The sequence below is a fragment of the Brachyhypopomus gauderio genome, chromosome 3 (assembly GCF_052324685.1).
Source record: "Brachyhypopomus gauderio isolate BG-103 chromosome 3, BGAUD_0.2, whole genome shotgun sequence".
Lineage (NCBI taxonomy): Eukaryota > Metazoa > Chordata > Actinopteri > Gymnotiformes > Hypopomidae > Brachyhypopomus > Brachyhypopomus gauderio.
Window position 1 is genome coordinate 41,503,822 of NC_135213.1, and position 72,089 is coordinate 41,575,910.

Below are 72,089 nucleotides of genomic sequence, written 5' to 3' on the forward strand. Positions count from 1 at the left end.
CAAAATTTGTGCATTGTGTTCCAGGTTTGAAAAGTGCTGGAATTTAGGCTAAAGTACTTGAAAATGCTTGAAATTGTAACTGTATTTCGATTCACAACAAATAGCTGACTGAACAGGGGGGTATTCCAGAAAGCGGGTAAGTAAACTCAGAGTTAACGAAAGCTCAGGTTTTCCGTTCCAGAAACCGAGCTTAGAGAGAACCTGAGTCAGCTGGGAAATATTGAAATGGACCTTGAAAGTGCCGTAGAAGTGCTTTAATGTTAGGTTTAAGCCAGGTTTATACTTGACGCGGCGCGAGGGTCCGCGCGGTGAAAATGATGTATTTGCGGTGGCGGAGGGCCTCACGCGCTGTTGATTCGCAAGGTCGTGCACCTCTCGAAATTTGTAACTTCGCGCTCGTAATTAGCCCCACGTGATTACGGAACGAGTCACAGGTGAGACAGATTTTCACGCGACATAGCCCTAACCACGAAGATCCACAGACGCAGACAAAGCACGTGGACAACGTATACACACGCCCAAAAGGGAGGGGCCGGGGTCCTCGACGTGACATAGATAGTATTTTTGGACATTATTACTGAGTGAATTCTGACCTCAAGAAGTGAAACCAGCACCCTCAGCCAACTACAAAAATTACCAGTCTGAACCAGTAAACAAGTCACAGAGAGGAGAGTGGTGTGTGAAACTCAGATTTGCATGAACAGGGCTGAGTGGTTCTCTGTCTCCCAGAATAGAGCAGCAAGTGTTCAACTTCCTACAGCCAAACTTAGCATAAAACTGTACTGAATCTACAACTTAAAAAACTTAAGTTAACAATAATGTTCACAATTGAACTTTATTTAGGTCAACAATGGAACATCAACAGGACACAGCAAAGTAAAGCTAAGCTTTTAGTAGAATTTAAACTCTATTTTAGATATGTGTAAGCAGATCTATGATAAACTGCTAGATCTCAGTGGCTCTTTCGGGATGTGAGTGGATAACTGTCGTCAAGGGAGACTGTACAGCCAAACTCCTCCCCTTTTCCCAGAGTGCTTTGCTGAGGGTCAGGAAAGTGCTGTGGTCATTTTTCTTCTTCTACACTTGTCAGAATCCCCTCCTTCACCTCTGAGCCATCTACTGTCCAGCCCACCAGCGCCCCCTGTGGAGAGTTGCCACACACATGCACACACAAGACATACGATATAATACACACACACACACACACACACACACACACACACACACACACACAGCCTAGTAGGAAGCCCCTTTGCATGGGCAGCACATGCTTCAGTGCTCTGGGAGTGTTTATAGTCCTGTGAGTTTAACACTTCATGACTGAGAGCTGCCTGCACCAGCAACTTCACCCACAGCAACCATGACTCTGATCCCCATCTTCATCTGCACACTGGTCCTCTGGACTCAAGGTAACACACTGCTTTATCTGAGTGTAGATGAACAACATTTATTTAAAAGGTACCGTTGACAGGCCTTCTCTCTCTAGTTACACTTTTTAAAATTCTTTCAACCTTTTTTTTTCTAGGATTCAGAGGTCAGGTGATTATCACTCAGGATTCAGTGAAATCTGTTCACCCTGATGGCACAGTCAGCATCTCCTGTAGAACCAGCACTCCAGTATATCGCTGGAGTGATGGAGATGAAGGATTATACTGGTACCTGCAGAAACCTGGAGAAGCTCCTAAACTCCTGATCACATATGTGAAAAAGTTACAGTCAGGAACTCCAGCGCGTTTCAGTGGTAGTGGATCTGGATCTAACTTCACTCTGACCATCAGTGGAGTCCACACTGAAGATGCAGGAGATTATTACTGTCAGAGTTACCATAGTGGCAATGTGTTGACACAGTGTTGGAGAACCGTACAAAAACCTCCCTCAGTCAGACTGCACAGAGACTGCACTGCTGCAGCTGGGACCTACTGCAGGTGCTGAGGGGGAGGATGTGATACAGTACAATGACACACTCTGCAGGAGAGGAAACACAACACACTGACTTTACTGAACAAACTGACCAACTACTGAACACACACTACGGAGTATATACCTATGAACACACACTGTGGTGTATGTACCTATGAACACACACTGTGGAGTATATACCTATGAACACACACTATGGAGTTTATACCTATGAACACACACTATGGAGTATATACCTATGAACACACATCTATGAACCACAATAAAAACAAGACGCTGTAAAAGCACAGAACTGCAGGTCCAGGAGCAACCCACCAATCAGGCTTCAGAGTAGCATTTAAATACAACGTTCATGTTGAGGTGGGTTTGTGTACAATAAAAAAGTACTGCAGCATTATGACACTCAGCTACAGATGGACTGGAGACAGTAGGAACACAAGAGTGAACTCACACTCACACTTAGTGCTAACACTGCTCTCACATGTTTCACAGATGGGGTGCACCTGTTTCACTCTTTCAAATGATTTTGCTCATTACATTTCAACTGGACTGGAAAAGCTCTTAGAAAGATGAAATGCTGTTGATGTCAGGATTTGTGTGTCATCTGCTTTGTGTTTTATAACCTGTTCTGGGAGTTGAAATGTGCTAAACTTTTTTTATTGATGTTAAAATCAGGGCAGTTATACGTGTTACATGTGGTTGAGAGAAAATGTCTTTGTTTTATTACACCAATTCATTGTTTTTTCAGTGATTTACTCATTTTGATATAAACATTTAAATTGTTGTATTCCATTTATGCAACTTATGTTACAATATAGAACCATTTCAAGTGGACAGAATAAATGTAAAGAGAGAAATGTGAGATTTCAGGGATTTTATTGAAATGCCAAAGTAGAAGAACAATTGATGAAGCTCAAATATGTGTTTAAAGTCCCAGTGACGCAGAAGAGAGTGTGTGTGGAGTGAAGCAGAGGATTGTGTGAGTTCACTCCTCAGGACACTCCTCTCTGCTCAGTGTCTGTGTGACAGGAGACTGGGAGTCCTTGGTGGCCTCACAGGTCACTGTCTTCTGTAGCCACTCGTCCTTCTGGAGGGTCAGGGTGCTGCTCCAGCTGTAGAAGCCGTCCTTCTGCAGAAGAACGGGGCTCTGGCTCACCCCCGAGCTCCAGCTGTTACCACCCACCTTCCAGTTCAGCTTCCAGTCTGAGGGGAAGCCCCTGTTGGCCAGACACACCAGTGTGACCTCCTGCTGCAGCTGCGCACTGGAGGGGGGCAGGACCGTCAGGGTGGGCGTGGCGTCACCTAGGAGACACAACACAATCTACTGCTCAGATACAGGGACCGTTAGCAGTAAAATCAGTTGTGTGTTTCACTTCCTCATTTTGGTTCTTTGGTCAGAGTGGAACTGAAGTCAGAAATGTTTCATCCAAACAACCTATTTGGTCTGGACAATCAAACCATGGATATTTAATGCATGAAACGTTCAAATCAATATAATTTAGAGCTGCACATCATTTATAGCTTAAATTAAAATGTAAATATTTATAACAATCGTTGATCCTTCAGTATGTGAGTATTACGGCTCAAGTGCATCGATGACCTCCAGTTAAGGAGACCCTTATGAGAATAAACACACTAGTCAGAATAAAGGCTTGTAGAGGGATATTGATGAAACATTTATGCTTTTACTAAAAACCGATAAAATGATTTACACTATGAGCTCTCTATGAACTGCTCTAAATCTTCACCTTTATTAAAAAAATATTACATTCTATAAAAAAAATGTAGAAAACATGTAAATTATAATTACACACATTATTTTAAACCCAAACGGGGCATGTTTTTATTTATGTTCCTGTACTTACAAGTTATTAAATGTTCAATTAGAACAGAATAATACAGAAAAGTAAAGACAAACAAATCTACTTTGAATAAGGAGTGAATGTTAACCTTTTATGCCGCGAGAAGTGTGTGTGTGTGTGTGTTTCAGAAAACTGAATTCTTTGCTTTGTTTAAACTATTTCAGACTTAACGGTAATCGTTATAGGCCACCCAAACCCCCCCCCGCTCAACAACTTACGCTCGCCACCCCGAAATTTATATTTTCTGATGCCCCCTCACTGTATATGCTCTGGCGCCGGCCCTGGTCTATAGAATCACAGAATTTGGTTACACAATTTGTGTTTTAGAGATAACCTTCACATTTCTGTACAATAAAAAGGACAACATTAATGTGCCATCAACCAATTCATGTCTTGGTTGTTGTTTTTCTAAAGACATACAGAAATAAAAATTTGGCTTGGATGTATAAAATATGAATTTGAGTATTTTTAACAGAGGCCTACAGCCTACGAGAATTACGGTTGATATTGAGTTGCACCGATACAAACAGATACCAATATTACTGCTTTTAAAATTGTGACGCTGGGCGACGACAGACGGACGAGACACAGAATCCGTTCTTTTCTTCACAAACGTCACAATTTATTGTGGACTGTTGCGCAATAGCGCACATTAAACATCAAGCATACACAGCCACGTGCAGACCTAGACAACGACGAGCACAGGACACTGCGCGAGCGCACATTAAATAGACAAACCACATTAGCCCCACGTGATCACGAGACGATTCACAGGTGAGACTTATTAATCACACGACTTAACCCGAACCACGAATATCCACTGACGCAGACAAAGCACGTAGACAACGTTGACACACGCCCAAAAGGGAGGGGCCGGGGTCCTCAACGTGACAGACGCCCCCTCCAAGGGCACTACCCGTCCCGGGGTGCCAACAGGACCGAGTGCCCCGAACCCACGACGATGGGCGGATCCGACGCGCTCAGTCCTGCGTCTGGGAGGTGACCGCCCTTGGTGAAGCGTCCGCCACGGACCGCCTAGAACACCCTCCCTGGGAAGACGGGGGAAAAGACGGGAGACACATTAAACGGAACAGAAACAAACACACAGACTGGCATACTCACACACAGAGGCACAAACGGGAACAGGGGGTTTGGCAGACATACGGGAAGACTGACGAACACTGGCACAGACAAACACATAACAGGCGCCATGCTTCGCGCCAGGAGGAGTGCGAGGAGCGGAGAGGGATCGAGAGCAGCGGGTGGTGCAGTGGGCAGCTCCCCGCCTGCCTTTGCTGCAGACCCTCCGTCAGGTGCCGCGTGGCTGGCGGATGCGCCTGGTGCCGCGTGGCTGGCGGACGCGCCTGGTGCCGCACGTCGGGCGGACGCGCCTGGTGCCGCACGTCGGGCGGACGCGCCTGGTGCCGCACGTCGGGCGGACGCGCCAGGTACCGCACGTCGGGCGGACGCGCCTGGTGCATCGCCTGGGAGTCCCCCGTCGGTCTCCATGGGTTCCTCACCCTCTAGGATCCCCTCCATGGACTCCACCGGACTCTCACCCCGGGAATAGTCCATGGGGCTTGCCCTGGAGGGTGTGGAGGACGCGTTCTCACCAGGTGTCCGTCGCCCCTTTACGGTTCCCACGGAGGAAGGAAGGCTCTCCTCTTCGTCCTCCGTGTAGGGATCGCAGTCCGTTTGCTCGGACACTCCCGAGCACACGGACGGGGCATAGTCCTCCTGCTCCTCCTCACCGTAGTCTACGGTGGGCGCGTCATACACGGACGGGGCATAGTCCTCCTGCTCCTCTTCACCGTAGTATACGGTGGGCGCGTCATACACGGACGGGGGATAGTCCGCCTGCTCCTCTTCACCGTAGTATACGGTGGACGTGTCATACTCAGACGAGGGATAGTCTGCCTGCTCCTCTTCGCCTTAGTATACGGTGGATGCGTCGTCTTCAGACGGTGGGCAAGCTCCCTCGTCGCCCCCTCCATAATCCACCGTGGGGGCGTGACAGACCGAGGGAGCCGGGTCCTCCGCCTCCTCCTAACCGTGGTCCACGGCTGTGGAGGGGCCCATGGCCGGAGGAAGGTAATCCTCCTCCTCGGACTCCCCCTCATCGAACTCGTTCTCTGGGGTGGATGCCGTGGTATCGAACGCGCAGACACCCACCCTTAGAGGCGAGAGGTCTCGGGAAGGAGTGGAGTGGCGCTCCATCCAAATCCTGACCGCGCCCTGGCGGAAGAGCTCCGCCAGCTCGGGGTCCCTTTCCTCGACCTTCCGGGCTGAGGCCAGCTGAAGGGCGCATACCGGGTCCTCCTCCATTTGCGACAGCGTCGGCGGGTCTCTGCGGCGCGGGGGAGAGGAGGACGGATGGTGGTGCCGCTTACTGGGCTTCTTGCCCTTCTTAGGCTTGCCCTTGTAGCCCGGCATTTTAGTGTCTCAAAGAGGCTCGTCGTTCTGTGATGCTGGGCGACGACAGACGGACGAGACACAGAATCCGTTCTTTTCTTCACAAACGTCACAATTTATTGTGGACTGTTGCGCAATAGCGCACATTAAACATCAAGCATACACAGCCACGTGCAGACCTAGACAACGACGAGCACAGGACACTGCGCGAGCGCACATTAAATAGACAAACCACATTAGCCCCACGTGATCACGAGACGATTCACAGGTGAGACTTATTAATCACACGACTTAACCCGAACCACGAATATCCACTGACGCAGACAAAGCACGTAGACAACGTTGACACACGCCCAAAAGGGAGGGGCCGGGGTCCTCAACGTGACAAAAATTAACCCAGCAGACAGATAAAGATTTGATGAGAGACACTGATGAAACATGTATATTTTTACTAATGAGCGACACTTGACAAACACTAAATGAAACACATGACAGTCATGATGTAGGAAGATAAAAGTCACAAAGTCTATTAAAGAATACGTTTATAAAAGGTTACAAAACCATCATGCATACTGACGCGATGCTACCTAATGTGTAAATGTGAAGGAAATTTGAAATTCTACTTACATCCAACTGATAGTTTAGTGCCGCCACCGAAAGTCCTCCACAGTGATACAATCTCGTTTACTGTCCGTACAAAAACCTCTTGCTCTAAATATGCCGCCCTCACCACTATTTACCGTGATATGTAGCTTCGAAATTAATGTTTTGGCACCCCCCATTGGCCTGACGTTACACAGCCCCCCCCCAAGAGGTCAGCCGTCCCGGCGACCACACACAGGTGTGTGTAGCGTAGATGGGCAGAAACATGGCATCAAACACACAATGAGCATCAAACACATCATAGGGGCAACTAAAACAGCACACGGTGACATGAACGTCATTACAGGCACAGGCAACACAGAATTACAGCCGGATGAGGCCAATAACCTCATGACCAATAACCGGGGAAACAGGCGATGAAGAGTCCAGGCAGCATCCAGCATCCTGCACCTTAGGCCACGAGGCGCTGCCGGCCCCAGCGGATTCGGTAGACCACGTCACTGACGCGCGAGCACAGTGCAAGGCCCCACCCATGCAGACTGCAGGGGCAGGGGCCCGCCGTAGCAGCGCATGTCATAGGCGTGTTTCTGGCACAGTCCAGCCCCCATCTGGCTACCCCTGGCTCGCATGTGGACGTCGAGTAGTCTCGTCTGCAGCCTAGAAACGAACACAGGGCCAGATTCAACATTAACATCATCTGTGGGAGGTGCCCCAAATGCCAGGTCCACAGGTGATCGCAGTTCACGGCTGAACATAAGCATGGTGGGGGTGAAACCAGTAGTCTCCTGTAAGGCGGAGCAGCATGCCAACAGGACGAGAGGCAGTTGTTTGTCCCAGTCACGCTGGTTCTCCTGTGTAGCCATGGCCAGTTGAGTAGCCAGGGTTCGATTGAACCGCTCGACCAGGCCATCACCCTGTGGATGAAGAGGAGTCGTTCGAGTCCTGTGCACACCCAGCAGGCGGCAAACCTCGGCCATGATGTCCGACTCAAAGTTTCGGCCTTGGTCGCTATGTAGGACCTCTGGGATGCCGAAGCGACAGAAAAACTCATGGAGCAAGGTCTCTGCTGTAGTAATGGCGCTTTGGTCGGGCACCGCATACGGCTCGTGTCATTTCGTGAAGTAGTCCATGGCCACGAGCATGTAGCGGTTGCCCGACTCAGTCACTGGAAACGGCCCCAGTACATCCACTGCCACCCTCTCCATGGGGCAGCCGGATTGCATGGGGTGGAGGGGCGCACGTGAGACTCTCGCCGGTCCCTTCTTGGCAGCGCATGTGTCACAACAATGGACAAACAGTTCAACTCCAGCTTTGCAGCCCGGCCACCAGAATCTCTGTCTCAGTCTGTGAAGAGTTTTTGTGATGCCAAAGTGGCCTGAGCCTGGCAGACCGTGGACAGCCTGCAGAACAGTGTCACGCAGGCCCTGCGGTACTACAGTTTGAGTTAAGTGGCTCCCAGTGCTCGGGTCCTCCCAATTACTGTGCAGGACGCCCCCAGCGATTCTCAGGCTGTCCCAGTTGGACCGCAACGCCTTAGCTACAGGTCCCCGTCGTACCACATAATCCCAGTCCGGCACGGCGGCCGCCACCAAAGCGTCCAGCACCCATGCCAGTTCCGGGTCGGCCCTCTGAGCCGCAGCCAGTTCCGCAGTGGAGATGCAGGGTGACACAAGAGGGGCAGCAGCAGTCCCGCCCACCGCCGCACATACACCGACAGTTCCTGCCTTGTCCTCAGCGCGCTGGCAGTGCTTGCAATCGTGGGAAGTGCACGGCCAGCGAGACAGTGCGTCAGCATTCCCGTGGATTCTGCCCGGTCTGTGCTCTACCACAAAGTTAAACTCTTGTAGCCTGGCTAACCATCTCACTAGCTGGCCCTCAGGCTCCCTGAAGTTCAACAGCCATGCAGTGATGCATGGCCGGTCCTCAGCAGAAAAGGTACGCCGTACACGTAAGGTCGGAAATGCCAAAGCCCTTCAACCACTGCTAACAGCTTGCGCCGTGTCACACAATTTTTCTCAGCTTTGTCCAGGCGGCGGCTGAAGTATGCTATTGCGCACTCTGAGCCCTCTTGGACCTGTGACAGTACAGCACCCAACCCGTGGTCGCTTGCATCAGTGTCGACAATAAAGCGTTCAGTGGGGGATGGATAGGCCAGAACAGGCGCACTGCACAGTCTCTGCTTCAGTGTACGGAAAGCACACTCTGCGTCGTCAGGCCAGCTAAATCTCGTTCTGCCACCCCTTGTCAGGCGGTGAAGGGGGGCAGCAATGTCCGTGAAGCCCTTTACAAAACGGCGGTAGTATGACGCGAGCCCGAGGAAACTGCGAACTTGTCGCACTGTACGCGGAGTGGGCCATTCACGGACAGCGGCGGTCTTGCCGGAATCAGTGGCTATGCCCTCTCCGCTGACCACATGCCCGAGAAAATTAATGCGACGCTAAAGGAGGTTACATTTAGCCGGGTTGAGAGACAGATTTGCCTCCTTCACTAAGCCCAGGACCAACTCTAGGTTGGCCAGCGCAGACTCGAAGCCCATAGCATGGACCAGCACGTCATCCAAATACACCACACATTTACTGCTCGAAACCCCAGACAACACTCGCTCCATTAAACGCTCGAAAGTGGCCGGCGCGTTACAGAGCCCGAAGGGGAGGACCTTGAAGTGCCAGAGACCTGCACCGATCGAAAACGCAGTCTTCTCCTTCGTTGACTCGTCCAACGGGACATGCCAGTACCCGCTACGCAGGTCCAGGGAGCTGAACCAGTCTGAGCCAGCTAACCGCTCGAGTGTGTCGTCTACTCGCGGCATCGGGTAAGAGTCGAGTTTAGTGACAGCATTTAAACGTCGGTAGTCGACGCAAAACCACGGGGGTCAGACCATGAACTATTTGAAGGCTCAATTACGCTGGCGACAACTCACCCTGTCTATAGTCGATAACAGCCCCATTCTTCCCCAAGAAGTCATTACCGAGGATGCAGCGATCAAACACATCCCCGACCCAAAACTCATGTGCCACGGGTCCCTGCCCGAAGTCAAAGGAGACATTGGTGCGCCCTAGCAGCTCAAACCGCTCGCCGGTTACTGAGATGAAATTCCCCCGGACCCACTCCACAGCATCAGGACCCCCCGAACAATCATTAATCAGTTCGGGCCTAATTAAGGAGATCGAAGACCCCATGTCAATCAAAGCGGTAACAGAGACAGGACATCCTGTTAAGGCAGTCACCGGTGAAGATTTGTTCTGCCCTGACGACCTCGTCCACGGTAGCGTTGAGAGTGGTCGGGTTGTACAGGCGGACGTGTCTCCTCAGCTCAGCCGGCTCCACCGTGCCCAGAAAAATATCTAGCTCTAACTGCCGTTGGGCCTCGCGTGGGAACAGGGGGTAGGCCAGACAAACCAACAGTGCCAGCTTCAACGCCAACACTCTCAGGCCTTCTCCCCGAGCACGGTGACGTCCCGCCAAGAGCTGCTTCGCCATCGACTCGTGCGGTTGCCCCCCAAACCTGTGCCGCTTTGAGTGGTGTCAGCGCGTTCCTGTCCTCCGCTGGGAGCCCGACTAGAACCCTAAGCGCAGATCCCCTTAGCGCCAGGCACAGTTGCACAAGCTGAACCTCGAACGCCGCCCAATCCTCTTCGCCGTCATAGCCAGGCAGGCTGAGCCGGCGTGTCGGGCCAGTCGTCGCTTCCGTTGCCGATGCATGTGGCGCGGTGGGTGGTAACGTCTGGTCGCACGTGTGGCGCGTCGCAGTGGGTAGTGGTAACATCTCGTCATGTGTGTGGCGCGGGTGGTGGTAACGTCTCGTCGCACGTGTGGCGCGTCCTGGCGGGTGGTGATAACGTCTCGTCGCGCAGGTGGTGCGTCCCGGCGGGTGTCGTTCTGCGTCCGAGAAACAGTGGTACGATGTCGCTTGGCCTGTCAAGATGATGTCTGACCGGCTTCCTGCCGTTCCTTCGCTTCTCCCTCAGCCCTGCTTCAAGCCGTTCGAGCTCTCACGGAGAGCCACTTCTGACACCAGTTGTGGCGTGGTGTGGGAGAAAGAAGCTGCAGACAAGTCCATTCTCAAACAGAACAGAGGTTTTATTCTTCTTTGCAATAAAACTGGCACTCACAGGCACAATCGGTATGACTCGAGGCCTAAATTAGGTACGCCTTGCACATGAAACACATGGGGAGGTCATGATCACGGCAGCATTACACATACATGGAGGGGAAACTACGATAATGCACAGGTACACAAAAAGATGGACTGGGGTGACTTAAGTAATAACACACAATAAATAATCATTAAAAACACTATACAAACATAAACATCGCATAATTAAACATAACAGGGCCGGGGCCGCAAGGGCTCATGGGTAATGGCGTCACCCTCTGCCACCCCCCATTGGCCCGACGCTACTATATATATATATATATATATATATATATATATATATATATATATATATATATATATATATATATTAGTGGTGGGCCGTTTACGGCGTTAACGGCGATCGTTAATTTGATACTCTTATCGGGCGATATAAAAATTATCGCCGTTAATCTATTCTTAAAGTTGGGTTGGGAACTGGGTCAAAATGGGTAAGCAAACTATGATGCCTTTCAACTTGATAGTTTAGCTCGGCTGTATTCCTAACCAAATTGCACAGTAGGGGCGAGACGAGTTTTTAAACCTGTGAATTACAAATCGTACGTGTTTTTATATGGATGCAGATATTATACTAATAAATTAAAATAATATTAAGATTAAATATACTGAAACATGGAGGTGAAACGAGACGCAGGTGGAAACATTTAGGACAGGGGCGTGGCAGACATAAGGGAAACCAAAGAGACAGGGAAACTAAGCGGGGCAAGGGCAGATGACATGGGACTGGGAAGGAGGGCGGAGCTGGACGTGACAATAAAGTTGGTAATTAAAATGTCAAAAAAAAAATTTAAATGAAAAATAACCTTGTCAATTTTTTTGAAAGTGTCAATATGATTAAAGTACGCATACTAATTTATCACTTATGTGTGAATAATCCTGTTAACTGTGAAATACTGATATAAAACAAACTAATGTAGCCTACCAAAACGTTGATTTACTGCCTTTGTCAAACTCTTCAGATCTAAAAAAGACAATACACTGATCTTAAAGAGACAAGACTACACACAACCTCTTACTCCTACATATATTAAACCAAGACTACAACCTCATTTACTGAGCAAAATGATACAGTATTACATACACAATCTTTCCAAAAGTATTTGCTCACCCATCCAAATAATTTGATTCAGGTGTTCCAAACACTTCCGTGGTCACAGGTGTATAAAATTAATCACCTAGGCATGCAGTCTGTTTTTACAAACATTAGTGATGGAATGGGTCACTCTCAGGAGCTCAGTGAATTCCAGTGTGGAATTGTGATAGGATGCCACCTGTGCAACAAATCCTGTTGTGAAATGTCCTGGCTTCTAAATATTCCACAGTCAAATGTCAGCTGCATTAGAAGGAATTGGAAGTGTTTGGGAATGACAGCAATGTGGCCTTCAGATTAACTCAAGAACAGTGTGCAGAGAGCTTCATGGAATGGGTTTCCATAGTCGAGCAGCTGCATCCAAGCCATACATCACCAAGTACAATGCAGCACATCGGGTAGTGGTGTAAAGCACGCCGCCACTGGACTATAGAGCAGTGGAGGTGTGTTCTCTGGAGTGATGAATCGCACTTCTCCATCTTGCAATCTGATGGACGAGTCTGGGTTTGGCGGTTGCCAGGAGAACCCTACATGTCTGACTGCATTGTGCCATGTGTAAAGTTTGCTGGAGGGGGATTATGGTGTGGGGTTGTTTTTCAGGAGCTGGGCTTGGCCCCTTAGATTCAGTGAAAGGAACTCTGAATGCTTCAGCATACCAAGACATTTTGGACAATTATAAAAGTTTGTGGTAAAAGTTTGGACCTGGGCCTCTTCCAACATGACTATGCACCAGTACACAAATTAAGGTCCATTAAGACATAGATGGCAAAGTCTAGTGTGGATTAACTTGACTGGCCTGCACAGAGTCCTGACCTCAACCTGACAGAACACATTTGGGCTGAATTAGAGTGGAGACTGAGAGCCAGGCCTTCTCATCCAACATCAGTATGTGACCTCACAAAGGTGCTTCTGGAAGAATGGTCAAAAATCCCCATAAACACACTCCTAAACCTTGAGGACAGCCTTCCCAGAAGAGTTCAAGCTGTTCTAGGGTGGACCAAAGTCATATTGGACCTTATGTATTAGGAATGGGATGTCACTTAAGCCATATGCCAGATGTCATATGTGAGTCAAGGAAGGTGAGCAAATACTTTTGGCAATATAGTATTGTATATCTACGTCAGTATGCCCCTGACTCCTCCCTCAGGCTGTGTTATGTGTAGTATGCATGTACACTTGTCTGTGTGTCTTTGTCTGTGTGTTACGGGGCAGTCATGGTCAGGTGGTTAGCCAACTGATCTTGTGTCCAGAGGGTCGTGGGTTTGATTCCCAGGCCTGAGACCCTGACTGAGGTGCCCTTGAACAAGGAACTGAACCTTGATGACTCCCTGAGTGCAGGGCTAGGGCTACCCACCGCTCTAGACACATGTGCACCACAGCCCCCTAGTGATCACTTGTGTGTGTGTGTGTGTGTGTGTGTGTGCACCACAGCCTGCTAGTGATCACTAGTTTGTGTGTGTTCTCACTGCACACATAGGTAAATGTGGAGGGCAAATTTTGATTGGGCTGAAAACCACAATTAACAAATATGGTGCATTTACATTTTACATTACATTTACACTGTTCGACTGTGTGTGTTACTTGTTTCACATGTCTCTGGTCTTTTTAACATTGTGTTATGTTATCATTTATGTATTTAAGTGTGTATCTGTGTTGTATGTGTATTTAACTGTGAGTATCTAAGTGTGCCTGTGTTATATATGTGTTTAAGTGTGTATCGGTAATTTCTAAAATTAACTCGGTCCCCACTCATCCCATGCAAACTAACACCCATTTGGAACAATCCAGACATTTGGCAGAATAGGAAAGTACTACATTTCACATCATGGCATGATGAGGGAAAAAAAATTTTAAACATGTTATTAAAGATGGAAACTGTCACTTTTCAGGAACTTGTATCAGAATATGGAATAAACAACAGTAGATTTCTTGAACATCAACAATTGAAATCCATCATTCAAGAGAGATTTAACCACAATCAACTGAATTTGGAAATATCAGCATGGGTAACTGTGTGACGGTGGGTGCGGCGTGAAGGACGAGACACTGAATCCTTCTTTGTAGCAACAGACGTCACTTTAATATACAGATATTGCGCAATACCGCACGGAGAACAATAACACTAACACAGCAACGTGTAGACTGTAGACAACGACGAGCACAGGACACTGCGCGAGCGCACATTAAATAGACAGACCACATTAGCCCCATGTGATTACGAGACGATTCACAGGTGAGACACATTATTCACACAACAAAGCTATCACCACGGAGTTCCGAAAACGCAGACAGAGCACGTGGACAATGTTTACACACGCCCAAAAGGGAGGGGCCGGGGTCCTCAACGTGACAAACTGATTTTTTTTCTAAATTATTATCAAAACTGTATAAATTATTGTTAAAATTTGTTTTTGGGGGCGCTGCCTCTTAGCTCCCTCTTAGCGGGTGTGTTGCCGGGGGTGCGGGGGAGCAGGTGCTGGCCCTTAGTGGGGTGGCTGGCCTCCCCTGCGGGGCTGGGTGCCAAGACCCAGGGCCCGGTGCCTGGGACCGCCCGACCCCGTGCTGGGGCCCTGCCCATGCGGGGGTGACCTGCGCCGCTGGGTGGGGTGGGGGGGGGGGGGGGTATTGGTCCGCTTTTTGTTGGGGTATCGGGTCTGGGCCTTGGGGCTCTGAAGTGCCTGGGTGTTGGGGGTGGGGCGGTAGCTGTTGGCAGAGGCGGTCTTTGCATAGAGGCGTTGCTAGGCAATTGCCTTGGGCCCCTCCCACTGTAGGGCCCCCTTGTCTAGCTAAAGCCAGGTTCACACTACACGACTTTTCAGTCATCAGGTTTTTGTGCCGTTCGCACTACACTGGTTGTGCTGTAATCGCAAGTCTTTCAGTTGTTGTGGCTTTCACACTACATGACTGATCTGTGACGTGGGTTCACGAATTAAACGACTGGGGAATCGCCGACTCATCTGGCTGCCGTCCAAAAACACGAGAACACGAAAATGAAACACTCGCGAGAACCAGCAACACCACCAGCCCCGTCGACAGGGGGGGACAACCGGGTCTGTTGTCCCGGGCCCTAGGGCCAGGGGGGCCCATCAAAGAGCCCAGCAATTTATTTTTTATTTAAAGTCTATAATTTTTAAATAATCTTGAAATCTTTCATTAATATAAAATTATGTACTCATAATAAGCTCAATGGCTCAAATATATATGTTTTTTACCTATCTGCATATTTTCCATTAAGTGCATACACCCCCGCCTCCCACTGGAAAATGGTTTGATCCAGCACCGGCTGGTACTGGCCCAACAGCGGGAAATACAGTGGTGGATAGTTAAAGTAAATACAGAAATCTGGAGCGCAGAGAAGAAAGGAAAAACATTTACCTGACGAATTTTAAAGTTGCATTGTGTTCCAGGTTTGAAAAGTGCTGGAATTTAGTCTAAAGTACTTGAAAATGCTTGAAATTGTAACTACTTCGTTTCACAACAAATAGCTGTCTGACTGAACAGTTCTCGTGAAGACGTTAAGATTGGGCGTTTTGAAAATAAACAACCATTAAATAATGTGATAAAAAGCGAATTATTTCGAATCATTTCGAGTATATGTATAAATATTTAACTTAATTAAGTTTAACGTGGTGGAAAATATTGAAATGGACCTTTAAAGTGACGTACACGTGCTTGAATTCCACCTTGTAAAGGTGTATGAACCCTACAAACATGATTTGTTCATGGCGCTGAAGCGCGGCGCGCGCAAAGTTACAAAATTCGAGAGGTGCACGACCTCGCAAACCGACAGCGCGTGAGGCCCTCCCGGGCGGAGCCACTGCGATTACGTCATTTTCGCGCGAACCCTCGCGCCGCTGGCGACGCGTCAAGTATAAACCAGTCAGCTGTCAGAAACAGCTTTGATGTGTGGCTATATTATATACTATATGACCTAACGGAAGGATTGTCTGCTACAGAGGAAATTCAAATGACGTGCGCGGGGGGGGGGGGGCACATGAAACTTTCTTGTCCCGGGCCCCAGCAAGACTGTCAACGGGCCTGAACACCACGAAGAAAATAAAAACAATGTACATGTACTCCACATTTTCATTATTATTATTATTTTTACCGTTTAACCACTCCATAGTCCCAAATTGCCAGAATTATTTCATCTCTCCGTTGCAGTGAACATAGATATAGTCAATCGCACTATTTCTCCAGTGCTGTCACAATAACTTAAACACAGTCTTGTAGTAAAGTTGTATGAAGCTAGACGCTGCTGTTGACTCACAGTCGCCGACTGGGCTAGATATGAAACATGCTAGATATTAAACATGCTAGATATCTGCCGGTCGTCTGCGATGAGTTGGCGGCCACTCGGCGACGGCTCGGCGAGCGTCTTTCAGCAGTTCACACTACACGACTGAGCGAGCGCCGAATGATCCCCGATTTGCGTCCGACCACAGTTTCTGTCGGCGATCTACAAAAACAGTCGGCGACTGAAAAACCAGCCTAAAATCTTGTAGTGTGGACCTGAACTTATTTCTCGCATATTAATGTTGATGGGCCCCCTAGCTAAATTCGCCTTGAGCCTCCAAATTGCTAAGTCCGCCACTGGCTGTTGGGGGGTATCTGGGGTGGGCTGGGGGCACTGGGTATCAGACTCAGACCAGCTTATCTTCAATCCTGTTGATGTCTGTAGTCGTTTGATTGTTGTACGATTGGAATGGTTGTGGGTGTATATATGAGTGTGTTGTGCATATGGGATGAAGGTGTGTGGGTGTATATGTGTGTGTGAAGGTGTATACAGTATATAGGATGAATGTGTGTGGGTCTATGTGTGTGGTGTAAAAAAAGAGTGTATCTGTGTATTTAAGTGTACGTCTGTGTCGTATGTACTGTATGCTTTGTGTGTTTGAGTTACGTGCTGCTCGTCCCTGTCGTTGTATGTGTATTTAATAAATGTACAGCTGAAATACACTCACCACTCCATCATTCTTCTTCCCTCATGAATGATAGTGTGCACCCACCTACCCAACACCCCCCATTATCTATTTCAAATAGATAATGAATGTAGTGGATTTTAAACTGGGAATTTTTTTAATGTCTATTAAGATTTCCATTATTCTGCAAACTAAAACATAACTAGAGTGCTGGGTGGGAGGGGAGAGCACACACACACACAGCCTAGTAGGAAGCCCCTTTGCATGGGCAGCACATGCTTCAGTGATCTGGGAGTGTTTATAGTCCTTTGAGTTTAACACTTCATGACTGAGAGCTGCCTGCACCAGCAACTTCACCCACAGCAACCATGACTCTGATCCCCATCTTCATCTGCACACTGGTCCTCTGGACTCAAGGTAACACACTGCTGTACCTCTGTGGTGACGTATGTACAGTATGTATGTATAGCACTGAAGAGCATTAAAACTACACTGCACTGTCAACAAAACCGCGGTACAAGTAAAGTATTCTTTAACTAACATAAATCATTGTTTTCCTACAGTTTCCAGAAGTGAGGTGACTGTGATTCAGTCTCCTGAAGTGAAATCTTCTGGTCCAGGAGACATAGTCACTATCAGCTGTAGAACCAACCCTGCAGTGTATCAGGGCTGGGGTAGCCAACCTCTTGCCTGGTACCTGCAGAAACCTGGAGAAGCTCCTAAACTCCTGATCTACGGGTCTACTAACTTACAGTCAGGAACTCCAGCTCGTTTCAGTGGTAGTGGATCTGGATCTGACTTCACTCTGACCATCAGTGGAGTCCAGACTGAAGATGCAGGAGATTATTACTGTCAGAGTTTCCATTATATCAGTAGTACACACCTGTTCACACAGTGTTGGAGAGCCGTACAAAAACCTCCCTCAGTCAGACTGCACAGAGACTGCACTGCTGCAGCTGGGACCTACTGCAGGTGCTGAGGGGGAGGATGTGATACAGCACAATGACACACTCTGCAGGAGAGGAAACTCACTCACAAATAAACAAACATAACACAAACGTAAGGCACATCTGTGAAGTACCATAAAGACACAATACAGACACCATTACTCCATGTGTGTGGAGGGAGTGGACTTGTAGATCTACATCATTGTAGTCCAGCTGTTCATGGGTTAGAATGGTTTGAACATCAGTGTGGTCCATCAGTCTGGCTGCATAACACCTTCCCAGTAGAAAACCACCATTAAACACAACGCTAATGTTCTGTTGACAATGACAGTGATAACAGCTCTGACTCACCTCCATCACCAGAAACCTGGAGAAGCTACTAAACTTCTCCCTTCACTTTAATTCTTACAGCAGGTGAGCTCTCTGTTTCTGCTGGAGTAGGTGAAGACAAAACACTACAGTAATAATAATAATAATAACAGTAACAACAACAACACATAGAAGATGCACAACTCCACCCCAGTGCTTAGAGCATCAGATCCCAGACCCACCACTGCAGTACTGAGATCTTCACTCTCTTTGGACACTTGTTCTTATAATAGAGCAGGTAGTTAGTAGTGGAGAGAAATGACCGTGATAACAGCTTAGAGGTGATGTACGTACACACTAAAGCACTAATCACCATGTCTGTGCCTTCATCTCACTTCATCTCACTTCATCGCACATTGAATCTATCCTCACTTTCAACATCACATCTTGGTACAATTTTCTCACAGTCAAATATAAAACACAACTGTCCCGTATTATTAGACAAGGAAGTATCATTATAGGTTCTCTACAGACACCATTACAAGCATTGTATGAGCGAGCAGTGATTAGGAAAGCTACCCATGACCCATGTCATCCATTACACACACAATTTCAGTTACTTGCATCAGGAAGGAGATATAAAGTCCCATTGGCTTGGAAGAATGTGCATTTGAGATCTTTTGTTCCTTCGGCAACTACAATTTTGAACTCAAAATAGGTAGCATTTTTACCTTTACAAGTGGTATATTTACAAGTGGTATATTGTATAAGATGGATTTTTGTTGTGATTGTGTGTATATTTGTGATCTGTAAAGCCATGTCAAATATGAATTTATGTCTTCAGTTCAGACAGACAATAAAGACTTATGTATCTTATGTTATCTAATTATTCTCAGCCACTGTGAAATACAACATGCACTTCTCTCTTCTCTTGTCCATTCAACATTTACTAAACACAGTTTAACTAAACTTTGCTAACAACCAATGTCCTGTGTCCATATGCTGTATGTGCTGTATGTGTGTGGAGATCTGATCTGTTCTCCTCCAGGTCTGGTGTTTGTTTTCTCTCTGTATCTGTGAGGTAAATTATCTTTCAAACTTTCCAGCTGTTCTCCTGCCTGATCATAGGTCACAGCGCCCCCTGCCTGTCACTCATCATCCCTCTTGTTACTGTTGTTGTCCAGTAGTGAATGTGAATGTGAGGAATCATGAGTCTCTCTTAATTCCACAACACTGTAGCAGATCTGAGAGGTATCAGCTCATTCTGAGTCCCAGACAGAGTCAGAGTGATGTGTAGTGTTCACACACTACATCCAGGGGTCATCAGTACCTACATGAGCTCAGATATATCATGACTCATTTAGTGTTGAAACACCATGACTGAGTGTGAAAGTGACTGTAACACATTAGTGGGGGTTACTGGGAGCTCTAGGAGGAGAGATCTGGTCATTAATCTGATAAAGACACACAGTAGTTCTCTGTGGTAAATGACAGTTGTGGTGTTTGCATATGTGAGCTGCTTCAGTGCTCCACACACTTTAAGAGCTGTAGTGCTGATCAGAGAGTGTTCAGTCCTTACACACACACACACTGACACACAGCACAATGATGAGGTCACTGGTTCTACTGCTGGGAACACTGGGACTCCTCATTCAGGGTGAGACAAACTGAAATAAGATTCATTTTATTTTTACTTTCTTTTGGGTTTGGATCATATTTTTATACATTAGTTGTATTGTTTTTGTTTTTATTTCAGTGTTCTGGGTTTTTTCATCCAGATATTATTCATTTTGATTTTATTCATGTACAGTTTTCCTAATATAAATGTTGTTTTGTGATTGTTTATTTTTTAGACTCCTATGGAGACATAATCATGACTCAGACTCCAGGATCTCATTCTGTTACACCAGGACAGTCTGTTACTCTCAGCTGCAGGGCCAGTCAGAACATTTACAGTTACCTCCACTGGTACCTGCAGAAACCTGGAGAAGCTCCTAAACTCCTGATCTATAGTGCATCCACCCGTCAGTCTGGAGTTCCAGATCGTTTCAGTGGTAGTGGATATGGTACTGAATTTACTCTAAAAATCACTGGAGTCCAGGCTGAAGATGCAGGAGATTATTACTGTCAGCAGAGTAACAGCTGGCCGCTCACACAGTGTTAGATCACCGTACAAAAACCTCCCTCAGCTGTAGAGGAACTGCTCTGTTTCTGTCTCATCAGCACAGACTGATCTGAGATCAGAGTTCCATAATAACAGCTAATTATTATAATTATGTATAATTATATTTAAATTGTATAATATAATTAGTTCTACATTTATTTAAAATGCTGATTGATTTTTGTATTTTGTTTTGTCTTTGAGATTTTCTGAAAGATGTTCTGGTTTGATTTCTAAATGACACCTGTGTGCCAGTAGATGCTTTGCTGTTGTAATTTGTCCGATGTCTGTTTGTTTACTCTCAGCTTAAATTAATTCTTTATTAGTAATTAGCAATTAATTCATAAATAATGTATAAACACTTTACAATAATGTTCCCTTTTGACACATTGTAACGCCGGAGGTGTCAGGGAGCGAATATAAACAAATATATAAATATGTGGGTACATAAACAATCACTCATGACAGGTGGGGGCGGGGATAATCATGACACACAAGTATATGTGACTCATTAATAAATGGTGAAGCATTTCACATTTTACCATACGGCTCCGTTTGGAAGTCATAATTGTTAGTAAGTCACTACAAAATGATTACAGCTCAGCTTTAAAGCATTGATTGAATGTTACACTTGACATCATCTACAGAAGATGTTCCTCATCCTCAAAGATCACAGTAGTTCACCTTCAGGTCCAGGGCTCATTCATCCTGTCACACCCTCTGCTACTTTCTCATCTGGGTAGGAGCTACACAACTACATCCCCCAGAATGCCTGACCAAGCTCTAGGACCAATCACAGAACATTCCACCATTCTCCATCACTGGACTATTGAGCACAGCTGTGTTCCATTACTACACACCTATATACTGTCTCTCCTGTACTTCACTCCTTTGCCTCTCTCAGTTTGTGCATCAAGCATTTTCTTCTCCTGATCATTCTGTTAACTGTTTTGTGGATCATTACTCTTTTGTCTGTATTTATGGATTTGTTTGCCTGGCCATTTCTCTACCTGGTTTTGACTTATACTTCCATATTACTGTCATATTATTCCTGTTAAAATATAGTTTGATGCTGGTTTTCTCTTTTGCCTATTTAGTGTCTAAGTACAGATTGGTTTTGTCTAATAATTCTGCAATGTAACGCTGGGTGCAGCACGAAGGATGAGACACGGATCCTTGCTTTGGCGACCAACGTCACTGCTTTATTTAGTAAATGTTGCGCAATAGCACACGAGTAACATCAAACACATATACGTAACGGGCAGACTGAGACAACGTTCACGGAGAACATTCAGACTCAGACAACGACGAGCACAGGACACTGCGCGAGCGCACATTAAATAGACAAACCACATTAGCCCCGCGTGATTACGAGACGATGCACAGGTGAGACGGATATTCACAAGACATAACAGCACCCACAGACATCCACAGACGCGTGGACCACGTAAGCACACGCCCAAAAGGGAGGGGCCGGGGTCCTCACCGTGACATGCAAGTGTCTAACTTGTTGAAATCTGTTACAGATCTCTGGCAGGATTATATCAACACCTGTGAGAGTCATGAGGAAAATGTCACAGAACCTGCTGGAAATGTCCAGGTAGAGAATCCTGCTGAGAATGTGAATGTGGTCACATTCATTAAGGTGCACCGTGTTGTGTGGTGTGGTGGGAATGAGGTGCTGTACCGTGACAGACCGACCGCTATAAGGGAAGGCAGAGAGTATCACTGCTCTCCTGTCCTGGACTCCAACCTCAGGGTCCAGACGGAAGATCCCAGGATGCCCAGCCTTCCAGACCCAGGAAGAACCCCCTGGAATTTTTGGGGGGGTGCCAGGCAGGGACGTTCCACGTACCCAGAGCCATCAGTGGAGTGAACCTGTTGGGAGTGCAGGCGTGTTCCTCTGCCGTTCTCGGGCTGTGGTTAGGAGGAGGCTGCTGACTGGTTTGATTGGTCACCGTAGCACCAGCACAGGAGAGATATTGTGTTAGATGTTGGGACCCGACCTGCTGCTACTGGTCACTGCTGCATCTGTAGCTGCCCCAGATCTTCTGTAGCGGATTACCATAGATCATCTGGACTTGACTGTTAAGTGCTAAGTGTATAATATTAAATTTTATGCATAATGACAATTAGGATTTAAATGTCTAATATATTTTTCATATCTCTGCAAACTAGAACATAACTACTCATGATGTATTTTGTCTTGTATTATCATGTCAGTTAAGAATGAAAATATTCAACAGAGACCTTTCCTCATAAAGAGAGCACTTCCAACTGTAGTGTTCAGTAGTGTACTGTTCAGTAGTGTAGTGTTCAGTAGTGTAGTGTTCAGTAGTGTAGTGTTCAGTAGAGTAGAGTTCAGTAGTGTAGTGTTCAGTAGTGTAGTGCTGGGTGGGAGGGGAGAGGACACTTTGCATGGGCAGCACATGCTTCAGTGATCTGGGAGTGTTTATAGTCCTGTGAGTTTAACACTTCATGACTGAGAGCTGCCTGCACCAGCAACTTCACCCACAGCAACCATGACTCTGATCCCCATCTTCATCTGCACACTGGTCCTCTGGACTCAAGGTAACACATGACTTTATAGTTTACTCTTTATCCATCTAATAAGGACAATCTCTAAACCTTATTAAATGCTCAGTAATAATAAAATGTCACTCATATCTGAGGAATAAATTGATCTGACATTAATAATTTATAATAATACTTTTTTTTCCCCCAGAATGCAGTGGTCAGGTGACTGTGACTCAGACTCCTGCAGTGTCTGTTCTTCCTGCAGACTCTGTCAGAATCAGTTGTACATTCAGTCCTGCACCCAGAGACTGTTCCCCACCTTGTGTTTCCTGGTACCTGCAGAAACCTGGAGAAGCTCCTAAACTCCTGATCTACAGGGTTAACAGTAGAGAGTCAAGTATTCCAGCTCATTTCAGTGGTAGTGGATCTGGATCTGACTTCACTCTGACCATCAGTGGAGTCCAGACTGAAGATGCAGGAGATTATTACTGTCAGAGTTACCATTATATCAGTAGTACAGACCTGTTCACACAGTGTTGGAGAGCCGTACAAAAACCTCCCTCAGTCAGACTGCACAGAGACTGCACTGCTGCAGCTGGGACCTACTGCAGGTGCTGAGAGGGAGGATGTGATACAGCACAATGACACACTCTGCTGGAGAGGAAACACAACACACCAAATTATAATAATGTACTACACTAATATTAGTACCACCTATTGTCATGAAACCTAGAGAAATATCCAACAGTACTAATCATTAGTCCTGGTGTTCAAAGTGACCTGGTCCCTCCAGTGGGGGAGACAGCAGAGGAATTTGCTCTTCAAAGCGTCGTTCATGGGTGACAGTGGATCAGAGGTTAAGACCCCCATGCTGCTACCACAGAGATGGAGGTGTGAGTCTGGAATGGAGGTCAGAGTGAGTTTGCTGAAGAGCTGGAGGACTGTTAGTATCTACATTCCTGTCTCTACACTCCACACTGCTGGTATCTACATTCCTGTCTTTCCACTCCACACTGCTGGTATCTACATTCCTGTTTCTACACTCCACACTGCTGGTATCTACATTCCTGTCTCTCCACTCCACACTGCTGGTATCTACATTCCTGTCTTTCCACTCCACACTGCTGGTATCTACATTCCTGTCTCTCCACTCTACACTGCTGGTATCTACATTCCTGTCTCTCCACTCTACACGGCTGGTATCTACATTCCTGTCTATCCACTCTACACTGCTGGTATCTACATTCCTGTCTCTCCACTCTACACTGCTGGTATCTACATTCCTGTCTCTCCACTCCACACTGCTGGTATCTACATTCCTGTCTTTCCACTCCACACTGCTGGTATCTACATTCCTGTCTTTCCACTCCACACTATTGGTATCTACATTACTGTCTTTCCACTCCACACTGCTGGTATCTACATTCCTGTCTCTCCACTCCACACTGCTGGTCAGTGACGTTTCTATGAATATCTTGGGTTGTTTGTCTCTCTCCATCACTTTCACTGGGATTTTTTGTAAGTAGCACCATACCCAGGGGTGAGACTGAAGACCATCACCACTTTTTGTACCCATTTCAATCTGATCACTAGCCCTAACAGAGGAGACATCTAGGGGACACCTACTGACATCCATCTAATCTGAAATATGAGATTAACAAAAGCACCAATAATGAACTACAGTGTCAATCTGTAATGGACTGAACTAATATCAGTAGTTACTAATGCTCTGAAAACTGCAATCTGATGCAATTAACCTGTTAAGAAACACAACACAATATATCAGCGAAGGCAAATAGGACTTTACTAAGAAGAACAGAGTACTTCTCAAAATCAAATGAAAGGGAGAAAATAAAGCTCTGGGAGTAGGCTACCTTGTTGAAAGTGACAAACTGTACTTAATGACTTCAATCAACTTCTCAAAGAGGAATAAATATAAAAAATATATATATATATATATAAATATATTTCAAATAAAATTAAATTGGGTCAAAATCTTCATGAACAAGAGGTCAGAGAAAAAACTTCTGATCCACTGACAAGGAGACTATTATTCTATTATTCTATTATACTATTATTAAGTCAAGTAGCTAACCTATATGACCCAATAGGTCTTGTCACACCTGCTAAGCAGAAGGGTGTGACTGAAGTCTGTCGATGTCCCTGGCTTTCCTGGCACACGGTCCTGCTTCCCACTTTGGCCTGACCGGACCCAGGGCTTGAGGAAGAACCCACCTGCCTTCAGAATCTCCTCAACCCTATTTATGTTTTCATCTAACTTTTCCAGGTCGTTGTGGGAAGTATCATCGACATAAGCGTGGATTTATTTTCGTATCTGTTCTCAAGCACTCTGAACATGTCCTCAGCAGTATTATAAGTAAACAACCGGAGGTCTCTACTTATTTTCTCATCAATACTGTCCAAGAGTTGGATCTTCTTTGCTTCCACCGAGCCAGTCAGCTCCCCCTGCCTTTGTAAACTGACCGAGTCCTTTCTCCATCAATGGAAGTCTCTCTTAATTCCATGAAACTTGGGTAAACTGGTGGGTTAAATTTTCAGTATTGGCTATGAAGTGACCTGTGGAACTGGCTGAGCCTGCAGATCTTGTGTGGGCACCTCAGGAACTCTTCCTCTCCTCTCCTTGTCTGCAATCCTTTGTTCCGTCAGGAATTCTCTCTTCTAATTGATTTTTGAGTTTCCTCAGACCCTTCACTCTACCATCCAGACTCGCCTACAGGACTACAGGAATCCATATCTCCCAAGACTTGAGGCTTACAAACACATGTTGGACAAGTGTCTTCACACCATCCAACTGTAGTTCATTACCGTCTTTGTTCACAGCAGAAACCGGAATAGTATGAATTCCTTCACAGGCTGCGTCTGCTTCATGGATTGCAGTTTCTAACTCATCTTCCCCATATCTAGACCATAGGTTAGACTGAACTACCCCTCTAACTTCCTCAAATCTTGTATTACAGTCTTCCATAGTCCTCTCCAGGTCTGCCTGCTGCTGTTTCCCCAGTTTATCCTCTTCATGAGCTTCAATATCTGCCAGTAGGCCAGTCTTGTAATCATTTGTCTCACTGACAGTCCTTGCATGAGAGGTGAGTTCTTTGAACTGCTCTAGCAGTTCATTCTTCATCATGTTCTTCATCATGTTCTTCATCATGTTCTTCAGGGCAACATGGTGGCTTGGTGGTTAGCATGTTTGCCTCTCAGCACTGAGGTCTTGGGTTCAAGTCCCTATCTGAGTGGAGTTTCCATGTTCTCCCCGTGTCTGTGTGAGTTTCCTCCAGGGTCTCCAGTTTCCTCTCACAGTCCAAAGACATGGAGATTAGGTAAATTGGCAGTCCCTGATTCCCTGACAAATTGTCCCTGAGTGTGTGTCTTTGTCCCTTCATGTCCAATAAGAAGCAGTTGTCTGAGTGTGTGTTTGTATGCCCAGTGGTGGATGGTGCTCTGCCCCTAGGGTCTGTCCTCTCTCCCCTTCCTGCACCCCATTCAGTCCCCCAGGGGGCTGTGGATCCTGGTAGAGAGTATGCTGTGTGCAATTGGCTGTTGCTTCTCACTGGAGTGTGATTGGTTGTACCTGTGTTAAAATTGGGTATATAGAAAGGTGCTACATAAGTTGAACATTCATTCATGTTCCCAGTGGCCCTGATGAGGAAGTTGACATGCTTGGTGAAGGCACTTTTAGCTAAGATCCTTTCCTGCTTCAGCACTACTCACATATTCACCTAGTCCTTCACTTGAACATATAACATTTAAAACCTGCACGGGGCAGAAGTGAGTGTTAGCTACTAGGAAGTTCCCTAGGTAGTTGGGTAGTTGGGATGATATTTCTGACCCTGTCTGTTTTCTCTTTTTGGATTTGCCCTTCATGTTTGGTTGCCCTGGTTGTAGTTTAGACTTTGGACTGTTTTTGACTGCATTTTGATTACGTTGTTCTGGATATTCTGCTGTGTGTGTGTTTGTGTGTGTGTGTGTGTGTGTGTGTGTGTGTGTCCTCTCATCTCATCTTACTGCCATCTTTTTAAAACCTGTTTCTGCACACGTCTGTGCTCCCTGTCATGTCCCAAACACCACAGTGGCAGGGTCACTACAATCTTATTTCAGGTATAACTGCAATTACTTGAATTAAAATATATCTAAAATTTGTAAACTGATTTATTTTTAATCAGATTTGTTAATCATATTATTATCATGTTAGTTAAGACATGAGACATTTGGTAGAAGCATTTCCCCAGAGGTCAGACACTTTGCATGGGTAGCACATGCTTCAGTGATCTGGGAGTGTTTATAGTCCTGTGAGTTTAACACTTCATGACTGAGAGCTGCCTGCACCAGCAACTTCACCCACAGCAACCATGACTCTGATCCCCATCTTCATCTGCACACTGGTCCTCTGGACTCAAGGTAACTCCTGTTATCATTCTGCTTTTCATGTATTTGACCATGAATTTAAATAAATTTATATTAAATACTGAGTATGCTGTACATATAAATAACAATGTGCTGTTATATATCATAAATGTTATCAAATTATTCTGCTTTAGGATCCCGAGGTCAGGTGACGGTGAATCAGACTCCTGAGGTGACATCTGCTCTTCCAGGAGACAGAATCACCATCAGCTGTAAGACCAACCATGCAGTGTATGATAACTGTGGTCCATCAGGTGTGTCTTATGATTGTCTAGCCTGGTACCTGCAGAAACCTGGAGAAGCTCCTAAGCTCCTCATCCGTTATGTAAGTCACCTGCTCACAGGAACTCCAGCTCGTTTCAGTGGTAGTGGATCTAGATCTGACTTCACTCTGACCATCAGTGGAGTCCAGACTGAAGATGGAGGAGATTATTACTGTCAGAGTTTTCATTATATCAGTAGTACAGACCTGTTCACACAGTGTTGGAGAGCCGTACAAAAACCTCCCTCAGTCAGACTGCACAGAGACTGCACTGCTGCAGCTGGGACCTACTGCAGGTGCTGAGGGAGAGGATGTGATACAGCACAATGACACACTCTGCAGGAGAGGAAACACAACACACTGACTCACAAATAAACATAAAAATCTTTTATGCATCACAATAATACAGATAACACTGGTTCACTTCTATTTCTACTCACTCAATACTGGTATAGACTCACATACCCACAACACACTCACTTACTACTGTTATAGACTCATATAACCACAACACACACACTCACTACTGTTATAGACTCACATACCCACAACACACACACTCACTACTGTTATAGACTCACATACCCACTACACACTCACTCACTACTGTTATAGACTCACATACCCACAATACACTCACACTCACTTACTACTGTTATAGACTCATATACCCACAACACACTCACTACTGTTATAGACTCACATATCCACCGAAGGAGGATGGTCCTCTTCCTATTCTTCATCCTCTCCGTAACCCACGGTGGGAGCGGAGCACACAGAAGGAGCTTGATCCTCACCCTCCTCTTCTTGCTCGCCTTCAGAGTCCTCCCCCACGAACTCGCACTCCGGGGTCATCTCGGTGGCGCAGAGCTCGAGGGCTCCTACCCTCAGTGGTGAGAGGTCTCTGGAGGGAGAGGGGTGACGCTCCCTCCACATCCGCACCGTGGTCTCGCGGAAATAGACCGCCATCTCCTCCGTCTCAGCTTCCCGAGCCCAAAGCAGCATGATGTTGCACAACGGGTCCTGCTGCATCGCTTCGAGGGTGACTGGGGCTCCGCGGTGCTGTGCAGGGAAAGAGGCGTGATGGTGCCTGCTGTGCCTCTTCCCCTTCTTGGGTCGGGTGGTGTAACCTGGCATCTTGTCTCTTTCGGCTCGTCGTTCTGTAACGATCCGCGGAAGGCAACGGACGAGACAGAATCCTCTTCGCAGACGTCACTTTTTATTACACTTAATAGCGCAGACAGTGCACATATAACATTAAACATACAGACACATCAATGACTCAAACAACGACGAGCACAAGACACTGCATGAACGCACATTAAATAGACAGACCACATAAACCCCACGTGATGACGAGACGAGCCACAGGTGAGACGGATAATCACAAGACATAACCGCACCCACGGAGATACACAGACGCAGACGAGTAGACGTAGACGACGTAAACACACGCCCAAAGGTAGGGGTCGGGGACCGTAACGTGACAGCATGAGTACTGTCTCATGTCAATAAATTACATCATGGGAAATTGAATTACTGGAAACAATGACTTTTAATGATAACAAAAAGAATGTATTATAAATATAATATATAAAAATGATTTATTATAAATAATATGTATTTTTGTTTGTTCCTAATGTTGAGAAAATAAGTTTTTGCTTAGCAATAACATTAGCAAAAGTATATTTTGCTCATCAATGAAATGGATATTAAAATTAGATATAACTATTAATTAGATAAATAATTGCTGCCTTAAACTATTAGTTTATACGTAATCTTAAGAAGGGCCTCACAGGGGGCCATATAGCATATTGTTGCATCAGAGAACAGTTTGGTCTATAGGGAGTGAAGTGTCTGTAGAATATGTTCTATACTGATAAGCTCCACAGAAGGTCACTTGCACCAACTGCCTGTAAGGACACCCTGTTAGGCTGGGACACAGTGGACATGAAATAATGCAGAGTCATGCATGTAGGTTGAGAACTCTAACTATGACCATGCAAGAGCACTGAGGGGGTGGAGCCATACCATATATAACTTACATGTTACTAGTAACTTTCAGATCTCTCTGGTGTACATGTTTGGTGTGTGTGAGATCTCCAGAGATATCTCTGTTTTAATAAAGGCCTTTTTGTTATTGCTATAATTTTGGTGTGTTGTTCCTACTATCTCTTTCCCATCAAACGAACACGCTGGGCTAGAGTGGTTGATAGAAGTTAAAGCCCCAACAATTTGGTGACCTCCCGACGTGATGGGAAGAGAGATTTTTGGAACACATCTTCTAAAATACTGTTAGTTCATCCGAGCCGGCTCAATTAAAGGTAAAGCAGAATACCTGTTACAACAAAATTTCTGCACATTTGTATAATACCAAAATGTGATGAACTAATGGTGTTTGGTCGATGCTAAATTAAATAGCAATTTTTAATTTTTTATTATCTTTTTTTTGGTTTGGTTTAAAAGGTAAAATATATGGTTTAAAGGTAAACAAGGAAATAAAGGTAAAATATATGGTTTAAAGGTAAACAAGGAAATAAAGGTAAAAAATGTATGGTTTAAAAGGAAAAAGGAATAAGGAATAAAATAAGGTAAATCGCGTAAAGTATATTTGTACTGACAAGTGATTTTTGTTTTCCCGGGTGTGGCAAACCCCCCCGTTTGTCTGACGAGGCGACGGTAAACCGCGGGTGGCGTCCCGTGGTAGCTGGGTCGTTGGTGTCCCGGAGCCCTGGGGTAGCCCCGAATCACCAATATTGGGACAGGATCCTGAATTGATTGAGGGTGATGCAACCTTATGGTGTCTCAGTCTGGTAACTATGGTTGAAGGCTACTTCTGGTGAGTACTGGTTTTTTATCAACTTGGCTGGTGAGGAAATGCGAAATGTATGCAAATAGTTTGATGTAAAATGGTTGGTTTATGGTGTTGGTTTATGTGAGTGGAAAACTTTATAGGAACAAATGACTAGGACTTGTAAAGTAATTCATACAATTATTGTTATGTGACGTTAAAAGTATGAGTGACCAAGGCAGGACCGTGTGTCCTTAGTTGATGTAATTGACTATAAAATGTTAGAATTTCATCTGTCACCGGTGACTCCTCCCTCCTTTGTATTTAATTTATTTAATTTCCTCTTTGGTTTGGTCTCGCATATATTTAGAATGAGCTGTTCATTGTGTCTTTGGTATTTATCTTCATTTTGAGTAAGGCCCGGTCTGGGTCATTTTGTATAATTGAGCCTGTTACATTCGTTTCTGTTCCACACATTGTATATTGTGTGTGAGTTCTCCTTGTGTTTGGTCGGTAAACTTGGTGATCTTTTGTGGGCATTTTCTTGTCCTGTGATTTCTAGTATTTAAGTTCAGAGTTAAGTTCTTAAATTCTGCACCCTCCCCTAGTGTTGGACTATAGCTATGAGGTTCATATGTTGTGTTTGGTTAACCGAGTGTTAAGTCTTTTTATTCGTTGGTCTGGCTTTCGTATGAGTTCTTTTAGTCTACGTTATAGTTTGTTTTGGTCTCAGACTACACCTTAGGGATGATAAATCAAGTTCAGTTGTTAATAAGTTCGTGTATCGTTTATTGTGTTGATTAGTTGGGTTCGCCACGCCGAGGCTCTTTTTCATGTTTGATTGGTTGTTGGTTCATTTTTATTTTTTATTTTATTGTCAAGTTTGTCCTGTTGATGTTGTTGGTTGTTTCTCTGTATCCCATTGGTATATTGTCTGAGTCATCTGTTCGATTTCTTCCTTCGTTGTTTAACAAATAGCATAGTCTGTTCGTTGTCTGAGGTGTTGTAGTTTTGTTTAGAAGTGGGTGATTTACTTCTAATTTCCCTATGTGTCTTCATTCTTATGTCTTAATGCTAGGTTACGTCATTTGTTTGAAATTAGGACTGATTGTATTTTGTAGTTTGGTTTTCGTGTACGTTATGCCATGGTTTTGTCCTTCCTCTGTGTTTAGTAAATTTTAGTTGGTACTCATGAGAAATGCCTCGTAGCGCGTGCACCTGTTGTGTGCCTAGACAAACATTCCTGCCGCTCTAAAAGTTAAATTTCATTCGCTAGTGTATTTGCCTCCGCCCCTAACCGAGAATCGTTACACCGCTGCAAAATAGAACGGACTGGCTAAAAGTGTGCACGTTTAACACGCAAAATCATCAAACGCTGAAAAGATTTAGCTCTGTGACACATGTACAAACACTGTTTGCTGGGGGTTGTCCACAACCAGGGGTGCACACAGCAGATAGTCAGGAAAATACACCACTGTATGAGCCAAACTCGTTAACACCCATTAACGTGCAGCAAGAGGTAAAAAGGGATTTATCCAGTAATTAATGTAAAAGCAGGAACCGTACAAATAAATAAAACCGATGACGCGCCCTTAATAGTAGGTATGCTGACGAACCAACGTTCGATGCGAAAAATTCTGGCTCAGTAATGTGTTCCAAACTACGTTGTACTTTTGTAAGGGTGTCATATAACATCACTCCTCACCACCTAGCAGGTGTATGTTTTTTTTTTTCCTGAATAATACTGTGACTTCGTTAAGCACAACCCAGCCAATCATCAGGCACTGCTAATAGTGAACTCTGAGGCGATTTCAGGTCGGGAGACCAGCGATAAGATACTTTGTTGTTTTCAAGCGGTCTGTTTTCTTCATCAACGCTCCGGACACCATCGAAATATATGTGGACCTAAAAATACAGCTTTTATCTCAATATTGACCAAATTTAATCGAAATCCGTGCAGGCGAAAGTATTTTACTAGACCGCGGAAAATAAGTAGTCATGATTGTATGGTGTGATTTTTGTTTCAATAGTTCCACAAAAGCAAAAGTAAATCCAAGAGCAGAAAGTATATGTTATGAATGCAAAACAGAAAAATATATATCAAAAGTATATATTTTTTATATAATTGGTTATTTGAAACTTATTTTCGTTTGCATTTAGACAAGTTTTTGGTTCCATTGTTTTAGTTTTTTTGGATTTTCCCAGTAAGGTCTTTTGCTTCTGGAATCTCTCTTTGCTTCTGGTTCGTTTTTTGCTTCTGACTTTTGGAACACATTTCACGTGTGGGAGGGTCTTAGATGAAGGCGTTCCTCTGCAATCTCCATTGGTCACTGATTCCGGACTGACACAGAGCTCTGAGACCGCCTCTGGGACCAAGCCACGCCCACCCCACCAGCCTCCCAGCGTTTTCAAACATGGCGGAACGCGGTGGTTCTGTTTCACAGTAGCATGTAAACTAAGTTTTACCATAAAAGTTTATACAAAGGTTATAATTAATTGGTAAATGGTCTGTAGATATTGCAAATGTACACTGTATAATAACTACATTAAGCATGCTCACCAGCACGAGCTTTTTAAAATTTTAGTGAACTGGATGGAGAGAACATTGATGTGTGGAAGAAATATGAGTATTTGCAATATCTGGTATGGCGACGGACGGGGGGTGGGGGGCAGCTGGTGTACGAGAGGTGATGCCAAATATAGTAAAATCCATAATAGTAAAAAATACCAAAATTAAAGCCAAATACAAAAATTAAAGCAATACTGAAAAGTGGCCACCCTATATACAACCAGCTTTGTTCACTCACACTGTTTTTCAGTGTTCTGCAGGTACCACACACAAACACACATCACATGCATCTTGTGCTGTCCATATTTTATTAAGAAGTGAACAATATTCATTGAACCATTGAACATAGAGATACTAAACATAATACATGTCAGACATGACATTCAGACACTGTCCGACTCAGAGATAAAAACAAAAAGATTTTAACTTGGAGGGGTGCGAGTAAGAAGAGTAGTCCATTGAAACGCAGAGTGCGGATTAATTTCCTTCTCACTTTAGACCCGCGGGGACGCTAGCGAATGATCCAGGAGGAGCGAGTAACTAGTCGCTACTATTGTGAATGTAGCAAAACGGTGACAGAAGCTACAGCAGCGATTAAATTAAAAATAATTTAAAGGCTAGCTTTAAACACGCTCTTCCCTGTTGACTCCTCTCACGGTAATGTCGCGCTGAAAAATATTGACCTGTCTTGTTAATGTATGGAGCCAGATCCGTAAACGCGAGCCGCTTTCGCCATTCCAGATGGCTCAGTCAAAACCATTACATCTTAATGAACCAATAAATAACATCTGCGGCAAAAATGAGTGTAAAAAATACCAGGGTTCATCATTTAGAACTACAAAAAAATCTTGTTTCTTATTTTACTATCTACCTATTTTTCATAAGAGTTTGTTTTACCGCAAAATACTTCAAAAACGGCGAATTTCGCCGCAAGGTGACAGATTTTCATGCCTGCATCCAGTTCACTAAAATTTTAAAAAGCTCGCGCTGGTGAAGTGTGCTAAATATTAACTGCCATGCTTAATGTAGTTATTATACAGTGTACATTTGCAATATCTACAGACCATTTACCAATTAATTATAACCTTTGTATAAACTTTTATGGTAAAACTTAGTTTACATGCTACTGTGAAACAGAACCACCGCGTTCCGCCATGTTTGAAAACGCTGGGAGGCTGGTGGGGTGGGCGTGGCTTGGTCCCAGAGGCGGTCTCAGAGCTCTGTGTCAGTCCGGAATCAGTGACCAATGGAGATGACAGAGGAACGCCTTCATCTAAGACCCTCCCACACGTGAAATGTGTTCCAAAAGTCAGAAGCAAAAAACGAACCAGAAGCAAAGAGAGATTCCAGAAGCAAAAGACCTTACTGGGAAAATCCAAAAAAACTAAAACAATGGAACCAAAAACTTGTCAAAATGCAAACGAAAATAAGTTTCAAATAACCAATTATATAAAAAATATATACTTTTGATATATATTTTTCTGTTTTGCATTCATAACATATACTTTCTGCTCTTGGATTTACTTTTGCTTTTGTGGAACTATTGAAACAAAAATCACACCATATGATTGACATTGGTGTATCGAACGTCACGGTAGCTAGCAACTTTAGGCTAAAAGCGGCGTCTCGGTTTAACTCGTTCCCACAGTGTTTTCTTGAAATCGGTACTGATACCAGTGTTGTGTAGTTTAATCTCATTGTTTTCTGATATAACTTGTTGTTAAATGGTAATATAGTTAACATCACTTCGAATTAGATTATGATTATGATTAATTATTAATTATAATTAATTAGAATTAGATTATGTGAATTTCAGTCACACGACTTCTATTGTAATTAATGTATTATATTTTAATGTGATACATGATATTTTAAATATCATAACTTTATCAATTCTCAACCAATTTTCAAAATCCAGGTATCATTTTAAAGGAATATTTCAGCTCTGTCTAGATATGTGATTCTTGTAAAGCTTGGGGCTGTTTGAAAATTTTGTCATCATACCTATTAATAGTAGATATTAATATTTAAGGCTAGAAAAAGGGAGCTCAGGCTGTGGGGTAAAGTGTTAACTGCATGTTAGAAGGGACTTGGGTGGAGTTAGTTATAGATAGTGCACACACTGGGGTAAGCTAAGTGAGGTAGATGTGTCTGAGGAAAGATCTTGGCCTTGGGAGACTTTAGAGGTCTGGTAGTACGTTGTTGCACTGTCACGCTTGGCTCCGCACCCTCCTGTCTGTCACACCTGCCTTCATTTGCAGTCTCAGCTGTTTCTAGGTTATATCTCATTAGGTTTAGTAATTTAGTTCTTGGTTTTCTATGTTCTGATCGTGGGTTATTGTGCTTGTGATCTTGAGTATTTTCCCCAGTTATTTTTGTCATTTAGGTCATAAGTTTGTTTAGGTAAATGTTTAGAAGCTTTGCCGGTATTGGATTTTTACTTGTTTAAATAGCCCCCTGTTCTTAGTTTGTTTTGATATCTGGTTAGTACTGAAAGTATGATAGATGTTCATACATTATTAGTTTTGCATCCGCCTGTCTAGAAGTTTTCTCTTTGGTTTAGGTTATTGATATGTTCCCTTCCGTATACATGTTTTTAGCAGTCTGGATTTGTTACTAAGGTTATGTTTTGTTTCTGTATTGTTAGTTTGCTTAGTTCCTATGGTGTTTTCCCTATGCTTTGTGTATGTGAACATTCCCTTACATAAATTTCTCTTCCTTGCATAGTCACAGTGGTCTTTTATATTCGTAGTGTTAAAGTGAAGTTACTGTTTAAGTTAAGTGTTTTTTAGTATGCAGCAGGCACAACCCATCTGTTACATGAAGTACCCCTCACTAGACATAATGGAGCATTAGGTGATGCCCTCTGGAAAATGGCCAGTACGCAGCATCCGCCATTTCTAGTCACATGGTTGGATAAGTCAACTCCCACAAGTTATCTGAGCCAAGCAGCATACATCTGGGTGTCCCAAACTGGTATACACCCAGGGTCCCAACGCTCACACCTTAACTGGTTTAGAAAAGTGTGTACGCAAGCAGTGTACGCATACAGGGGCCCACCCCAGACTCCTCAATATGTTCCCTATCTGCAACAGGGGTGGGAGTACCCACCAATGAGATTTAACTCAAGTTTAAGAGGGAGGGGTTAGGCAGGGGGCAGGGGTGGTCAGGGTTGTCCTGGCAACTATGGTCGTGGCATGTTGCGTGGATGTTTCTTTGTGGGCAGGAGTGTCACTGGTTCGAGGGAGTGTCCTCAGAACGCCATTGGACAAGGGAGGTCCAGAAGTCCGTATGTACCAGCACCAAACCCTTCAGTGGCCTCAGGGTTGTTCCCCTTGGAGAGTGTGGAGTTAACCAGTGGGCATGACGGGGCCCAGATGAGAACTCTGACAGCAAAGCTGCGACAGACCCCATGCTGTCCCTCACTGTCTGTACTAAAAGGTTGTCATTTCTGGTTGACACTAAGGAGCAACTCATTCAGGAATCAACTGCGTTTTACCTGATGCTGATTCTGTGACTGTTATACAGAATATCAAAGTCTGCATAAAACTGTACCAATGTCGCCAGTTCCTCATATCAGAGACTGCACCTGATAACCTCTGCGAAAGAGACATTTTTTGAACTAGGAGCTACTGTGTTATGTAGCCCTCTAGGACTGGTGATCTCCACGGAATGGCCTCCCACAGTTCACATCTTCTGGAGCCAGACTCCTGCACTGCGAGGGGCGTCCACTCTGTGTTCATGGCCTGGAAGCTGTGGGTTACTCGTATTGGTCCCTGCGTCCTGCCACCCGACCCACTGCATGTTCCTTTGTTCTATGACCCAATACGGGATCTAGTTTATGGGGAGGAATTTGAGGAATAGCTACAGTATCAGCTATGGGAGATTGCAACCAGGAGCATATTGGTGACACCTGAGGGTGTGTTGGTCCCTGTGAGGCTGACACCTGCTTAGCGACACTAGTATGATTAGGAGAGCCACTATAGTTAAGCATTAGGTAATAACGAACATTCTATGTGTGAACTATGCTAAGTCTTGGAATACTTGGTTTATTAAAACAATGTCATTTGTCAAAGTTACTCTAATGTGATATGTTGAGCAGATTCCATGGGAGAGACTGCTGTGATCGTCTTGACCCTAACTTAATTTTAGATCAGATACCAGCTTCTCTGTGGTCAGAGGGACCTCATGACGTTGGCCTTATCTCACAGCCACCAGCTACGTTTGAGACACAGGCAGATTACCTTAGATGTTTCTGAAACACCCTTTTGTGTTTCAGAAAAGGGGGGGGGGGCTGTTAGACAGCAAAACTTGTTTAAATAAATAGATAAATAAAACGGCACACGTAATCACAAGACATTCATTATATATTCTAACAAGTCACAGCATTATGGCTTATGTAAATTTACAAATGTTAACACATACAGAAGGTTTTGATGGTCCCAAACTTAATGTTTTCACTTGAAGGAATTAATATGGTATGTTGAAGGGTCCGGCACATGAGTGTGTAACTGAGGTGGCATATGCAGCTAAATTGAACCAATTCCTGGGGTAGCGAACATGTAGACAGACAGGCGCGGGTTCAGGAGTTGAGATGGTGGTGTTGAATTAGGATTTGTGGTGGTAATGGAAGCTCAGGGAGACGAGTTCTTGGTAGCACATTCAGGTAAAACTGGGTAGTACAATCAGCACAGAGGGCTGAGATTTTGGCTGTTATTGCAGCACTAAGGTGGGTGGAAGGCAAGAAAGTTAACATATGTACACACTTGGCGTACGTGGTAGGAGTGGTTCATGTAGAACTCGGTATGAAAAGAGTAGGTTATACCACTTCAGGAGGTAAATTCATTAAATATTATGATGTAAAAGGTGTCACTATTGGTAAGAGTTGCTATCATTAAATGTTCAAGTTATCAAAAGGGGGCAGTTTAATACAGAGTTAATGCAGCTGCGGACGTGGATGCTAAAAAGAGGCAGGATATGTTACAGGAGCCCATCAGATGGTTTGCAGGGCAGAGGACAGTGGTCTCCTCTGCCATAGGATTCAGAGCTACGTAAACTACAGGAAAAATGTTGTGGTTAAACAAAGGTGGTAAATGAGGTAAGGAGGTTTGGAAAGGACCTAATGGGAGACCGTTTTTACCAAGTCAATTGATTTAATCAGTGTTATCTGAAGCACACGGGACAGCAAAAATGAAGGAAAATGTGTTACTGGTCGCACCCATACTTAACTGACTTAATAGCAGACTGGACTGAAAATGTGAATATTTGTAATGCACATAACTTGTGTTTTAAGACCAGGTCTAAGCAGGTTTCCTGGGCAATAGGAGCCAGGAGATCCAGACTGACTACACTGACATGTTAATACCATACGGGGACTAAGGTATTTGTTAGTGGTCGTGGTCAAATTCTTATGTTGGGTAGAAGTATTTCCCACCAAGCCAGAGGACTCCAAGTCGGTCTGCAAAAGGTTGATAAATTACTGGATACTGCATCATAGTTTTACTAAATTAGGACGCTACGTATAGGGGATCGGATTAATGATAACCGCTGCTTTGAAGGTGGGACAGCTGACATCCCTTGTTGTTCATCATGGCAACAATATTAAGCAGTTGTTTATTACCACTTATAATAAACATAACAGAACCTGGCTTACAAGGCATCTGCGGATCGGATTATACTAAATGGTCTCCCTAGCAAATTTTAGAATTAAGTACAAGCTTTTCAGGCGATAACGTGGGATAAAGTGGATCGCGGGTCAGGCAGTTGAGACAGGTATGGAGAACTGCGTAGCATGTGCAATGGCCCGACCGAAATTGATGGTATTACCGGCTTCAATATTTCCAGAGGAAGATCTCATAGTCTATGGTTGTATGATTAGTCTAAGGGGAATATAAAGGGTAACTACTACATTTACTCTTTCAATCTAAGGGAAGGAACTTTAGGCCTTGGGAACAGAAAACCCAATTACAGGATGGCTGGACAAACATTTTGGAAAGTATAAAGCTCTGATCATGTCGGCTCTCACTTCAGTTGCAGTATTTTTGGCTAAAATAATTACTTGTGGACGTTGTTGTATTCCATGTATAAGAAGTTTAGCAGAACGCCTTATCAGCACTATGATTGAACAGAGGGATCCTCAGGGAACAAGCAGGTATGATGTCACTGTTGTATCACGGGGAGTCAGATGAGAGGATAACAGTGGAAAATATGATTGTAATCTCTTATCAGAGATTAAAAGGGGGTTTGTTGAGAAAATAAGTTTTTGCTTAGCAATAACATTAGCAAAAGTATATTTTGCTCATCAATGAAATGGATATTAAAATTAGATATAACTATTAATTAGATAAATAATTGCTGCCTTAAACTATTAGTTTATACGTAATCTTAAGAAGGGCCTCACAGGGGGCCATATAGCATATTGTTGCATCAGAGAACAGTTTGGTCTATAGGGAGTGAAGTGTCTGTAGAATATGTTCTATACTGATAAGCTCCACAGAAGGTCACTTGCACCAACTGCCTGTAAGGACACCCTGTTAGGCTGGGACACAGTGGACATGAAATAATGCAGAGTCATGCATGTAGGTTGAGAACTCTAACTATGACCATGCAAGAGCACTGAGGGGGTGGAGCCATACCATATATAACTTACATGTTACTAGTAACTTTCAGATCTCTCTGGTGTACATGTTTGGTGTGTGTGAGATCTCCAGAGATATCTCTGTTTTAATAAAGGCCTTTTTGTTATTGCTATAATTTTGGTGTGTTGTTCCTACTATCTCTTTCCCATCAAACGAACACGCTGGGCTAGAGTGGTTGATAGAAGTTAAAGCCCCAACACTAATTATTAGGCCTGTGTAACTTTAATGTTTTCCACAAAGGCACTAACTGATGAGACTATCAGCCAATACGTGTAGCTACAAATTGACGCCAACTGAATCAACTTGTAGCAAACTTAATCATTGTATAGTGCTAGTGTCACGTTGAGGTCCCCGACCCCTCCCTTTTGGGCGTGTGTTTAGAGAGGAGAGAGAGAGAGCGGGCAGAGCCATCCTGCGGCGCGCTCCTGGAGAGCTGCAGTGGCGTCCGCCAGTCGCGCTGCCCCCAGCGCGTCTGCCAAACGCACGACCCACAGCGTGTCCGCCAATCGCGTTGCGCCCCAAGGAGGGTTCGCAGCCGGGGCGGGGAAGGGACCGCCCACCGCAGCACCTGCAGCTCCCGCAGCTCCCGGATTCTCCCTGCTGGCCGCTCTCCTCCTGGCGCAAAGCCTGGTGCCGGTTCCGTGTTTGTCTGTCCCTGTGTTCGTATGTATTCCCTTATGTCTGCCAAATCCCCTTTTCGTGCCTCTGTGTGTAAATGTTAATGTACCGGTTTGTGTATTCGTGAATGTCCCGATGTGTCTGTCTAACGTGTTTTCCCCGGTCTTCCCAGGGAGGGTGTTCTAAGCCGTTCATGGCGGACTCTCTACCGAGGGTGGTCATCTCCCAGACGCAGGACTGAGCGTGTCTGATCTGCCCATCGATGTGGGTTCGGGGCACTGGGTCCTGTTGGCACCCCGGGACAGGAAGTGCCCTTGGTGGGGGAGTTTGTCACGTTGAGGTCCCCGACCCCTCCCTTTTGGGCATGTTTACATCGTCTACGTCTACTCGTCTGCGTCTGTGGATCTCCGTGGGTGCGGTTGTGTCTTGTGATCATCCGTCTCACCTGTGGCTCGTCTCGTCATCACGTGGGGTTTAGGTGGTCTGTCTATTTAATGTGCGTTCGCGCAGTGTCCTGTGCTCGTCGTTGTTTGAGTCATTCATGTTCGTCGTGTGCCGACCTGTTTTACGTGCACCTTCTGCGCTATTTGTGTTTAAAATAAACGTGACGTTCGTTAATCGCAAGGATTCCTGTCTCGTCCTTCGCCTCGCACCCCAACGTCACAGCTAGTGTGTACACTCGGAGTGTGAACTGGTTTTTAGTATTGCATTGTGTTACATTTAATAATTACATCAAACAAACTTTATGCCTCAGAGATATAGCAAATCCGATTGTAACGGAGTAAAAGTCGCGTTTAGTGTTCTGTGCTTAAGATAACCTGCTTGCTAGAATTGCTGAATGGTGTTTATGATTGTATATAAGCAGGGCTACTGCCCCCTTGCTTTCAGAGTTGTCATGCTTTGATGAGACTCTCATGTTTGTGTCTGTCTTGTGTCTGTCTTTATATCTTTTAATAAATTAATAATTTAATCACGTCTGAGTGAATCCATTTTCACGACAGTATTTACTCAGTTTCTTTATATTTATCCGTTTTGTATTTATTTAGTGTGACAGAGAATATTGTTAGTGTTTTCTCTTCTACTCCTCTTTCCAGAATCATTTGGGGAAATAATCCTGACTCAGATTCCATCATCTCCGTCTGTTACACCAGGACAGACTGTTACTCTCAGCTGCAGTTCCAGTGAAGACACTGGTGGAGTCCTCCACTGGTACCTGCAGAAACCTGGAGAAGCTCCTAAACTCCTGATCTATGGTGCATCCACCCGTCAGTCTGGGGTTCCAGGTCGTTTCAGTGTTAGTGGATTTGGTACAGAATTTACTCGAAAAATCACTGGAGTCCAGGCTGAAGATGCAGGAGATTATTACTGTCAGCAGGGTGACAGCTGGCCAATCACACAGTGTTAGAGCACCATACAAAAACCTCCCTCAGCTGTAGAGGAACTGCTCTGTTTCTGCCTCATCAGCACAGACTGATCTGAGATCAGAGTTCCATAATAACAGCTAATTACTATAAATATAATTATGTATAATTGTGTATAAATAGAATAATGTTATTAGTTTTACATTTATATGAAATGCTGAGAATTGATTGATTTTGAGCTTTTTTAATCTTTGACATTTTTATTAATTTATCTATTGTAGTCATTTCTGAATAACACGATTAATGAATCAGATTCTGAATTGATTCTGATTTATAAATGACTCCCGTGTGCCAGTAAGAACAAACACCAGCACAGACACAGTGAGAGGAATAAACAGCAGGACAGAGACAATCAGAGGAATAAACACTGGGACAGAGACAGTGAGAGGAACAAACACTGGGACAGAGACAGTTAGAGGAATAAACACAGGGACAGAGACAGTCAGAGACACATACATGGGCACATGACACACCAAAGGGACAAACGGGAACACAGGATTGGGGATGAACACTGTGAAAGACACACACACTGGAACAGACATGGGAACAAAAATGAAATTTCCTGGATGCCAAGCTTGGACCCCGGTGCTCATCTGAGACCCCAACTCTACCGGGCCGGCTGTGGGTTGGTCCCCCTTTGGATCTGTGCACACACCAGTGGCGGCTGGTGTCAATATGGGGCACTGGGGCGCTGCCCCCTTAATATTGTTCCGATATTAAAATGAGTTCATTATCAATCAATCAATCAATCAAAGTTTATTTGTATAGCGCTTTTAACAACTCAAGTTGTCGCAAAGCAGCTTTACAGGGTTTACAAGGTTAACAATACTATGGGTCCAGAACCCTAATGAGCAAGCCAAAGGCGACAGTGGCGAGGAAAAACTCCCTATGATGGTGGAGAATAGGAAGAAACCTCGGGAGAAACAAGACTCAAAAGGGAACCCATCCTCCATTGGGCGGCCCGTTAACACACAAATACACAAGTCACACATAATTCACACAATCAGACTAGGTAAAAGGTAGAATTGAAAGTTCTGGGTTTTGATATTGTCACTGTAAATGTCTGTTGATGAATGCCAGGCTTTCATTCCGTGTCGGAGCAGTGATGCTGGTATTGTAGGCTCAGACTGCAGTGTTACTCCCCAGGTGAACCCCGGTATCAGCACATCCACCGGCAGCCAGACCATCCCCCAGGTGCCTGCAGGTGCCTGTATCCAATCGTCTTGGGTAGAGCCATGCAAGAAGATAGATAATACAGACTGAGTGGACATGAATTTAAACCACCGTTGATTTAAATGTACGTAGCTCACGTGCCAGTGATCAGCATGTGGCTCCGGCAGACTAATCTATAGCAGCATAACTAAAGGGAGGGGTTCAGAGGTGACCACAGGCATGAGGGCTCACTGAGACATTGCTTTCCAGTCAAGTCATAGTCACAAATCACCAGAAATCTCAACGTCTGGGGGCCCCCAAGCCCCTACACCTTACAAGGGGAATTTTAGCTGAAGGCTTGACTAAACAGGTGAGTCTTAAGTCTAGATTTAAAGATTGGAACTGTGTCAGAGTCTCGGATTGGAGCTGGAAGGCTATTCCATAATTGAGGGGCTTTAAAAGAGAAAGCTCTGCCTCCGGCTGTAGTTTTACTAATTTTTGGAACTACGAGAAATCCAGCATTTTGGGAGCGCAAAGGGCGAGATGGGTTGTAGTAATCAATGAGTTCACTCAGATATTGTGGGGCAAGACCATTTAACAACCTTATAGGTTAACAGGAAAACTTTAAATTCAATGCGATTATAAACTGTGATAGTGAGGAAATTATTTAGTGAAACTGTGTGTCTAATAGCCATGTTTGAATTTATTAAAAGAGTACACACATAATTGTATTTAATTGCTTACCTTGTGCACACTCCCTGTGTGAGGGGCGCCGGTCTAATGAGAGTGCATGGAGAGCAGAGACTGTATATATACCGTCACTGATGGAGAGGCATAAACTTTTGCCAAGCACGTGACCTGAGGCTGCAGTTTAATTGGTCGGCTTCAGATTTTCCACGGGGTGCAGAAAAACCACGAGGGCCAAAAAAACCAAATTTACTACAAGCCGAGGGGCCGGACTGGTTCAATGTTTATTAAAACATATTGAAATGATTGCACATAGCCTATTGGACCAAGATCTAACACAGTGTATATTATTTAATGCTTAAATGAATAAAGCAATGTTTTTTATGGATCTGTCAGTAATTTCAAGTAAAAACATTTTTTAACAGGCAAACAGAAAAAAAAATTTCATTTAAAGAAAAATCGCATGTTCTGTACATTAAATGAATAAAGCAATATTTTGTTATGGCTCTGTCAGTAACTTCTTGTCTTTGTGTGTTTCTGAGACGTTTGATAGTACCTTCTTAGATTATATTCTTTCATTACAGACAAACTTTCTCCACACAGAAGACCTCCGTGAACTCTGCCTCCCACCTGGCCTGAAACCCCTTGTTCTCAGTGTCCACCTTACGTTTAGCAATTTTTGAGGAGGGGGATAGCTGAACGTTGATATCTGCTCTGACTGCTGATGAAACTAGGTTTATAATTTCGCAAATGACCGTAGCCCTTGACTCCGCCCACCTCACGCGAACCTCCGCGAACGGTGGAGGCGTTTATACTTTCCGCATCACATTCTGTGCAGTGTTGTTCGAAACGATCAGTGGCGGAGCTAGACCTTTTTTCAAGGCTTTATCAGAGGGTCCATATACAAATGATGAACGAAAGGAAATAAATATTCAGGTTTGCCAAGATCACTTGGGAAGAGATTTGATCTTGGGCGAGTGTAAATTTGCCAGGGGGGGGGGTTTGTGTGGCGAGTGTAAGTTGTCGACCGGGGGACACACAAATTAAGTATTATGTCGCGATCAACCGATCGCCAGTGGTTCAAATTACCATTTCCAGTGGGGTGGCACTAGGGTGGCACAGGCTCTGTTGGGGGGGGGCATTGGCCCCCCGGCCCCCCCTTTGGCTCCGCCACTGGAAACGATGTGTGTTAGTATAAAGAAACACCCCTCAAAAACAGGGGAATGAACATTTACCTGACGAATTTTAATGCTGCTTTGTGTTTCAGGTTTGAAAAGTGCTGGAATTTAGGTTAAAGTACTTGCAAATGCTTGAAATTGTAACTACTTCGTTTCACAACAAATATCTGTCTGACTGAACAGTTCTCTTGTATTACGTTAACAAATACGAGCCTCTTGTCATTCCAGGACGAAACATGAGAGAACGTGAAGACGTTAAGATTGGGCGTTTTGAAAATAAAAAACCATTAAATAATGTGATAAAAAATCTAATTATTTCGAATCATTTCAAGTATATGTATAAATATTTAACTTAATTAAGTTTAACGTGCTGTGAAATATTGAAATATTGAAATAGTGATGTACAAGTGCTTGAATTCCACCTTATAAAGGTGGCTATGAACCTGGCAAACATGACTGTGTTCATTGTGCTGAGGCGCGGTGCACACGAAGTTACAAAATTCGAGAGGATTACATCATTTTCGCCGTTGGCTACCGTTGCATTGTGGGGAATGTAGTGTTTGTGTGTGCAAAACACCAGCTGGCGGCTGTGGCCTGCGGGCCGGTTCTAATAGTAATTAGATATCATCCAGGGGGCCATAGATAATCAATTTGACATATGACACATGCCCTGGACAATCAGGAAACCACAACAACCACATACACAGCAAGCAAGATGACCTACAAGCAGCACACACTCCAGTTCAACAGCAGACAGGAAGTCCATCTTCCTAAAGTGTCCCCACACTCATTTATAAGGTGTAAAAGTGGGAACATTAACTGACATTAATGCAGTTGACCTGGAGGTGAAAAGCACTGATGAACTGATGTCCGTGAAATCCAATAATGTTCCACAAACTCTCATTCATTCATTTGATAAATACATTTTTAATTAATTATCTAAATATATTTCATTACCAACCTAACTGTCACGGTGAGGGGGCCGGGTCGCCACCAGAGGGCGCGCAACCCGGCCAGCAGCCGATCCCAGCACACACCCCCGCGCACGCAGCCACTCCCACAGTCGCAATCACCATCATACTGAGCACCTGTTTCTTGTTTACTTTGCACTTCTTAAGCCCGCAGGTCGTCTGGTCCAGTGCTGCACATTGCCACTACACGAGCGTCTCTGGTTGACAGCACGTCCCTACCGTGTGTGTGTACGAGCGTCACCTTGCATCAACTGTGTATGCGCTACGAGCTTTACCTTGCATCTGCTGTGTATGCGCTACGAGCTTTACCTTGCATCTACAGTGTATGCGCTACGAGCTTTACCTTGCATCTGCAGTATATGCGCTACGAGCTTTACCGTGCATTGCATACTACGAGTATTACTGGTTGCCATGGATAATAAACCACCTTCTGTTCAACCCACGTCTCCGGCTGCCTCTGTCCCGACGCCCCCGGCGTCACAGAATGTGCAGCCTGGAGCAGCCGGAGGCGAGGGCGCCTCTGCCATAGAGGTGTTGGCCCATCAAGGCATCATCCTGGGCAGACAACAGCAGGAGCTCCAGGAGCTCCGCTCAGTGGTGAATACCCTGACGACCTGCATCCAGGCTCTGACGGTACAGGTACCTGCGCGCCCTCCGACGCCCAGAACGCCGATACCTCCACCCGAGCCCTATAACGGGGACCCGGAGCGTTGTGAGGGCTTCCTGGTCCAGTGCCAGCTCTATTTTTCCAGCATGCCTCACCTGGAGGAGAAGGAGAAAGTCGGCTTCATGGTAAACCGGTTACAGGGCAAGGCACTGGACTGGGGAGCAGCCCAGATCAGCGCGGAGAAGCCCTGTACCCGCAGTTATGATCAGTTCGTTCGCGAGCTGCGGGCGGTCTTCAATCACCCCAGCCATGGGAGGGTCTGCGGCCAGAGCCTATTAAAACTACGGCAGGGAAGCCGAAGTGCCGCAGACTACGCTCTGGAGTTCCGGACCCTGGCCGCCAGGACTGGTTAGGGAGAAGCGGCTCTGACAGACGTCTTCCTGGCGGGGTTGAAGCCCGACCTGAGGGCAGAGCTGAGCTGTAGGCCCGAGGGACAGGACCTGAATCAGATGGTGCACCTGGCCATAACCATGGACAGGTTGCTGCAGGAGCGAGGCAGAGGAGCGGCGCTTCCTCCTACCCCGCAGGCTCCCGTGCACACACCGCCCTGTGAGACCACGCCCGCCGAGCCCATGGAGATGGGTGCTGCCGCCCCCCCCCTCACTCGTACCGCTAGTCCAAGGAGGGGGCGGGCTAGGGTGAGTATCGCTATAATGAAAGGTCTCTTAACGTGGGAAGCGTCGGTGTCTTACGGGGCGATGTCCTTATCTGTGTTTGCCCTAGTGGATACGGGAGCCTCGGGGAACCTGATGCGGAGGAGCGTCGCCGAGCAGCTGAGGGTGCCCCTGATCAGACTCGAGGAGCCGAGACGCGTGCAGGCACTGGACGGGCGACCTGTGGGCGGGGGTTTTATTTCTCACCGCACTGCACCAGTCACCATACACGTTCAGGGCCGAAGGGAACAGATCAGTTTTTTTGTACTCCCTTCCACACGCTATTCCATCACATTAGGTCTCCCTTGGTTTAAACTCCACAACCCCGTTATCGACTGGTCCACGGGTAAGCTGCTGAAGTGGGTAGCGCCCCTACAGGGCACCCGGTCTCCCTCTCGTGTGTTCGCGCAATCCACCAGCGTTGAGAGCCCAAACATCAGCTCCACTCCAGTCATTCCCGCTCCGTACCGTGATCTAGCGGAGGTGTTCAGCGCTGCCAAGGCGACCCAGTTACCACCTCACCGACCCTGGGACTGTCACATCACACTCAAGGCAGGTACTACGCCACCGCGCGGTCGAGTCTATCCACTTTCTCAGGAAGAGGAGCGGGTCATGGCTCAGTATGTTAAGGAGGCTCTCGCTCAGGGCTATATTACTCCCTCTACCTCTCCCGCCTCAGCCAGCGTCTTCTTCGTAAAGAAGAAAGACGGTGGGCTGAGGCCATGCGTAGATTATCGAGGGCTCAATTCCCTCTTAGTGAACTTTGCCTACCCGCTGCCTCTAGTGCCGTCGGCGCTGGAGCAGTTAAGGAAGGCTAAAGTTTTCACTAAATTAGATCTGCGCAGCGCCTACAACCTCATTCGCGTACGCGAGGGTGATGAATGGAAGACGGCGTTTAGTACCTCTACGGGTCACTACGAGTATCGCGTCTTGCCTTATGGCTTGGCGTCTGCTCCGTCGTTCTTCCAGGCGTTCATTAATGAGGTCTTAAGGGAGTATCTGAATAGATGCGTTGTCACTTATATCGATGACATCCTGATCTATTCTCCCTCCTACGACCAACATGTGCGTGATGTACGGGCAGTTCTGGGCACGCTCTTGCGCAATCGGTTGTATTGCAAGCTCGAGAAGTGCGAGTTCCATCTTAGCGAGATGAACTTCCTAGGTTACACCATTAGGCCAGGCTCCGTGCACATGCAGCACAGGAAGGTAGAGGCGGTCGTGAAATGGACGCAGCCTCACACACGGCGCGAGCTGCAGAGATTTCTGGGCTTCGCGAATTTCTACAGGCGGTTCATTCGCGCATATAGCCAGATCGCAGAGCCCCTTACTGACATGCTGAGAGGGGGAGGAGTTAAGCTTCGCTGGACAGAGAGATCTACGAGAGCGTTCAACCAGCTGAAGCAAGCGTTTGTCGACGCGCCGGTTCTGCACCAACCGGATCCTAACCGTCCCTTTATAGTGGAGGTAGACGCGTCGAACGTGGGAGTAGGCGCGGTGCTATCACAGCGACCGAAGAAGCATAGCTCCCTCCGTCCCATAGCCTTCTACTCGAGGAAGCTCACCGCCGCCGAGCGTAACTACGGGGTGGGAGACCGTGAGTTGTTGGCCATGCGCAAGGCGTTCGGTGAGTGGAGACACTGGCTGGAGGGAGCTAAGCATCCTTTCACCGTGCTTACTGACCACAAAAACCTGGAATATATCAGGACCACGAAACGGATGAACGCCCGTCAAGCCAGGTGGTCTCTGTATTTCTCTCGTTTCAAGTTCCAGGTGACATACCGGCCAGGAGAGAAGAACCAGCGTGCGGATGCGCTATCTAGGTCCTTTCCTGGCAGTACGGAGTCGACAAGCGAGGAGCCGGTGCTTAAGCCAGAGTGCGTCGTGGGAGCTTTGGAGTGGCAGATCGATCGGGAGATCGAGGCAGCGAACCCGCATCCAGGTTGCCCGCCGCACCGTAAGTACGTTCCCCCCGCGCACCGTAGTGCCCTCATCAGCTGGGCTCATACGTCAGTGGGGACGGGGCACCCAGGGGTGTCAAAGACGGCTCAGTTGTTGGGGGCTCGCTACTGGTGGCCGGGGCTGCACCGGGACGTACTGCAGCAGGTGGCGTCCTGCGCGGTGTGTGTGCGGTGCAAGGTGCCACATACTCCTCCTGCGGGTAAGCTCCTCCCTCTCCCTGCACCTAAGCAACCATGGACGCACATCGCATTGGACTTCGTCACGGACCTCCCCCCGTCCGAGGAGAACACGGTCATCATGGTGGTAATAGACCGGTTCTCGAAGATGGTTCGCTTCCTTCCCCTGCGGGGCCTGCCCACTGCTTGGGAGACTGCGGATCTCTTGTTTCGGCACATATTCCGGCAGTTCGGTCTGCCTGAGGATATTGTGTCGGACAGGGGACCGCAGTTCACCTCGCGTGTGTGGCGGGAGTTCCTCTCCAAGCTTAACATCACGGTTAGCCTAACCTCTGGTTACCATGCGCAGGCTAACGGACAGGTGGCGCGAGCGAACCAGGAAGTAGGAAAGTTCCTGTGCGCGTACTGCAGCGAGCACGCGGACACATGGTGCGCCCTTCTGCCCTGGGCCGAGTACGCACAGAACTCCCTCACACATTCCAGCACGGGGATGACACCGTTCGAGTGCGTGCTCGGTCGCCAGCCGCCGCTCTATCCTTGGAACGCCGCGTCCTCAGACCAGCCCATCGTCGAGGAGTGGTGCAAGAGGAGTGAGCGGGTGTGGGAGGACACCCATCAGCGGCTGAGAGAGGCGATTCGGCGATTCAAGCGGAAAGCCGACCGTCGGAGGGGAGAGACCCCATCTTATCAGGTAGGGGATAAGGTGTGGGTCTCCACCGAAGATGGACGCCTGGGCAGGGGAGGTAAACTGGGGGAGAGATATGCCGGCCCGTACGACATCTTGAGGCGGCTTAACCCAGTTACATACCGCATCAGTCTGCCCGAAGACAGACGTGTGTCGCGTGCATTTCATGTGTCCGCTCTCAAGCCATACAGAACAGGTGCACTGGAGGAGGCCTCGACGTCACGGCCGCCCTCGCCGCTGCAGTTGTCGGACGGACCCGCGTACCTCGTGGAGAGGTTACTGGACTCGAGGCGCAGAAGGGGTGGCTTACAGTACCTGGTGGACTGGGTCGGATACGGACCGGAGGAGCGCTCCTGGATACCGGCCTCTCAAGTGGTAGGCCCCTCCCTTATCGCTGACTTCCACAGGGAACATCCAGACCGGCCAGCTCCGCGGCGACGGGGAAGACCGCGTGGGAGTCGACGGGAGGGGTCCTTGGGGGAGGGCTCTGTCACGGTGAGGGGGCCGGGTCGCCACCAGAGGGCGCGCAACCCGGCCAGCAGCCGATCCCAGCACACACCCCCGCGCACGCATCCACTCCCACAGTCGCAATCACCATCATACTGAGCACCTGTTTCTTGTTTACTTTGCACTTCTTAAGCCCGCAGGTCGTCTGGTCCAGTGCTGCACATTGCCACTACACGAGCGTCTCTGGTTGACAGCACGTCCCTACCGTGTGTGTGTACGAGCGTCACCTTGCATCAACTGTGTATGCGCTACGAGCTTTACCTTGCATCTGCTGTGTATGCGCTACGAGCTTTACCTTGCATCTACAGTGTATGCGCTACGAGCTTTACCTTGCATCTGCAGTATATGCGCTACGAGCTTTACCGTGCATTGCGTACTACGAGTATTACTGGTTGCCATGGATAATAAACCACCTTCTGTTCAACCCACGTCTCCGGCTGCCTCTGTCCCGACGCCCCCGGCGTCACACTAACTTTATAACACAATCTCCTAAATGTTTTACTGGTAATTTGTCACTTTGATGTCACTTTGTGCAAATACTGATCAGATTAAATGAAGAAGTAAAACCAGCATGTGCAGCAGTATGCAAATAAGTCTAATTAACATACAACAGCTTCAGAAAGAACAACAGTCAAAGTGAGAGAGAGAGAGAGAGAGAGAGAGAGAGAGAGAGAGAGAGAGAGAGAGAGAGAGAGAGAGAGAAAGCAGTGGCGTGTAACAGATTTGCATTTAAAGCCCTGAGTAACCTGTTTCTTCCCAGATGTTTTTATTTCTTTATTAAAATAAATAACATTTATTAGCTGCACATGAGCACGTCTCACTCCAGAACAACTCACTCCAGAACAACTCACTCCAGTACATCTCACTCCAGTACAACTCACTCCAGTACAACTCACTCCAGTACAACTCACTCCAGTACATCTCACTCCAGAACAACTCACTCCAGTACACTCTAGCACATTTTTGTTTGTTTGTTGTAAGTTAGCATCCATTGTTTAATTAATAAATGCAATACAAAAGTTCAAAAGTAAAGATATTTCTAGAATGAAGGTAAAGAACAGAACTACACTTAATAGAATAGAGATGATACACACAAAGTAGAGATACATTGATTCTTTGGTCAGAGTGGAACTGAAGGGCAGTCATGATCCTGTGGTAGGAAACTGGTCTTGTAACCGGAGGGTCGTGGGTTTAATTCCCAGACCTGAGGCCATGACTGAGGTGCCCTTGAGCAAGGCACCTAACCCCAACTGCTCCCCGGGTACCGGGCTAGGGCTGCCCACCGCTCTGGGCACGTGTGATCCACAGCCCCCTAGTAATCACTAGTGTGTGTGTTGGTGTGGGTGTGTGTGTGCACCACAGCTCCCTAGTAATCACTAGTGTGTGTGTTGTAACTGCACAGATGGGTAATTGTGGAGGACAAATTTTGATTGCGGTGAAAAGTCATGATTGACAAATATGGCACATTTCACAGAGAGTATAGATGATACACACAGAGTAGAAATGAAAACACACAGAGTAGAGATTGACACTTGTGGTCTTTTCTGAAAAAAAAAAAACCTTCCTGGCCCCATAAGTGTATTGAAGTGGACTGTATGGCACTATTTTATTAAAATGGCCCAGTGCTAAGAGTGATATATAGTATGACGGGTTGACTTTATAACATGATGGGACACAGATTTACTAAAAATAATAATGTTATAGTTTATGGAGAGAATGATAAATGGTTCATCCTCCAGTCCATGATGTTCCAAACACACACTGACTTCCTCTTGCTGCTGTTTCTACTGACTGAAATGTGCTGAATCATCATATTTCCTGTCTGCTAAACTCTCTTTACCGTGAGTAATAAAATGTCATTATCAAAGTTTATTCATACAGCTCATTACACATTTACTGTGAAAAAGTGTCAACATTTAGGACTTTAAAGTCTTTTACTGTGATGTGTTGGAGAAAAACCTTTAAGAGTCTATACTATTGTTTATTCAATGTTTTTATTTCATTTTGATCAATTAACAGAGCAATATTTGAGTAACAATCAGACAGCACAGCACATTCCAGAGTGAGAGTTCACTCCAGTACACATGTGTGAGTTCACTCCTCAGGACACTCCTCTCTGCTCAGTGTCTGTGTGACAGGAGACTGGGAGTCCTTGGTGGCCTCACAGGTCACTGTCTTCTGTAGCCACTCGTCCTTCTGGAGGGTCAGGGTGCTGCTCCAGCTGTAGAAGCCGTCCTTCTGCAGAAGAACGGGGCTCTGGCTCACCCCCGAGCTCCAGCTGTTACCACCCACCTTCCAGTTCAGCTTCCAGTCTGAGGGGAAGCCCCTGTTGGCCAGACACACCAGTGTGACCTTCTCCTGCTGCAGCTGCGCACTGGAGGGGGGCAGGACCGTCAGGGTGGGCGGGGCGTCACCTAGGAGACACAACACAGTCTACTGCTCAGATACAGGAACCGTTAGCAGTAAAATCAGTTGTGTGTTTCACTTCCTCATTTTGGTTCTTTGGTCAGAGTGGAACTGAAGTCAGAAATGTTTCATCCAAACAACCTATTTGGTCTGGACAATCAAACCATGGATATTTAATGCATGAAACATTCAAATCAATATAATTTAGAGCTGAACATCATTTATAACTTAAATTAAAATGTAAATATTTATAATTCAGTATGTTCAGCATGTGAGTATTAGAGCTCAAGTGCATCGATGACCGCCAGTTAAAGAGACACTTATGAGAATAAACACATTAGTCAGAATAAAGGCTTGTAGAGGGATATTGATGAAACATTTATGCTTCTACTAAAAACCGATAAAACCATTTCCACTATGAGCTCTAGAAAGAGCACTGCTCTAAATCTTCACCTTTATCTAAAATGATTACATTCTATAAAATATATATTGAAAACATTTAAATTATAATTACATACATTATTTTAAAATCCGTAATGTATACATGTGCGATGTTATAAAAATTGTGTATTTACTCCGAATACAAAGTTCAATTCTCCAGTGTCATCTAATAACTTCGACTGAGCTCCGCACATAAACCTGCTGTAAACACACTGCCGTACAAACTCTTTACAGCGCACTAGTTCAGCTTCATTAGTGCATGAACCCAAACGGGGCTTGTTTTTATTTATGATCCTGTACTTACAAGGTATTAAATGATATACTAGAAATAAGATAAATAAAGACAGAAAAGTCAAGACAGAATCAAATTTACTTTGAATAAGGAGTGAATGTTAAGCTTGTTTTATGCCGATAAACTACAGACATATAGCGATATTAATGCTTTAAAAATTAACCCAGCAGACAGATGAAGATTTGTTGAGAGACACTGATGAAACATGTATATTGTTATTAATGAGCGACACTTGACAAACAATAAATGAAACACATGACGGCAACAGTAAGATAAAAGTCACAAAATCTATTAAAGAATACGTTTATAAAAGTTTACTAAACCATCGTGCATACTGACGTGATGCTACCTAATGTGTAAATGTGAAGGAAATTTGAAAGTCTACTTACGTCCAACTGATAGTTTAGTGCCGCCACCGAAAGTCCTCCACAGTGATACAATCTCGTTTACTGTCCGTACAAAAACCTCTTGCTCTAAATATGCCGCCCTCTCCACTATTTACCGCGATATGTAGCTTCAAAATTATTGTCTTAGCACCGACACAGAAGCTTTTTCAGATTTTTGTATAATACAATATTAAACCCACATAAATTCCATTATTAGAGAAATTACGTTGCAATAGCTGTTCCCGTAAACCGCAAAAATGCAACCGCAACGACCGTCTATAACCCTGCATAATTATCAGACATTAAACACATCGATTGTGATTTCAGAAAATACATTTGAAATGCAACTTTTGGATAAATAGTGAAAGTTACTTACGCCCAACTGAGAGTTTCGTTCCGCCACCAAAAGTGAACCACAGTGATACAAACTCGTTCAGTGTTCGTACAAAAACCTCCTGCTGTGAAGAAGTTGATCTCTCTGCGCTTTAGAAAGCTTCCATTTCACAACAGCGAAGCTGCTACTGTATCTTTCAAATAGACAGGAAAATATTAACTATATAAAATATATATATTTTGATGCTTTATTTACCTTTCGTTACATTTTCAAATGTTCTTTATATACTTATTTCATTTATATAAACATGTTAATTAAAATGTCAAAAATATTTAAATGAAAAAAAAGCTTACAAAATAAGTAAACAATACGCATACTAAGTTATCCCTCGTTTGAATCCTAAATGATTGACTGTGAGTTCCTGATATAACAAATTAATGTGGCAAAATGTTTATTTATTTTTGTTTGTATAGCTCTTCAATACAAACATATTTGAAACCAATCATGAGCTGTTTTGTGTGTGACACTTAAAAACATTAATAAATGAATAAGCCTTGAACAATGTGAGACAACCTTGAGACAAGACTACACTGCATTCCTGTCTCTCCACTCCACACTGCTGGTATCTACATTCCTGTCTCTCCACTCTACACTGCTGGTATCTACATTCCTGTCTCTCCACTCTACACTGCTGGTATCTACATCCCTGTCTCTCCACTCCACACTGCTGGTCAATGATGGTTCTATGAACATCTTGGGTTGTGTGTCTATGTCCATCAGTTTTGCTGGGTTCAATTATCTTAATGAGACAAGACTACACTGATTTCAAAGAGACAAGACTTCACTGATGTAAAAAAGTAAATGTATTAAGAACTGTGTCAGTAAAATGATCATGAACAGAAAATACTCAATTTATGTTCAAAGTATATGTGAATGTTTAAACATATTGTCCATGTCCACAAACTGATTCAATATCAATCTGTCTGGTTTCTCTACACTGAGACCTTCCAGCATCCACTGAGCTTTTAATCTCCTCATACAGCTGCATCTCCTCTGTTTCAGCAACAAGGAACTGAAGGTGCTTCAGGACCCTGGACAGCACCCAGAACAGAGCCAATGAGGCCCAGGTGACACTCATCATAGACACACCCCTGAACACAGCCAAACCACTGATCTCCAATCAGCCACATGAATATCCACCAGTGCTGAAGCAGGAACTGCTGTTGTCTCATCCATTGCTCCTCTTCTTCTCAGAGACATAAAGCCAATATAAAGTGTGTGTGTGTGTGTGTGTGTGTGTGTGTGTGTGTGTGTGTGTTGTGATAGAGGGACTAAGGGAGCAGGAGAGGTAGACAGTGTCTCAAACTCTTTAATGTCCATAGCACAAGCACAGAGAGACAACACACAAGAATCACGTAGGTGCCGTACTGAAAGTCAAAGGTGCAGAAAGCAATAATGACACTTAATGATGAGGGCACAGATAAAGGTGCAGCGAGGTGTCCCTCCTCCTATAAGCTCAGATGACTGAGTAAAGCACTGGAGACTAAGACCTGTGGACTTAAGAAGGGAACACAGATGAGGGTGAGATGAACACCAGCTCCCTCACGGCTGGGACTGACCTACCATGACAGTTGTTACGATCCTTAGTTTTAGATGGCTCAAATGTCTAACATAAAATGACGCAACATAAACAAACCAAGATGTGATGGGAGGCATTTCTTTGGAGGGCCACACAGACCTCCATGTGCTAGCCACAAGTACGCTGACTGCCACATTAGGTACCAGGATGAGATCCTCAGACCCATTATGAGACCATTTGCTGGTGCAGTGGGCACTGGGTTCCTTCTGATGCATGACAATGCTAGGCCTCATGTGGCCACACACACTACTGGCCCCATTTTAACTTGTCTTGAGGAATTTCCACTGAAGTTCCATATATTCAAAATAATTTTGAAATGTATTTCAAAGAGATAATAATAAAGTTAATGCATAATGACAATTAGGATTTAAATGTATAATATCTTTTCCATCTCTCTGCAAACTAAAACATAACTACTCATGATGCAGTTTGTCTTGTATTATCATGTCAGTTAAGAAGACCTTTCCTCGTAGAGAGAGCACTTCCAGCTGTAGTGTTCAGTAGTGTAGTGTTCAGTAGTGTAGTGTTCAGTAGTGTAGTGTTCATTAGTGTCGTGCTGGGTGGGAGGGGAGAGGACACTTTGCATGGGCAGCACATGCTTCAGTGATCTAGGAGTGTTTATAGTCCTGTGAGTTTAACACTTCATGACTGAGAGCTGCCTGCACCAGCAACTTCACCCACAGCAACCATGACTCTGATCCCCATCTTCATCTGCACACTGGTCCTCTGGACTCAAGGTAACACACTGCTGTACCTCTGTGGTGTCCTGTCCATGTCACACAGTTATACTAATCTTATTAAAATTCACAGTGTTAGTGTTGGTAAATAAAAGTATCTGTACAAGTAAATGTTAAATATTCTGTGTTTTGTACTCATATCTTCCCCAGGATCCAGAGGTCAGGTAACAGTGACTCAGGATTCAGTGAAATCTGCTGCTCCAGGAAACACAGTCACCATCAGCTGTAGAACCAACCCTGCAGTGTATAGTAATGACAATCTAGCCTGGTACCTGCAGAAACCTGGAGAAGCTCCTAAACTCCTGATCTACTATGCTACTAGATCACAGTCAGGAACTCCAGCTCGTTTCAGTGGTAGTGGATCTGGATCTGACTTCACTCTGACCATCAGTGGAGTCCACACTGAAGATGCAGGAGATTATTACTGTCAGAGTTACCATAGTGGTGGTGTGTTCACACAGTGTTGGAGAGCCGTACAAAAACCTCCCTCAGTCAGACTGCACAGAGACTGCACTGCTGCAGCTGGGACCTACTGCAGGTGCTGAGAGGGAGGATGTGATACAGCACAATGACACACTCTGCAGGAGAGTAAACACTGGTTGTGTAGCACCAGGATTAGGGTTAGGGTTGTGTACCTGCAGCACTGTCAGACAGCAGTGTGAGATGTCTGTTGTGACGGATTGTTAAGCCAGAGTGAGTGGAGGAGACTTCAGTATCACGATTCATATCCTGTCGAAGATACCGTTTTATTGCTCTAGTTTTTGAGTAATATTGAGATGGACTCAAGTGCTTAGAGGAGCGAGATTTATTCCATTCAAATCCACAATCGTAGAGTCATATAAACAGTCCAGGGTCATCACAGGCAGTCCAACACAGAACAGAAACCCACATGAAGGAACATGGTCAAATAAAGCTGACAACAGACCAGGAATAAACAACACAACAATGAAATAACTGTAGGACTACACAATCAGAGGAACCAGAGTACTTACAATGACCTGGAGTGAGCTAGAAACCCTGACTCTAAATGTTACCATTTAAATGTACCGAATACTACCAGTATTAGTGGTAAACAAACTTACCAGTAGGTCTTCTGTCTAGTTATACTCAATTACATACAGCCACATAATACACTGCCTAATAGATAATGAATGAGGTGTTAATCTGTGATTAAAATCACACTTTGTATATATACTCAACATACCTTCACTGTAGGCAGAGCCATTTCATACCTTCCTGGGGCCCTGAAAAAAATCTTTGGGCCGTTCTACCTGAACCTTGTGACATTTTTTTGATAGTTGCACCTGATTCTCCAGTATTGTTCTCTGTCCTTTTTTGGCCTAAGGATAAACAGCCATATACAGAACATAATGAGAACGTAATGTATGTACAGTATGTATGTGCAGGTGAAGGGAAAAGGGGGTGGTGGAGTATTTTTTCTGTCTGTTCATGTCCTGACCAAATAGTTTTTCTTCATCTTATGATGCAGTTGGCGTGGGGGAAGATGAGGGGGCCTTGGTTAATTTGCGGGGTGCATGCCATTACAGCACCCATCTTTGATGCACCCACTGAATCTTCAGTTCACCCCAGATTCTTGTGGTAGGAGGAGGAGATCTTCCCTCCGCAGGGTCATCAGGTGTGCCTGCTACCTCTCCTGGTCACACACCTGCAACATCTCCAAAGGGGCTGCCTGACCACCACAGAGACATTCAAGGGGAACCTAGTCAGACCCCAGTAGCAACTGGGAGAACCACTCCAGCACATCTTCGATTTCAGCCTGCAGTTGGGAAGAGTGCCACCCCTCTGGAAGACATGTATAGTTCCAGTTCCCAAAAGTAACAGGCCCAGTGAGCTGAATGACTTCCAACCAGTGGCACTCACCTCACATCTGATGAAGATGCTGGAGCGGCTCTTCTCAGACCCCAGGTGCCAGATGCCCAGAATGGCCTGCAGTTTGTGTACCGGGCAGGTGTTGGGGTAGAGAACACCATCCTTTACCTACTACACAGAGCCCACTCACAGCTAGATAAGGGTAATGGCACAGTGAGGATTATGTTCTTTGACTTCTCAAGTGCCTTTAACACCATGCAGCCCCTTATAGTTCAGGACAAACTGAACAGGATGTGAGTGAACACCTGCCTGCTCAAGTGGATCTCCAGCTACCTTACAGATATTACAGACAAGGCACAGTACATGAGGCTGAAGGACGTCACGTCTGACACAGTGACCAGCAGCACTGGAGCACCCAGGGCACGATGGAACTGGGAACTTTTCACCCTGTACACCACAGACTTCTGCTACAACTCAGAGCTGTGTCACATCCAGACGTTGTCTGATGACACAGCCATCATGGGGTGTATCAGGGATGAGGAAGAGGAGGAGTACAGGAGCCTTGTGAGGGACTTTACTGTCTGGTGTAACAGGAACCATCTGCAGCTCAACACCACGAAGACCATGGAGATGGTCATCCACTTAAGGAGGTCCAGACTAAAGCTTCACTTCAGATGGAGAGAGTGGAGGGGGAGGTTGTGGACTCCTACACAGAGGTGTCAATTCCAGGTTCAGAAAGTAAAAGTTCCCAGTACCTCCTAGCGAGACATTTTGCTCCTTGGTTGTGTTGTTAGTCAGTAGTTGATCATAGGATCTTGCTAGAAAGGTTAGAACGCTGGGTTGGAATCTCTGGCACAGCCCTTTCATGGTTTCATTCTTACTTAACAAATCGCTATCAGTTTGTAGAGCTCAATAATATTCCATCCAAACGTACAAAAGTTAAATATGGGGTCCCGCAAGGCTCCATTCTAGGACCACTATTATTTACATTATATATGCTACCATTGGGCACAGTTATAAACAAACATGGTGTCAATTTTCACTGCTATGCAGATGACACTCAACTTTACATATCAGCCAAACCTGATGACAAACTCAGTTTAAGAAAAATTGAGGCCTGTGTAAAAGATATTAAATGCTGGATGTCTCTAAACTTCCTCCAACTTAATGAGGACAAAACAGAAGTTCTCCTTCTGGGCCCTAAGGGTTAGGGTTAAATTCCAGATCTAATGCTTAATCTCGCAGGCTACCCCATTACACCTGGCACAGTAGCCAAAAACCTAGGCGTCATACTCGACTCTGACCTATCATTTGATAAATACATAGATAATACTACTAGGATAGCTTTTCTACATCTCCGTAACATTGCTAAATTAAGAAATGCATTATCACAGGATGATGCGGAAAAATTGGTGCACGCCTTTGTTAGCTCTAGATTAGACTACTGCAATACACTACTGTCAGGATGTTCAAATAGGAATCTAAATAAACTTCAAATAGTTCAAAATGCCGCAGCCAGGGTTCTGACCGGAACTAGAAAATTTCAGCATATCAGTCCAGTCCTATCAGCCCTGCATTGGCTCCCAGTAAAATTCCGTATTGACTTTAAAATTCTTTTATTAACTTATAAAGCATTGCACGGGCTTGCTCCTGAGTACCTTCAGGAACTTATTTCCCATTACGAACCCCCACGCCCACTAAGATCACAGGGTGCTGGTCTTTTATTAGTTCCAAAAATTAATAAGGTAACAGCAGGGGGAAAAGCCTTTTCTTGTAAGGCCCCCCAGCTTTGGAATAATCTTCCTAAATGCGTCCAGGACTCCGACACAGTCACAATCTTTAAGTCTAGGTTGAAAACCCACTTATTTAGTTTAGCGTTTGATAATTAATATCCCCCCTTAGATAAAGGTACAGATCCAGGGGTTCATAGACAAAGGGTTTTATGGTAGACTGGGGTGCTGGTGCTGTCGTCCTATCACTGCTCGTGGTCACTCAAGTTTGTTGACAGTGCAGTGGACGGATGCCATTGTCTCAGAATGCCCCCAAGCCTATGTTACCTTCTGGTTCTGCCTTTTTAGCTAGGCTGTAATAATTTAACTAAATGCCGGAGTTGCTGCCACACTCTGGAAATGTTTATAATTTTACCTGTATATGTCCTCATACAGAGCTAATTTTCCCTGTTTCATTTCTCCACATGGCTGCCCGCCTGCTTGAGGAATAATGAGATGAGGAGACCAGCGATCCATCCTGGGCCAGCCACCTCCTGCCTAACCGGATGCATACATCATGATTGACATTATTACATATTTTTCCTTTTCTTTCTCTTCTTTCTGTCTAAATTGTTGTTGTTGTCATGGTGACCGGTGTCGGCCAGAGGAGGATGGGTCCCCGCCCTGAGTCTTGGTTCCTCTCAAGGTTTCTTCCTCATGCAAAAAAAACTAGGGAGTTTTTCCTTGCCACTGTCGCCTTTGGCTTGCTCACTGGGGGCTAGGACTCGGCACTTGTAAATCTGCTTTGTGACAACAACTGTTGTAAAAAGCGCTATATAAATAAAATTTGATTGATTGATTGATAGTTGTTAGTATTCTGCATTTATATACATCGTCTTGAGAGTTTGGTTTCGACTGCTTTTTGTACTCGTTTATGCTTTTGCCTTTGCCCCTGTTGGATTGTCTGCTGGTTGTAAATTTTGTAAATATTCTGTGGTGGTTGTGTTCTGGTAAGTAGGGAGTGGCTGCCATTTTGTTTTGGGTTTGGGTTTGTGTGTATGGTTTTTGTTAGGGAGTTTTGTTAGGGTAGTATTGCATGTTTGTTTTCTGTTAGAGTAGTGAGTGTTTGGTTTATTTTATAGTTCTGTTCTGTTTGTTATGTTGGCCTGGGCCACTCCTGAAGCTGAGACCAGTTACGTGTATGTATATGTCTTGTAGATACAATTTCTGTATAATACACCTTTAACCACCCACTCCTGTTGTCCCATCATCACTAACATTCGCACTGCTGCTCACCTACACCACTGTTACGGTCCTCACGCCTAGACAGGCCGTAACAATGGCTTTGCACATAATAAATCTCACTGTCCTCTGCATTTGTGTCCACCTCTCCTTCCCTCCATGCCACTGACATCTCATTTGTTTTTTTTTGTAGATTTACTCTGATCTTTGACGTTTTTTTGATTTGTCTATTTTTTTCTTCATTTTTTTAGGACCAGAGATGGGCTGAAATGGACCATCGATGATATTTTCAATGTGTTTTTTCATGTTCATGTTCATCAATGTGTGATGTGGCAATATCATGTGAAGTTATGGGTCAGTGCTTTTTCACAGGCCAGTGCTTTTTCTTTCAAAAAGATGCCCATTAGTCTTGGTCATTAATTAACTAGTTCTGTTTATGTGGGAAGTACCAAGGTTATTATACTTTGAACATTCCTCATGAGAGATCATCTGTGTAAGACTCCACCTCTCACAGTGAGGAAGCACTGAGACACTGTGCAGAGTTTATTTCAGCATCACAACTGTGTGTTTCATTACTGGGGTGGATGTGTCTTGCTTTAAGAACAGAATACTGGCTCTGTGTTTGCAGAAGTCAAGTGTCACAGCTGCATTTCTTGGATGGATCGCTGGAATTGTATCCTGTGCTCTGCCCATGTGGATGGAAACCCTCCTCTTCTTAAGTGAGAGAACATATAAGAAAACTCAAGAGGGCTTCTGGATGAGCTGTGTGGAGGGGACCAGTGAGCAGACCGGGTGTAAACTCTATGACTCCACACTGCCCCTCAGCTCTGGCCTGCTGGTCTCCCACATCTTCTGCGTGATCTCCATCGTGTTGGGAATGCCTGGTGTCTTACTGGCTGTTATGAGCTCCAAGTGCATTAACTGCGTAGAGAAGACCAAGACCACGGTGGCGATGGCCGCTGCAGGGACACTTATCTGTGCTGCACTAATGATGCTGGTCCCTGTGGGCTGGTGTGTGTACACAGTTGTGGCCTCATTCAAGCTTCCTGTGTCAGGGTCAGGGTTAAAGTTCCTGGGCAAGTCTTTATACATTGGGTGTGCATCTGCAGGTTTCCTGCTGACAGGAGGAGCGCTGAAACTTCCCTGCAAAAAACTCCAGCAGAAGATCTTAAAGGTTGCTGAGAACATGTGCTGTATGAATGAAATAATATAATAACGTTCTTATCAGCTGCCAGTCAGCACATGAATACTCTTTTAGTTTTGTCTTTTTGTTTTGCCACCCTGTAAGCTTTTAATTTGTCTTTAATCTCTCCGAACGTGACATTGATCTTGTATTTAATCTCTCTGAATGTGACCCTGATCTTGTAATTTCACTGGTCAGAAAAGGTTTGTCATAAAGTGTTTTGATCTCATTTTCAAAAAAAAGAGGAAAAAACAAAAAAAGGAAAAACAAGATTTAAGGTCAAATGGATAATTTGAAGAAATGGATGTTAACGTGGAACTGCATCCTCAGCTTTGTTCAGAATTGGTAGATAAAGAGGTGTCATTTGTCAGTGTTCCTACACATATACGTGTCTAATTAAACACTATAATGATTTTGTACAATATGGCCAACTGAAGTTGAAGTGTAATGTGACTGGAGATAAATGAAAGTAAATGGCTGTTGAGGCAGCCAGCGCATGAGTGAGAGAGTGACGCGAAGACGAAACGTAGCGCAACACTGGCGGTCTCGGCCTGTTCAGGGAAGAACGTGTCTGTTTGGCAATGTGGAGCTCAGACGATGGGGACCTGTGTTCTTAATAGTGAGGGGAATACACAATAAGTGTATAAGTGGGGGACTGACAGTGAGGGAGTGTGTGTGTGAAGACCTGCCTCTGTGTGGGAGGGGCCGGGGCCCAGTGACACATAAAACACGGGCATGGACACTTCCTGCATTCACATGTGCACTTTGTTTCAGAATTTGACAAAAATCAGAATTGTTTGAGGATAAAATATGAATGAATATCCATGTGTGCTGTTTTTAAGCACAGTAGGCGTAACGACCGCTGTTCGGTCACTGAAGCAGTCAGACACAGGGGCTTGCTTCCCACTGTTTATTCTGAAACAGATTTTATCATGCATTTATCTCCTCTTGTATAAGACGGCTGCAGACTTCACAAGCGTCCATCCCAGAGCTCTCACTCGTCTGATGGAGGTATGGTAACAGCAAAGGGACACAGTCTGCAGGGACGTCAGAGCGAGAAGAGAAAAGCTTCCCAGAACCATTATAAACCTTTTTATAATAATGAAGCCATTTTGGTGAAACTCACTATATTATTATATATTATATATGTAACGAACTGGCGGGGCAGGTAGGACGCAGATGCAGATTTGGAGCTTTAATCAAAATAACTAACACAAAAACACAAACTATTACAAAGAACTGAGGTGACAAGAACGGCTAAACATGAAGACACAAAGAGCATGTACTACAAAAATCATAAACAACAAACCAGAACATATCTCTCACAACTTACTACTGATGACATACAACTTACAACGTTCAATAACCCACCACCACAGAGACCAAACACAGGACTTAAATATACCAACTAAACAAGGGATACAACAAGGTAGAGGTCTGCGCGGGACTGCTTTTTTAATCCCGCTCCCGCCCGCTCCTGCTTGTTTTAGACCCGCTCCCGCCAAAAAATCGATTGTTTTAATCCCGCTCCCGCCCACCACATACACATTTCTGTCGCCCCCGCCCGCAATCCTAATATGAATTGAATTAATTAGATTTAGTACTTGAAATTTTCTTATGTATTTATTAAAACAGCAATATAGCGATGGATCGCGCTGTCCCATTTCTTATCACAGTCCAAACACATCCCGTTAGGTGACGTACACCAACACTTTCTGACATGTATCACAACAAGCCGATTTCCATCTCCATTATTTACAATGGAATATGACTTCCATACATCAGACTTTCCTGTAGTTGGCTTAATTGTGGTGTATTGGCCTGTTTTAATAGAATTTTCCACAGCTGAAACTGGTTGACCGTCTACAGCAGGGGTCGGCAACCTATGGCACGCGTGCCACCATTGGCACACCGAGGCATAGTCACTGGCACGCGACACGCTGGACCAGCATCAGCAAAAATATATATTTTAATATAAATTATTATATTAATGGATTATACTTTCGCGAGTGACCGTAGCGCGCGACTCCGCACGCACACCTCGCGCGAACGGCGGAGGCGTTTAAACTTGGCGATCGATCGCGATATAATACTTTTTGTGTCGATTTACACCTCCCCCCCTCCTCGGTCAACAATTTAAACTTGCCGCCATAGTGGCACACTCATTGACTGGACATGTTAAACTTGGCACTCCATGTCTCAAAGGTTGCCGACCCCTGGTCTACAGTCTCTGCCATTTCTGTATCAAAATGACAAAATGACGCACACTTCATGTTCACGTGATCAGTTGCTTAGCCAATATTTTGAATTAGTTTATTGCTTACTTACTGAATGATTAGTTGTTTTCGTCCTGTTCCTTATGCATGGAAATCATTGCGTTGTTATTATTATAATTTTCTAGACTATTAATTTGCGGGATTTTTCTACATGTATATGTGGTCCCACTCCCGCATCGCCTGGACTAATTCAACTCCCGCTCCCGCCAATAACAATTAAATTCTGTCCCGCGCCGCAAGATATTCTGTCGGGTCCCGCGGGAGTGCAGACCTCTACAACAAGGCACACCTGACAGTGATAACGAGGGGCAGAGAACACGGCAGGGGTGTGAAAACAGAGACAACTAGGAATGTCAAAATAAAAGACACTCAAACACAGAGAACAAAACAAAAGACATGACTGACAGGGGGGAGGCAGGACCACATGACAATATATATATTTTAACCCTGTTACATAGGGTCTAAATGTATTTACTTTACAATTGGCTGGATAGTAGGACATTTAAAATATATGTACAGGAAGGGACATGTTCTGTAGACAAGTAAAACTTTAAAATAGACCATACTGGCAGGCCAAAAACAGGTTGAACATTTATAAATAAAGACGTTTAACTTCCAAAGGGTTAGAAGATCATTCTGCATCAGTGTGCTAATCAAAGTTAATAGAGTGGAAAGAGTCCAGAACAATAGGAAGTGAATGAGGGATAATATTGGGTCAGCAGGTCACAGACTGAATACTGTATACAGAGCAGCACATGAAAATGCCTCATGACTGTCACGTATCCTACAGCGAAACCTGCTGCATTTAGTTAATGAGCTACCTGTGGACTTACCTTTGACCCCAAAACACCCCCTGTGGGGAGACTTCTATCCAATGTGGGGTTAGAGGCACTGGTTTGTCTTTTACACTGTGTTCAACTTGGTGTGTCGGCCAGAAAACCACTTAAACCATTTAAGATCAGAATCAACTGCAGGGATTTACAGTAAGACCCGTAACAGCAGGGATCAAGACACCTGCTGATCCTGGTAGAGAAAGAGAGGCAGATCACTCCCAGGACCCAAGACAGGTAGATGCTGACAGCAGGTCTGCCCTTGTGCGTGCTTTCATCTGGACAGGTCATTCCTTCCAGGTCGTCATCAGCTGTTGAACCAACACTGCGATGCACAGCAGGAGTGGTAGGAATGATAGTTTGTAGTGGCATATGCAGATACCAGGAGAGGCTTGTTTGTAATGCTGAATTGGAGATCTTGACGGTAAGTTAGTAGCCCTGTTGATCAGTAGAGAATTAGAGAAACAGTCAACATTTTCCCACCCTGATGAATTTAATAAAGGGCATATAAAGAGGCATTTGTTAATTCTGTAAGAGAGTCTGTACATGAAATATATGCAACACATGAAGACATACCGAACACAAAAACACGAACCATAGCAGTATCAAAGACACGTTAACACTGCAGGCTGTACAAATAAACGTACACAATGACAGGACTCAACAGCAGTGATCAGCCCCAGACAAACCCAAACATAGAATTTAATAGACCAGACCAAACGAGCAACACATGAACACAATAACAAGGGGACCGGGTTACAAAACACGAGGAGGGACTAGAATACGCACATGGCTAAATAAACAAAACATACGTGATTGACAGGTAGGGGCGGGACAAAACATCACCGCCGCATGGTTCTGCCTCCAGAGTTTCACACATGACAATTATATTAGAATCTGAATTGTTTTCCTCTGAATTATAATAGAATTACAAAAAATGTATAGGCAGTGTGCTATGTAGAAGTGATGAACCTAATAAAATTCTATTTTTATCATAATTTATTTAATAATGTGTAATATTTACCATTTAACTGTTAAATATGTAATACTTAAATTATTTAATTGTTTACTACTACTGTAGATAGAATTTCTGGACATTATTACTGAGTGAATTCTGACCTCAAGAAGTGAAACCAGCACCCTCAGCCAACTACAAAAATTACCAGTCTGAACCAGTAAACAAGTCACAGAGAGGAGAGTGGTGTGTGAAACTCAGATTTGCATGAACAGGGCTGAGTGGTTCTCTGTCTCCCAGAATAGAGCAGCAGGTGTTCAACTTCCTACAGCCAAACTTAGCACAAAACTGTACTGAATCTACAACTTAAGAAACTGAAGTTAACAATAATGTCAACAATTGAACTTTATTTAGGTCAACAATGGAACATCAACAGGACACAGCAAAGTAAAGCTAAGCTTTTAGTAGAATTTAAACTCTATTTTAGATATGTGTAAGCAGATCTATGATAAATTCTGCTAGATCTCAGTGGCTCTTTCGGGATTTGAGTGGATAACTGTCGTCAAGGGAGACTGTACAGCCAAACTCCTCCCCTTTTCCCAGAGTGCTTTGCTGAGGGTCAGGAAAGTGCTGTAGCCATTTTTCTTCTTCTACACTCGTCAGAATCCCCTCCTTCACCTCTGAGCCATCTACTGTCCAGCCCACCAGCGCTCCCTGTGGAGAGTTGCCACACACATGCACACACAAGATATACGATATAATACACACACACACACACACACACACACACACACATAGTAGGAAGCCCCTTTGCATGGGCAGCACATGCTTCAGTGCTCTGGGAGTGTTTATAGTCCTGTGAGTTTAACACTTCATGACTGAGAGCTGCCTGCACCAGCAACTTCACCCACAGCAACCATGACTCTGATCCCCATCTTCATCTGCACACTGGTCCTCTGGACTCAAGGTAACACACTGCTGTACCTCTGTGGTGACGTATGTATGTATGTATAGCACTGAAGAGCATTAAAACTACGCTGCACTGTCAACAAAACCGCGGTACAAGTAAAGTATTCTTTAACTAACATAAATCATTGTTTTCCTACAGTTTCCAGAAGTGAGGTGACTGTGATTCAGTCTCCTGAAGTGAAATCTTCTGGTCCAGGAGACATAGTCACTATCAGCTGTAGAACCAACCCTGCAGTGTATCAGGGCTGGGGTAGCCAACCTCTTGCCTGGTACCTGCAGAAACCTGGAGAAGCTCCTAAACTCCTGATCTACGGGTCTACTAACTTACAGTCAGGAACTCCAGCTCGTTTCAGTGGTAGTGGATCTGGATCTGACTTCACTCTGACCATCAGTGGAGTCCACACTGAAGATGCAGGAGATTATTACTGTCAGAGTTTCCATTATATCAGTAGTACACACCTGTTCACACAGTGTTGGAGAGTCGTACAAAAACCTCCCTCAGTCAGACTGCACAGAGACTGCACTGCTGCAGCTGGGACCTACTGCAGGTGCTGAGGGGGAGGATGTGATACAGCACAATGACACACTCTGCAGGAGAGGAAACTCACTCACAAATAAACAAACATAACACAAACGTAAGGCACATCTGTGAAGTACCATAAAGACACAATACAGACACCTTTACTCCATGTGTGTGGGGGGAGTGAACTTGTAGATCTACACGTCATTGTAGTCCAGCTGTTCATGGGTTAGAATGGTTTGAACATCAGTGTGGTCCATCAGTCTGGCTGTATAACATCTTCCCAGAAGAAAACCACCATTAAACACAACACTAATGTTCTGTTGACAATGACAGTGATAACAGCTCTGACTCACCTCCATCACCAGAAACCTGGAGAAGCTACTATACTTCTCCCTTCACTTTAATTCTTACAGCAGGTGAGCTCTCTGTTTCTGCTGGAGTAGGTGAAGACAAAACACTACAGTAATAATAATAATAACAGTAACAACAACAACACATAGAAGATGCACAATTCCACCCCAGTACTTAGAGCATCAGATCCCAGACCCACCACTGCAGTACTGAGATCTTCACTCTCTTTGAACACTTGTCCTTATAATAGAGCAGGTGGTTATTAGTGGAGAGAAATGACCGTGATAACAGCTTAGAGGTGATGTACGTACACACTAAAGCACTAATCACCATGTCTGTGCCTTCATCTCACTTCATCGCACATTGAATCTATCCTCACTTTCAACATCACATCTTGGTACAATTTTCTCACAGTCAAATATAAAACACAACTGTCCCGTATTATTAGACAAGGAAGTATCATTATAGGTTCTCTACAGACACCATTACAAGCATTGTATGAGCGAGCAGTGATTAGGAAAGCTACCCATGACCCATGTCATCCATTACAGACACAATTTCAGTTACTTGCATCAGGAAGGAGATATAAAGTCCCATTGGCTTGGAAGAATGTGCATTTGAGATCTTTTGTTCCTTCGGCAACTACAATTTTGAACTCAAAACAGGTAGCATTTTAACCTTTACAAGTGGTATATTTACAAGTGGTATATTGTATAAGATGGATTTTTGTTGTGATTGTGTGTATATTTGTGATCTGTAAAGCCATGTCAAATATGAATTTCTGTCTTCAGTTCAGACAGACAATAAAGACTTATGTATCTTATGTTATCTAATTATTCTCAGCCACTGTGAAATACAACATGCACTTCTCTCTTCTCTTGTCCATTCAACATTTACTAAACACAGTTTAACTAAACTTTGCTAACAACCAGTCAAAATCCTGTGTCCATATGTTGTATGTGCTGTATGTGTGTGGAGATCTGATCTGTTCTCCTCCAGGTCTGGTGTTTGTTTTCTCTCTGTATCTGTGAGGTAAATTATCTTTCAAACTTTCCAGCTGTTCTCCTGCCTGATCATAGGTCACAGCGCCCCCTGCCTGTCACTCATCATCCCTCTTGTTACTGTTGTTGTCCAGTAGTGAATGTGAATGTGAGGAATCATGAGTCTCTCTTAATTCCACAACACTGTAGCAGATCTGAGAGGTATCAGCTCATTCTGAGTCCCAGACAGAGTCAGAGTGATGTGTAGTGTTCACACACTACATGATATCCAGGGGTCATCAGTACCTGCATGAGCTCAGATATATCATGACTCATTTAGTGTTGAAACACCATGACTGAGTGTGAAAGTGACTGTAACACATTAGTGGGGGTTACTGGGAGCTCTAGGAGGAGAGATCTGGTCATTTATCTGATAAAGACACACAGTAGTTCTCTGTGGTAAATGACAGTTGTGGTGTTTGCATATGTGAGCTGCTTCAGTGCTCCATACACTTTAAGAACTGTAGTGCTGATCAGAGAGTGTTCAGTCCTTACACACACACACACACACACACTGACACACAGCACAATGATGAGGTCACTGGTTGCACTGCTGGGAACACTGGGACTCCTCATTCAGGGTGAGACAAACTGGAATAAGATTCATTTTATTTTTACTTTGTTTTGGGTTTGGATCATATTTTTATACATTAGTTGTATTGTTTTTGTTTTTATTTCAGTGTTCTGGGTTTTTTCATCCAGATATTATTAATTTTATTCATGTACAGTTTTCCTAATATAAATGTTGTTTTGTGATTGTTTATTTTTTAGACTCCTATGGAGACATAATCATGACTCAGACTCCAGGATCTCAGTCTGTTACACCAGGACAGTCTGTTACTCTCAGCTGCAGGGCCAGTCAGAACATTTACAGTGATCTCCACTGGTACCTGCAGAAACCTGGAGAAGCTCCTAAACTCCTGATCTATAGTGCATCCACCCGTCAGTCTGGGGTTCCAGATCGTTTCAGTGGTAGTGGATCTGGTACCGAATATACTCTAAAAATCACTGGAGTCCAGGCTGAAGATGCAGGAGATTATTACTGTCAGCAGGGTGACAGCTGGCACTCACACAGTGTTAGAGCACCGTACAAAAACCTCCCTCAGCTGTAGAGGAACTGCTCTGTTTCTGTCTCATCAGCACAGACTGATCTGAGATCAGAGTTCCATAACATCAGCTAATTATTATAATTATGTATAATTATATTTAATTTGTATAATATAATTAATTCTACATTTATGTAAAATGCTGATTGATTTGGAGTATTTAGTTTTGTCTTTGAGATTTTCTGAAAGATTTTCTGGTTTGATGTCTAAATGACACCCGTGTGCCAGTAGATGCTTTGCTGTTGTAATTTGTGCCATGTCTGTTTGTTTACTCTCAGCTTAAATTAATTCTTTATTAGTAGTTAGCAATTAATTCATAAATAATGTATAAACACTTTACAATAATGTTCCCTTTTGACACATTGTAACGCCGGGGGTGTCAGGGAGCGAATATAAACAAATATATAAATATGTGGGTACATAAACAATCACTCATGACAGGTGGGGGCAGGGCTAATCATGACACACAAGTATATGTGACTCATTAATAAATGGTGAAGCATTTCACATTTTACCATACGGCTCCGTTTGGAAGTCATAATTGTTAGTAAGTCACTACAAAATGATTACAGCTCAGCTTTAACCTTATGCTGGAGATTCGCACGCCCGGTGGCCATTTTTAACATTTTTGACATAGTTCACATTAAAACTAGATATCTCAAGTTGTACATATAGGAAAATTATCATTCATGGCTCAAACTGAAGTAGGCAGTTGGGGGAACATATTAATACACTTCAGTATCATATTCACATAATTTGGTTTATTTTAGAGCCTCTATTGCAGATGCTAATATGCCAGCAATGTCAAAAATGCTGACTTGAACTTGAACATGACTGGAATGTATATTCACATAGTTATTCAAATGTGGTATCAGAAATTACAATAAATTTCGCTAGGGTCTTTTCTAACAACACAGAAAAAATGGAGCAAATCCATGCAAGCATTGAAAAGTTATTCAGCTTTATCCAAGGTATGTCAAGTGCACCACACCCATGTCTAAATATGCCACACCCGACACACACCATTAGCCAACTAAGCTAACATGCCAACAAATTCCTTACACGAAACCGAGGAGCTACGACAAACAACAATGTTGCACATATTACAGCAAGACCAGAAAATTCCAATGACTAAATTTCATGTCCAAATATGAACGTTATGATATCATATTTATGTCCAATATAGTCCGACCGCATAAGCTAGGTTACCGTAGCCAACTCCGGTAGCATCCGACACGATACAGAGTGCTGCAGCACTCAAACGCTCTAAAACTGTTTATAATCTAACGCTTAGTTAATGTTTAGTATTAGAATATATATTTTGTACAATATCGCTTATGAAAAATTATCCATTGTTACTCACAGTACGTAGAATCGCGTCGTAGCCGGTGTACCATCTCACTTCCGGGTTGGCGAAAATTCCGAAAATTGCTCATATATTCCACACAAAGTAATCCGTTTATGTTCAAAAGTATCCACAATCCGCATAAAAACGAACAAAATAATCCATGGCTGCTTCAGTTTCGCCGAACAGTGTGTTCTGGGGAGCTTAGCTTAGGTTAGCAAAGGGTTAGCTTATGTT

General features: G+C 44.7%; 2 protein-coding genes, 2 long non-coding RNA genes and 1 gene segment (V, D, J or C); 4 read left to right on the top strand and 1 right to left on the bottom strand.

Annotated features, from left to right (window-relative positions):
* The first annotated feature begins 19,797 nt into the window (after positions 1–19,797).
* LOC143509659 (uncharacterized) lies at positions 19,798–27,259 on the top strand. Its single transcript, XM_076998506.1, has 6 exons — positions 19,798–19,878; positions 20,075–20,383; positions 21,909–21,982; positions 22,078–22,233; positions 22,872–22,953; positions 23,108–27,259. The coding sequence occupies exons 1-6, from the start codon at positions 19,827–19,829 to the stop codon at positions 23,515–23,517; spliced, it is 1,083 nt and encodes a 360-aa protein (XP_076854621.1). The 5' UTR covers positions 19,798–19,826; the 3' UTR covers positions 23,518–27,259.
* Positions 27,255–41,418, top strand: LOC143509570 (uncharacterized). The gene is made up of 3 exons (XR_013129709.1): positions 27,255–27,315; positions 27,456–27,533; positions 41,294–41,418. It is a non-coding gene; the product is annotated as an uncharacterized LOC143509570 (long non-coding RNA).
* Positions 41,419–52,233: 10,815 nt separating this feature from the next.
* Positions 52,234–54,073, bottom strand: LOC143509660 (immunoglobulin kappa constant-like). The segment is given in 3 exon segments: positions 52,234–52,672; positions 53,787–53,891; positions 54,010–54,073. Coding segments are annotated over 3 exon segments (489 nt in total).
* A 157-nt stretch (positions 54,074–54,230) lies between these two features.
* Positions 54,231–56,029, top strand: LOC143509569 (uncharacterized). Its single transcript, XR_013129708.1, has 3 exons — positions 54,231–54,306; positions 54,686–54,811; positions 55,180–56,029. It is a non-coding gene; the product is annotated as an uncharacterized LOC143509569 (long non-coding RNA).
* A 13,839-nt stretch (positions 56,030–69,868) lies between these two features.
* The window catches only part of LOC143509661 (uncharacterized), a 14,058-nt gene continuing 11,837 nt past the window's right edge, over positions 69,869–72,089 (top strand). Inside the window, exons 1-2 of the mRNA XM_076998508.1 lie at positions 69,869–69,982; positions 70,173–70,511. Of these exons, the coding sequence (XP_076854623.1) occupies positions 69,931–69,982; positions 70,173–70,511 (391 nt within the window). The 5' untranslated portion in view covers positions 69,869–69,930. The remainder of the gene's footprint in view (positions 69,983–70,172; positions 70,512–72,089) is intronic.

Bases quoted from the DNA above. Each gene is read 5' to 3' on its own strand.
- LOC143509659 (XM_076998506.1), top strand. From the start codon at position 19,827: ATGATGAGGTCACTGGTTCTACTGCTGGGAACACTGGGACTCCTCATT. The intron at 20,384-21,908 runs AGATCACCGTAC...AATCTGTTACAG, and splicing joins CTGGCCGCTCACACAGTGTT to ATCTCTGGCAGGATTATATC. The intron at 22,954-23,107 runs GTAACACATGAC...TTTTTCCCCCAG, and splicing joins ACTGGTCCTCTGGACTCAAG to AATGCAGTGGTCAGGTGACT.